Below are 72,089 nucleotides of genomic sequence, written 5' to 3' on the forward strand. Positions count from 1 at the left end.
TGGACACATTATGTCTGACTACATTTTGAAAACTGTGAAGTAGTATACAAATGTACAGTATTATGTTTCCAGGGAAGTTTGGCATCCTTAGCAAAGTCTGTGAATAAGAATTGATTGAAGTAGAACCCTTTAAATGTTATCCTTCATTTTCAGTGATATATATATGAAGCTATAATTGATAGGAACTATCTGTAAAGTTGCAGGTGATATGCTGACAATAAATCATAGGGTAAAATGTTCTTGTCTACAAAAAGCTGAAATATTGTAGCTATAAATTATACATGAATATATAATTCATGAACTAGTAGCCATATACGTTTATACAAAATAATTCTTTGGTAAGAACTTTGTTTTGGATTGATTTTATTAGTGAATTAAGAATTTTAAAAAAATTGAAATAGCACTCCTCCTGCCATGATTCAGTTTTAAATTAGTAAAATAATATGTAGTTTTCAACTAGTTAAAACAAGTGAATGAAATATCTTTCATTCAGAGACCCCCTGAATTGATTCTGGTGATGAGTGCTATACCTCTGTATTTTATATCTTGTTATATGCATACTATTATTTATATTACCAGAATTTCCCTATTTTAAGGCGAGAAATAACCTGATGGTTTAAAGAGAGAATTAGCCTGACAAAAATCAGAAGCACTATTTTATAACCCTATTGTGATGGAAATAGTTTAAGGTGTCTTTCTCCTGGCCTGGAGTCATTGGGGTAGGGAGGAAGGGTGATGTCTTTGTCAGAAGAATCCAGCTCACGTTTCCCTGCAGTTACACACCCCCAGAGAAGGGTCTTGAGAAGATGCCTGGCCCCCACCCAAGCAGTTTTCAGAATGGCCAAGGAAGCAAAACATTTTGCAAACAGTTTCACTTCATTAAAATTAATTTAGCAAAAGCACATGTATTCCTCTGTGTACGTCCATTCTGGGGGCTGATTCTATCTTTGGGGTGATGTAAGGTCACCACCACTCTATGTGAAGGTACAAACTGAATCTAAGGTTAGAATGGAGACTGCCCTCCTCATCCTTGTTATATCCAACCAGGTAACCAATGTCATTTGTTACTTCACTGGAACCACATAACCCTTTTACTGAGAAAAGAAAAAAATGGGGGAATCTAAGCTTAGGAGGGTGATCAATAGGTAACTCTGTCTCGGCACCAGCCATGTCTGAAGGCTATGCAGGCACATTCGAGTCCTGAAAAGAACCTCATCTAGAAAACCCATGGTTGAAGTGGAAGGATGGTGAGAGTGATTTTTGTTATCCCTGAATGATCTTTCTCCTTTTCATATTAAAAAAATCAGCCTTGGAAGTCCAGGTGATGTCACATTCTCTTGTTTTGTTTTTCCTTTGTGGTCAAAGTCAGCACAGTCCATTCACCCAGCGATCTCATCCTAGCGCTCCCTGTTACTCAGAAGGGAGAAACTACGTGACATTATAATAATCATCCCTGGGGCTTCCTTGGTGGCGCAGTGGTTGAGAGTCCGCCTGCCGATGCAGGGGACGCGGGTTCGTGCCCCGGTCCGGGAAGATCCCACATGCCGTGGAGCGGCTGGGCCCGTGAGCCATGGCCACTGAGCCTGCGTGTCCGGAGCCTGTGCTCCACAACGGGAAAGGTCACAACAGTGAGAGGCCCGAAAAATCATCCCTGATACTTTGCAGTGTTAGTAAGCTAAAAGACACCCTCCCCACTGTGGGTGAGAACAGAAAAGAATGGGGAGGTTAAGGGGACGAAGACCTTTGTCTTGCCAACTGGAAATTACTTGAGCCCTCCCAGAATAAAGTGTCATTTTTTTCCAAAAAATTGGACTGGGATTCTGTCAGTGTTCCATAGACATCCAGCCAATATTTTCTTGGAGAGAGATCACTAATTTTCGAATAGTCACCGTGTCAGTGACTTTACCCAAAACTCCTTTGGGGAGCTCTTCCTGATTCATTGGTATTCATCCTTTCTAACACAATACATTCACCACATTCCTCTCCTAGACAGACAAGGGCCTGCAGACTTGATATCTGGGGCTTCCAGATTATTTTCTAGGAAGGCACTTGCCTCCAGGAGAGGCAGTGGGAGAGCTCACCCCACCCCCCAAAGGCCAGTGTCATTGAGTCTGTACCTTTAAGGCAAGTCACTCATTATCCTTTCTTTCTGTTTGCTTTTTCTCTCAATCTGTCTCCTCTATGAGGGTGAAGATGGGGTTTCTTTACTGACCCTACATGATTGATGATAACTAATTTAAATCATGGACTTTATTATCATTATCCTAGATTTACATGAATCCTCTCCCCTTCCTAAAAGTTTTCCATGGTGAATTGCATGTTCTTAATAGCCACAGGTTTGGCTGTAAGATCCTATCGTACAGAGGCAGTGATCATATCATTACACAATGATATATACAGGGAGCAAGCACTTTCTACAGTCCTTCAGTTTTGTTGATCTCTTACTCCCAAATCTTGTACAAGATCTCAATCCCTGACTGAAACTCAGGACACCTTACCCAGGTGAAACAGTGTTCAGTGTTATGATAAACGGCCAGGGCTGCCATCCACAAAGGGTCTTGAGGTTTTTCTCTTTGGTTTAGCTGCATCTTGAGTCAGGTCTTCCCGATCTGTTCCTTTGCCACTAATCGTAAGACACAGGTCAGTTGGCAGCTGGAGTTCCTTCTAAATATCAAGACAGAAATTGTAAAACCAGCGGTTTCTTTCCATGCGGTCTGATCTAGATGGATATTTGCAGGCTCTCCTGCCTCTCCTGCCCCTGCACAAGGTTACCCAGCAGAGTTACCAAGGTTCTCTTAGCCTCATAACTTTAAACTTTTGATTCCTGCCATTTAGATTTCTTTCCAAAGGCACAATTCTCCAAATTTCTCCCTTAATCAGAATGGATCTGTAAACCAAGAAGAAATTTAACCTCTACACCTGTGCCACACTCAGCAATTCGGCATATGTGTGTGCATAAGGATAAGAATCACCAATCTCTTGTGCAGATGTTGTTATTGTCTTTAAAATCTGTGAAACTCCCAGCCTCCATGAGAAAGACCTGATTGAAATTTTATAGCGCAGGTTGGAAGGTTCAGAGCTTGGGATGCTGTTGGGGATTTGAACCATTTGCTTCTTGTTGCCATCTGATCAGTCCTGAGCTCCACACCAGTTTCCCAAGCCACCTCCACTATTCCCATTTTCCCCACTGACATTAGGGAGGAATGCTGCAAGTGTCCCACAGTTTGCCAGCCTACAGAGTGCCTCTCTAACTGGTAGGCAGATGGGAGACCATGCTCCGTGCATAGAGGAGGGGAGACGAGGAGGCAGGAGATGTCCCCAGCTCCCTTCATCTTCATAAAAGAAAAGCTTATCAATTCCCAATTCCAACCATTTATAAGGCAGTGGGCAATTACTAGCTTCTGTAGAGTTACTGCTGGCTTATTTATTAAAGAAGAAATCTAAACTTAGTTACCATTCTATTTCTTCCTGATTATTGATAGCCTTAGCTCTCTCTTCTTTCAATCAGAATTTATTGTGACAACAGGGAGATTCCTGGAGGGCACACATGACTCTCAAGCTTTCTGAGGCTGGCTAGCTGAGCCTGGCCCTTCATGAGCTACTGCCAGAACTTATTTTGGTCTTTGCTGATTTGTCTAATCTCAACTAACCTATGTTACAAATTTCTCTAGGCTTAATGTAAAGTCGGAAATTCTTTTATATTCTTTCTGCCTGGAGATCAAGATATTGGGATATGTTTCTTCAGTGATTTCTACTCTGAATGTCTAGTCTAGAATCAACAGCCTGCCTTGTCTAGGAGCCACCCTTTTAAATGTGTACTGTTCTGTGTTTTCCAATGCTTGCCTGCATTTTAAGTTGCTGAAGCATTCTATTCTGGTAACATGACCTGTATTTGTCAGGGTTCTCCAGAGAAACAAAAGCAATATGAGATAGATAGATAGATAGATAGATAGATAGATAGATAGATAGATAGATAGAAGTTTTATATGGGAATTGGCTTACACAGTTATGGAGACAAAGAAGTTCCCATAGTCTGCCATCTGCAATCTGGAGAAGCAGGAAAACAGATAATAGAATTCAGTCAAAGTTCAAAGGCCTGAGAACTGGGGGAACCGCTGCTGTAAGTTCCAGAGTCCAAAGGCCTAAGAACCAGGAGCTTCAATGTCAGAAGGAAAGAGAAAATGGACATCTCAGCTCAAGAAGAGAGAGAGAATTCTCCCTTCCCTTTGCCTATTTTGTTCCATTCAGACCTCCCAAGGGATTGGGTGATGCCTACCCACATTGGTGAGGGCAGATTTCTTTACTCAGTCTACTGAATCAAGTGCTAATCAGAAACACCCTCACAGAAACATCCCCAGATAATGTCTTACCAGCTATCTGGGCATCCCTTAGGCCAGTCAAGTTGACAAATAAAATTAATCATCATGTTACCCTAGTGGGTTCCATCCATAGTTCCCTTGGCACCTGATCTATTTTGTCCCCCAAATTCTAATCTTTGAGCATCACGTAGCATCACTTATTCTATTGCTCTCCTCACAGCCAGATCTCTTACTGGCTGGGATTTCTCCACCAGTGCCACCACATTGTTCCCGGGTCTTTTATCTTTACCTGTCAAAAATCCACTATTAAAAAAAAAAATTCCCAAGGAATTTATCACTCTTTATGGGTTTTCCTTCTCAATATCTCCTGTAGAACATTAACTGGAATGTTTTGAAGAAACTCACTTAATAAAGCATCATTCCATTTTTAAAATTTACATTCACCTGGCGGCTCTTCTATGATTACATTTGTCCCCATGTGATTTTTCTCCCAAGAAGGGAATATTGCTAATACCATAAATGTTTACACTGGAACCTTTCTCCTTCCATGGCTCATTCTGCTAACACCGAAAATGACACAGCGTGCTACTCGCTCATTTCTGTAGTGTACTTTTTTTGGGAGAATAGCTAACAGTGCTACTGTCCAAAATTCAATAGTCTTGAAACTTAGCCTTCACAAATGTAACTACGTCATCCCATCCTGCTATAACTGAAAGCGATATAGGCCCAATCTTTTATCAGAAAGAGGGGAGAAATAGCTGTATTTATAGCCAAATGCTCTGAGAAGCAAAGAGAGGCTACAAAATATTTCTTTACTGATTCCACTGAGTTTTTATCTGGACATTCCACTTTGAATGGAGACGCTGAATTCCTGGTCTACCTCGTTGCTTTCCTATATTTCTCTTCTCTCCTCCCAACCCAGGATCCCAGTTGTATGTTACTGTCATCCCATGTGTTTAAGTCAGCAATTCCTTTTCATCTCATTTGGCCAAGACAAACTCATATTTTTTCACCCTGGTTCCTCAGCTGAAAGAACCAACACTCCAAACCTCCCTTACCCATCATAGCATAACTTTAAAATGCCCTGTATTATATATATTAAATGTTTCACAAGACATTACATAAATGACCTGTACCCACAGGGGTAAGTATGAGAGAAATCAAAAAGTTTAAGTGGATAAAGACATTGTCCCCCCCCCAAAAAAAAACTCCCCTTGTCCTGTGTATACCTAAGTAGAGAATCTGAAAAAAATGAGGAAATAAGTCTTCACAGAAAGAATAAGACAGCAGGAGCGTCAAACACAAAATGGCAGTAAAGGGCAGTCAGCCCAAGCCTATTTCCACCCCCAGGGTGCATCCCACAGGACACGGCTCCTGAGAAACGACAGTAGGAAGTGTCCACCCTGCCTCTGCAGAACTGCCCACCCCCATCACACAGCAGACCATAACTGTTCAAACACGTTTAAACAGAACCTCAAGCTTGAAAAGAGACTTATAAAGTGGTTTTTGCCACAGGGAACATCTTTGAAACTCGCAGAGACAATTCCCAGATGGGTTGTCTGTAGATGCAATCTGGACTGGGGCTGTCTGTCACCTCCAGCTAGGAGACAATCTGGCAGCACACAAAAAGAGCATGGAGAAAAAAGGAAGATGGAAGCAGTCAGTGCAGCTCTTGTTAAGTGACCATCTTTTCCATCTACTTCTTCACCTTTATTTGAAAGTCTTCCTTGTTTTGTTTCGTTGCTATTGTGTAGAGAAAATGTAAATTCAGCCTAGAAGATACCACATCTGTTCAAATGGAGAACCACACATACCCCTCGAATTTTGTGTAAAATATAAAAAGTTTGTGGAATATTTTGCAAAAATTCTGAATTCACAATACAGTTAAAGAATTATGTAACATACATTGCCATCCATTATTATAGCATATATCATTTGGAAAATTTAACCCAAGACAAAACAATTTATCAATGCAATAGGATAAAAGGTCCAAAAGGTTATGAAAGAATGTTAGCACATGCAGTTTGTAGGTAAGAAAATTGTACCCGGAGAGACTGATTTGCCAAGATTACACTGATGGCAGAACCAGGATTAGGATATGTCATTTGCCTCCTTGTCACTACAATATCATATACGTCTAATTGTTTGACATCAAACAAACAATTGATTTGCTTTTCAACAGGTAGCTCTTGTGTTGTGCAGGCAGCGTGGGAGTGACATTAGCAAAAACTTATTGCGAATATAAAACATAAAATTCTGAATATGAAATGGAAGAGTCATAGACCTAGCTGTACTTTCTCAAACATAGAAATTCTCAGATTAGTATAAGTAATTCGGTCAAGCACCAACATAAAATCAATTACGCTGCAGAAAAGGATATGCAAGTTCAGTATGTGCCAGGCCCTAAGCAGAAAGATGGAAAAGACCCAGGCCCGCTTACATAGATCTTGCCAAGTGTTGTTTGTATTTGGTAGACTTCAGGCCAAGAAATATACATATACAAAATCCTAATGAAGAACAAAATATTGTTATGTTAAAATTTTTCTTTAAATTTGTACAAATTATTTGCCATTATTTTCAGCTTTCAATTAAATTTTCAATGTTAAGACATATATTCAAAGATGCAAACTGATATCTAAAGCACCTAAGTGTAAAGGGACTCTGTCTTCTTTGCTGATTATTCCTATTCTCCCTGACTTCTCAACATTGGAACGGCCTGGGGCTCAGTCTTCAGATATTTCCCTTCCTATCTACATTCATATCCTTAGTGATATCATCCAATCTCATGGCTTTAAATACCATCTATATGCTGACAATTTATAACTGCAGCCTAGAACTTTCCCCTCAACTCCAGGCTCATATATCTAATTGCCTATTTGACATCTCCACTTTGGTGTAAGAAATCTGAGACATTACCTCCAAAACCACGGCCCTGATAGACTGCTCTTCCTGCAGGGGTAGTCATTTCAATAAATGGCAATTCCACTCTTCCAGTTGCTTGAGTTAAAACTTTGGAGTCACTCTTAACTCATTTTTTTTCTCTTAAACTCTACAAATGCTCTGGAAACCCTGGCTCTGCTTTAAAACATAACCTAGATGCCCATCACGTGTCATCACCTCCACTGCTATCACCTTAGTCTAGGTCACCATTAGCTCCTGCCTGGATAACCATTCTGGCCTCCTACTTGGTCTCCCTGTTTCCACCTTTGCCTCCCTGCAATCTCTTTATCAGGGCAGCAACAAAGGTGATCATTCTATTCCTCTACTGAAATCCCTTCTGTGGCCCCATCTCACCCAGATAAAAAAACAGTCTTTGCAATTTCCTATCTGGCCCCACTTCCCACATTTGCTGCCCATCATTTCATTTCCTCTGGGACCTCATCTTCTCCTACTGCCTGTCCCCCTTGATCACTGGACACCATTGGCTGGAGCATCTGATGGAGGATTCTTTAGGGCCTTTGCGCCAGCAGTTCTCTCTGCCTGGAGGGCTATTACTCCAGATTCATTCACTTCCTTGAGGTCTTCAATCAAACTTCCCTGGCCACCTTATCTAAAATTGCAAACTGGACACCAAAAGCACACACACACACACACACACACACACACACACACACACACACACGTGCATGCACTCAACACTTGTATCATCACTTCCTCCTTGGTTTTCTTCTTTTTTTTTTTTGGCTACATCACCAACATTCATTTTTAAGGAAGTTTGGTAGTTGCCATGTTAAGACACTATTTTTTTTTCCTTTTTATTTCTTTTTTGAAAATAATTTACAGGCACATGTAAAACACAGTAAGACCCCTGGGTCAGTCTCATCCAGTGAACACTGTGATAATTAATCCTTCACTGGAAGGAGAGTAGGAGAGTACTTCTTTCATACAAAGTCAAAGGATGGCGATGTAATCCAAACTGCATTTTTTTGGCTTACTCATTACAACAGATTTGAGTTTGGATGCAGTTTGCTGGGTGCAGAATCAGGAACATTGCACAATTACTTTATGTCATTTAAGAACGATGGAGAGGCAGGTTAGGAATGTTTAAAAGCCTTTGCAGGCCCTCGATAATTTTATAGCATAGTTAAATAAATACTACTTATATACAAAAAATTCATCCCATCCTAAGATGAGGGAAAAGAGGGCATTTGAGAATCTCTTAATTTAAAATGTAAAACAAAACTAAAACGTTTTCTAAGGGCACTATCCTATTATTAATCCACAATAAGAATGCAGCCATCAGCAAAAATTCAGCGAGTAGAAGGTCTAACGGAAATTCCAGTATGACATAAAAACACAACTGTGTTCTTGCCATCTATTGTACACCTCACTTCCTTGATAGAACCTTTAAAAAAAAATTCCAAGCCGGTGTATTTCATCACTTGGTTTTCTTCTTAATAAAGATTTCGCTTATTTATCTTTTTCTTATGCTGTCTGACTATCCCATTGGATGCAAAGGGGTCAGCAAACTACCATCCAGGGGCCAAATCCAACTCCCCACTTCTTTTTGTAAGTAAAGTATTGGAACATAGCCACACCCATTTGTTTTTGTATTATCTATGGCTGCTTTCAGATGGCCCCCAAAGCCAAAAATGTTTTATTATTCAAGCCCTTTGAAGAAAAGGCTTCTCTACCATTGTGAATATAAACTTCAGAAGAACATGGGTTTTTGTTTATTTTGCTCTCCTCTTTGTCACTAAAGTTCAGAGTCATGCCTGGTGCATATTAGGTATTTGACAATAATCTCCTTTCTTGTGAATAAATGATGAATGAATGAAATACAACTGGCCCTACACTTTCAGGAACTTCACAGGAGAATGAAGTTGAATTGGATTTCCATATGACTAGGGATCCACAGGAGACATTTTGGAGGGTCTTGTTGAAGTTGTTTTTGTTGTTTTTCAACTTAGAAAGTCATTTTCTTTGTATCATTCATTCTAAGTAACAGTGGTCATTTCGTAGTGTTGACTTTAATTGAAATGTAAAGCAACTGGTGGAGGTATTGTTATTCTGCCAATTTTATTGTTACAGAATCACACCTATAATAGGGCAATTACACAAGCCCTTCGAGAGCCATTATTTAGGACTAAAATTGCCTTAAGGTGCCAGTTGAAATCACTTGCATGCCCTTTCCAGGCCTGTTTTCATCTTATTACTCACCGAGTGAGAGACAAGAGCTAAACCATTTTGAACCTAAGATTATAGTAGGTATAGGTCATTTGAGTCCAGCCAAAAATATAGTACCTCTCTGGCTTTGCACTTTTAGGCAACAGAATAAGCTATTGCTTCCAAAGAAAAGATAAGGTTGAGAGTATTTTGTTTGATCTCTGGTGGCACTAGAGATTTTCAGTAGTAAAACCAAAATCAATGCCTCCTTTCTTTCCCAGGGAACCATTCACAGAGGAAATGGCACATAAGACCCTTCTCTTTAGAAGGGGGGTTGGGACTCTTTCAGGCAGAAGTGTTCCCCTCTTTTTATGTGACACCTCCATACTCCATTCAAAAAACATGGGTTTCTAGGTTAGACTGATTGATGGCAAAGATGACAAAACCTTGAGTAGTCTGTTAGCTTGAGCTGAAAAATGTGCTCAGCTAACTGCCTTAAACATTTTAAAATATAACTCACTAGCTGGAGTAAAGACCGCCGGGCTAAGATTGGGGTTTAATTGTTCACTGTTCAACATGATTTGTGAATAATTGCAGAACCATGGCAATTAAATTGTACTTTCTGCAAAACAGGCAGCACATGCCTTCTGCTTTAGAGAGCCCCACGTTTCTTTGCAGATTAGCCAACCTCTGTAATCTATTTGGATGTACAGGTGACATCTCTCTTTGAGTCTTCAGGGTCCCGGTACCTCTGGGCTATGTGCTTTGTCATAAACTTGAATGATGAAAAACCAGCAGGGCTCCTTCGGCCTCTAATTGGAACCACTCAATGAGACAAAGAAACTGAGCAACTTTATTATATTCCACTTAATGGGTTTTTTTTAACATTCACAAATCACTCATCAGTATCACCTGGAAATGAAAAATGATAAGCACAGGGATGTTTGGCACAGTGCAGCCGCTGTGTTACCCAAGAGTTGGTGTCTAGGTACAGAAGTGTTAGCAATGAAGTCATACCCGGGAGAGGATGCAAAGGCGACTTGGTCTTCAGTTCTGGCTGAATTCCCAGGTTTCGGCCAGTGTGAGTCTACCGGAATTAGCGATAATGTTTTCTGTCATGCTTGTAAAATACTCTCAGAGAAACATAAAGTTTTTATGAGAAGAATAGTAAAAGAGACGACTTCTTCTATGCCTGGGGGTTAGTATTTGTTCTTGTTGGCTCCACTGAGGGTAGCAGAGGTTGAGATGGGGAAATGAAGGTACAAAGCTTCGAGTGCCCCCCTTGCTGCTGCTCAATATAAAAAGTAGCTTCTAGATGGGCTCAATTGCCCCAAATTTAGCGGCCCCGACAAATCCCTACGTCACTAGATTGAAACATTGGCCCTGGCTGGTTTTATGTAAGCCACAGATCCCCATCACACCTTTCTCCCTCCTCTCCTTCTTCCTTCTTGTTTTCATTAGGATGATACAATTCTTTCTCTGATAGGTTTCCCGGTTTCAAGTATTATTTATTTAGAATAGCTTAATGTCATATGGCAGGGAAGTTTAGAGACCTTCCCAAAGAATGGGAGGGAATGTTAGGATGCTCAAACCACATGCTGTCAAAAACGATTTTAAGTACCCTGTTTCATCAGGTAAATGCAATAAGTTCAATTGAATCTGGAGGATTTTCTCCTGTTTGTGATGAACAGGGAATGATTATCATACCTGTGATACTCCCGACTTCCCTTTTGTACAAGTAGAGTAGTAATTCTGATCTTGAAGTTTATTAGAGCTTTAAGCTGTCAGGTTATTACTGTCAGTTTCAAGAAAAGAAAGAGTTACTGATGTAAAATTAATTTATTGAATGGAATTGTTTTGCCCTCAGGGAATAACATCACCATTTAATTTAATTTCCCCATCATATTGTCTCATTTGCAGAGGAAAAAATAACTTTTCTTTTGAACAGAATAAAGTGCATTATGCTGAATGGTGTACTTCACCCCTACAGGTTTTACTTGTTCTAGATCATCAGTTGTCATAACAACCTGATAGATTGTGCAGTAACTCTTGCTTGCTGAATTTGGGAAAACAGCACTGATTTAGATCTTATAAGAAAGTGTTAGGAGGATTCAATAAGATTTGTAAAAGTTTTTCTCTGGTTACATGTTTCAATATCAAACAGTTTCACTATGGACTATCTTATACAGAAATATGTTTTTAAAGTATATACAAATATTTATATTTTTAAAAAAGCTTTGAAATCACAGATGTCCTTGTCACTGGCAATGTTCTCAGTTTGCTCAAAGATGCAACTGTGTTCCAGTGGGGTTCAGAACACGGGTACGCTTGGCCTAGTCGGTGGGGTTGGAAGGACTGACACAAACACAAAAGAGCCCAGCATTTAACTCACTTTTTGGGGAGAAGCCTGCAGAGGTGCTGGAGGCAAAGGTGGGGTCTTGAAGAAAACTATTCTCCTGATGCAAGAAGCACTAAGACTACTTTTGAGTCCTGTTCCCAGAGGATGTTTCTTTACAGACAGCAATTAAGTATCACACCAGAATGTTCTGTCATGTGTATACAGATCCAGGAAAATAAATAAGCTAGGTGAGTTACAATATGAAATCCTCAAGGACTTCATTCCTCTCTCTGTGTGTATTCTCTTTAAGCAGCATCGTCTCAAAATCTCATCTCTTCCTCCTCAAAATGAGCCATAATTGAAAATCAATATTCATTCGACAAACACTTTTTGAGTACTTATTATGTGAAATGAATAATATTTATCTCTACAGCTTGTAAAAAAGATTAAGAGGGCGCAATTTCTAACTCCACAGAGTTTGTCGTCATTGACGGAGGACAATAAAATTATATCAAGAACACTGAAACAGAATAGAGACTAGTAACAGAGCAGACGTCCAGGTCATGTAGGCACAGGTCCAGCTGTATATATTATTAAAATATTGTATACTTCTGGACAGGTTGGTAAATAAATACTGCCCCAAGCCCCACGAGTGCCCGCCCCCATCCCAGCCACCCAGCTCCTTTTCAGGGAGGACCTTCCTTTTCCCAACTCTACCTCTGGCAACTGAAGTGTTAAAAACCTGCACAGCAAGGGGCCATGAAGGACCCTGTCACACTGAAGGCACTCTTTCTGATGGATGAGGATACAGGTTTTAGATATTTTGAATATCATCTCTGGTAAAAAGGACTGTTAAATCTGTAAAAAGTCTGGAGCCCATGAAACTGCCATTTTTGTCATTCAAGAACACGTATCAGCAGTTTCATAGAGTTCATTCTATGCAAACCAGGTGTTAAAGGCACTCAGAGGAGAGAGTGATTACATCCTGTTGTGTTTAGAAGGCATCTTGATTCTAACTTGTGGCACTCAAATTTCAGCATGCCCCAGTCACCTGTAAGGCTTGGTAAGACACAGCTTGCAGAAGGCTGGGCTGGGGCCTGAGAATCCCCATTTCTAACAAAGTTCCCAGGTGTTGCTGCTGCTAGACCAGGAATCACTGAGAGCACAGCTGCTTTCTGTTCTTCCTCGGAGAAAGTGTTCTTATTATATAGTTCTTATAAGCCAACTAGAAAAAGATTTTATACATAAAATAGATAACCAACAAAGACCTACTGTACAGCACAGGGAACTCTACTCAATATTTTTTAATAACCTATAAGGGAAAAGGATCTGAAAAGGAATATATATGTGTATATGTGTCACACACACATATATAAAACGGAATCACTGTGCTGTACACCTGAAACTAACACGGTATTGTAAATCAACTACACTTCAATGAAAAAAAAAAAAAGAAAAGCAAAAGATGAGTCTCTCAATTTAAAAAATTGCAAGGATGCTAAACTGGAAAACCACAAAAGGAAAATACATATGGACAGCTGATATAAAAAATCAAAATCACTAGTTATCAAAGACATGTAAATTAAAGAAACAGAGTACCACTTTTGAATATTCAACAGCCAGGATGGGAAAACATTAATAATACTCACCATTAAGGAAGTTAGAGTGAAATGGTTGCTCTCATACACTGCTAGTGGAATTATAAATTGCTAAAACCTTTCTAAAAGGTAATTTGGCATCATGTATCAAAAATCTCTATAATACTTACGCTCTTTGCTCAAAATAGTTCTACCTCTAGAAGTTAATGCCAAGGATCTCATCAGAGCTGTACAATAAGATTTGTGTATGAATGCTCATCAGAGCATTATTTATGATAAAAATCAGAAGTAACCAACCTAAATATTTAACACATAAAATCCACAGGGGAGAATATTGCAAACCGTTAAGAAAAATTTCCTGAAGATTATTCTTAAATAGGAAAAAAATGAATAAAGCTGGAAATAGAGCTGTGGACAGAGCAAAGCTCCAGGTTTTGCATAAACTTTCACACATGCAGAGTGTATATCCATAGTTATAGAGAAGAAATCCTGGAAGGGATTAGAATTGAAATGTTACACACAGTTACCTCTGGCTGATGAGATGACAGAGGATTTTTTATTTTCTTATACATTTCTGCATTTTCCAAATTCTTTACAATGAATTTTGTGAGAAGTGGGAAACTGTTGCTGTGCCCCAGAGGTTCATTGCTGCTGAGAGAGTAAATCAATAAAATTTTCTGGTTAAAATATCTTTACTCCTTGACCTAGTAATTGTACTCCTAGGAAGATAATCTCTCAAAATCATCAGACATGCATACCGAGTTTCATGTACTGGGCATGCTCATTGTAGCAGTGCTTATAATAAAACTTACAACTTTCCCAAATGTTCGTCAGTTGAAGAATGAGTAAATAAATTGTGATTTATCCATAACATAGAATTCTAAGCAGGCATCTGAAAGAACGTGCTGTTGAAGATTAATGACCTAGAGAAATGGTCATTGTCTAATGTTAAGTGAAAAAAGCAGTAATACAAACTATGTACAATACGAACCACTTTTAAAAAGCACACATGAATATGCAAAGAAAAAGACTGGAAGAAGTACAGCCACATGTTAACAGTGTTTATCTTACAATGGATGATTTTATATTTTCTTATATATTTTTTCCAATAAGCTTACATTTTTTAAATAAACACTTAATAGTCCTAAAAGTGTTTTTAAAGGTGTATTAAATCAGCTTTTTCAATATCAAATCTCCTTTTCTAAGGTTGTCATTGTTCGCACAGCCATTTGTGCTGCCATTTTTTAAGCCACCATTTAAAAAACACGTTTAATTAAAAAAAAAAAAGAATGATTCATTTGAAAATAAAAAGAGAAATGGCTACAATGATTTTTAAAGTAGTTCTTGTGTAACTGATTGGAAAATAATCTTAGTAATCTAAGCATAACTTTCCCAGAATAGAGTCCCTCAGCATAAATATCTTCTGGAAGACAGTGGGCTCGCAAGGGCTCCAGTCACTAGTTCAGTCAGAAGTCCAGAGACACAAAGCCCTTGAACTTACATAAGAGATTCACACCTTAGATAAATTAGATGTAGACTCAAGATCCCCCTGCAGTCACTCCGGAATGTAGCAGCCAATAAACACTGAATGGGAGTTTAGCTGGGAGCAAACTAGGAAGTAGAGAAGGAGGTAGCAGACCTGCTTTGAAGCAATCATTTGGTGCCCAGTGTGCCCAATACTTCCTACCCCTCATGTAATTCTCCTGGAACTGGCAATCCTGGGACCTTCCTTCTGCTAAACCCAGACATAGGCACTTAGCCCAAACCAGGCCAATCAAACTCTTCTCTCCTAGGATATAACATTGTTGTAACTGGGCCTTTTGATGACTCTCCATGAGTTGCTACTATTGAATTCTCTGGAATCATTCTCATTCTTTATCTAACTCAGTCCTGGTTATTTAACTTTTCCTTCAGGTATGGAAGATACCCAATCTGCTTCCAATAAAATCCTTGTTTTTAAGTGTCAGTGAATATTTCTATTTCTTGCAATCTGGAAACGCTACCTGATGTGTAACTGAAACTCAGAGGGTGTGTAGAGAACGAAGAGAGGGGCTGAGAGAGAGAAAGAGCAAAGGTTCTGGGGAAATCTGACCAAGTTTGCCACCTGCATCTGTTAAAACAGCATAGAGGATGCATGTTCACATCCCTTACAGAGTGAGTGTGAGAATCGGCTTCTCTTCCTCTGCTCACTCCTGAGGCTCCAGCCACACTGACCTTCTTCCTTTTCCTCAGAAGAAGCAGGTCCCTTTTGGTCTCCGTGTGGTCTCAGCAGATGCTCCCCCTTCACTTGAGGTACTGTCGTCATCATCACCAGCCCCTCCACTAGTAAAGTCCTATTTGTCTTTGAGATCTCGGTTAAATACCGTTTCCTTAGAGAAATCTTCTGGAACCACAGAGACAAAACAAGATCAGGGCTCCCAAACTTCTCAGAAGCATTAATAATTATTATAGCTACATTATTCACTTTATAGTTGGGTATTCAGCATTTGTCCAGCCTGCTATAATATATACCTCATAACTGTGTAGACCATACCTTTCTTATAATACTGATGTCATGTCCACTAGTATATATCCAGTTGCTAGCAGAAAGCCTTCCAACAAGTAGGCAGAGAAATATCTATTGAAGGAATAAATGATCTGGTGAAATAATGTATGTAGAAACCTTCGAAAAAAATAATACAAAAGTATGAAAATATGGGGTACCATAATAGAGTTCCACGCTCCATAATGAGTACATTTGGGTTACTTATTTGCCAAATATCACCACATTTCCTGTACATCACTGTGGGTCACTGAATGTCAGGGAGCTCAACTGCCTTTCCTTCTGAGAACTGATTTGGAAGAGGACAGTTTCAAAAGTGCAGCCTGAAAGGTGGCAGTGTCTCTAAGGGTAATTAGCAGAGTCTTGATGCAGTTTCAGCCCCTCCCACCCCAAAGACACGCTAAATAACACAAGGTTAGATTTAAAACAGTGTATTTTCTAAACAAGTGCAGTCTTAAGACAAGTAGCTCTCCCTGCAATTAGATTTTCACCCCTAAACCCTTTTATATTGAAACTCCGGAGAGGGCACTGTAGTTGAAGCTTAGTCAGTCTGATTTCTCCCCTGCTACAAATCAAAGGGAGACAGGAGACACGTGCCATGACAGATAGTGACAAGACCCAAAAGAGTAATGGGGAATTCATGTTCATATTGGAGAGTAAGGAGAAAGGGAACAGGCCATTGTCACCTGAACTGCAAGAGAATTATATTAACAAATCCAGTATAAGAAAAAAGAATATTTCACCAGAAAAATAAAATCGCTGAAGATACATCTGGCACAATGATCATATTCTTCTCCATTTTAGTTATGCCACTAGGAAGGTAACAGCAATATTTGTCCATGCAACCAAGATACAATTTTACAATTATTTTGATGATAAAAACAGCATATTTCTCTGCTGTCTTCGAGGCCTCTGTTTACAAGCTCTGGGAGGGGAGCTTGAAATACTATGGAAGTTGTGGGTGAGAAAAAATAAGCACAAGCATTCCTTTGAAAAGTTCTTAATAAATTTTTAAATTAATTTCCAGGCTGATAGGTCTCAGAAATCAGTTTAAACTATGTAACTCACCATGCAAGAATGAAATTATTAAAAAAAAAAAAAGGGGGGGGAGGCAAGCTGAAGAATTTTGAAGGTTATGTGCAGAAAGCCTTCAGCAGACAGCAGGAAGGAAAACTGCAGGTTTATAATGGGATTAGGAGGGCTTTTTCCTCTGGGAAAAGTGCTCACTGAAGAGTAGTAAGAGGTCCAATTAAAAACACTATTATACTCTTATGAATAGTTGAGATTTCAAGAACTCATCCTAAGATAAGAGTTCTAACCAGTTCATACTAGCTGATCTAACCTGGTTGAGAGGTTTTCTTTCTTTTTTTTTTTTTAACATATCTTTAAAAGTAATTTTAAAGAAGTTTACATTGTAGGTTCTAGAATATATCTCTTTCCCTTCAAATTTTGTTTATTCCAGGATTTTCCACATACACACAATAAACACCTACTCTTGTTTTTGTTTTTGTTATTCCCATTACTCCTTCAATAAAAAAAAAAGTATCTTTGTCATATCATAGCTTCGATCTCTTGGATTGAGCACAAAAGAGTGGACACGTGGAGGAAATCTGTAGATTTTTCAGGAGATTGATAAAGCTCTACGTGTTTTATGCAAACGTAAACCAATGCGAATGTTCTCATTCGCACTCACCTAGACCCTGGGGGCAGAAACTCTTCCACACCCAGCCTTTGTGTTTCCAGCTGTAATGCTGGGTGGAAAGTGTAAATTTAACAAATATTTGGATTATTTGATGGGCATAGTGTCCCTCCCAGCCGCGCCTTGTTCTTTGTCATATATTAAATATTCCTTGGGCCTAAGCCTAGCATTGGGAAATCAAGAGCAAAGCATTCCTTCTAATCTAGGTGTCTTTCTAATTCAATTCAATTACACCTTGCAACTATTTACTGAATCTTTTCCTGTCCTAAACTACATTAGCGTATGTTAAATAAGGCCAAGAACCTTACCACTTAATTCCTTAACTACTCATCTACCCTTCATTTTTTAGTGGCATAGAAGCAAAGCATTCATCTAATTGATCATATAGATCTCTCTCTCTCTCCTCTCTCTCTCCCTCTCTCTTTGTATATGTATGTGTGTGTGTATATATATGTCTCTCTCCCAGTATACTCTTCATTGGAATATGTATGCACACACATTTTTCTATTTGTCTGTCTAAATATCTAATCTAAGTATGTTCCTTCCATCTATTTTAGAAGAATTTTACAAAGAATTATGAAAATAAATTTTACCTATATAGTTTCTTACCCCACCTACACACACTTACACACTCATTCACTCACACCCACATGCACACTCACACATGTTTTTTTCTTATTTGAATCAGCCACCACAGCTGCCAGTGCCTCAGGGGTTTTAAACATCAATCAGTTTCACAGCTGGAGGCAGAGTGATCTACAGCAATAAAGCTTAAAGTGCTTCCTTTTCTGATATAATTTGATTCTTCCATTAGAGCACACATTCTTTTTTTTTTTGTTCCTTTAAGCTAAAGCAAATGTTCTCTGTCCATACCAGGGCAAATAAATAGTTACCTTAAAGAGGCAGAAGGTATTTTTACTCCCCAGTTAGGATGCTGGATGGAGAAAATCCATCCCATAGCGCTTACTTCTGCTCTGCTGAGTTTCTCACCTTTGTCTCTAGGATTTTTCTCTCCTACTTCCTCAGGGCTGCCTTGGTTCTTTGGTCTGGGCGTGAATTCTGGTAGATATAATAGAACAGATAACAGTGGCTTTATTAAATATGTTCTTGGCTTTCTAATATTATAGAATTCAATGCAATACAAAAAAGTACTCTGACAGTCGCTGGCATATTTTTTCCACTGGACACAAAATGCTTAAGTTTCAAAGCTTCTCCATCAACTAGAAATTACTCCTTTAATTACCAGTTTTAAATTATCTTAAATGTGATTTATCCCTATCTTTATCGATGTCTCTCTAACAAGCTCGCTGTAATTCTTTCTCTTTAGTTTTGTAGATTTTTTATTTTAAAAATTACAAAAAAGGGTAGAAAGTGATCTGAATTTCACCAAACTTTGACAATTATAGTGGCAAAGAATTAGTTGTTGTCAGTAAAAATGTGCATCCAAAGATTAATGGTGTGAATGGGTGAGAATCTAGTTGTGGAAGATGGCATTGAGCTTTTGTTCCCATCTAAAAAGACTGATTAGAATATTTGGGTTTGTTTTGTTTTTCAAAAACTATAGAATTTTGGCAACAAAAATCCAGGCATTTTTTAACTAAACTAGCAATCACTTCTCAACTTGAAGCCCGCTAGCCCAGTCCATCTGCTGCTGCTGTCACCTCTTTCCAGCTGTTGGCAGCAATACTGTAATACTTGTGGTCACACTTCTGTTGGTTCCACCAAAGGTTCTCTCCTTTTCTCTTGCTTTATTTTAAGCTTGCTCATTCCTTAGAAATTGTCAGGTTAATCTTCATTTATGCAGTCTGACTATTTGATAGATTGCAGGAATCTATAAAGCCAGTTTATACCAAAATTCATAATGATGCAGTCTGAAAATATTAAATCTAAAAGGGTCTTCAGAAGTCTCTAGCCCAACAATACTCCTCCATCCCATCCCTTGCTAAAGATGAGTGATATGAGGTTCAGAAAGTTTAAATGATCAGCTCAAAGACACACTGGTAGTTATTTACCAAACTGAAATTCGGACCAGGTGTTCAGCTCATAGCCCATTTTTATGGACTGAATTTTGCACAGGTCCCCCAAATCATATGTTGAAGCCTAACAGTCAATGTGAGTGTACTTGGAGATGGGCCTATAAGGAGGTCATTAAGTTTAAATGAGGTCATAAGTGTGGGGCTCTGATCCCAGAGGGCTGATGCTTTGTATAAAGAGAAAGAGACTGGAGAGTTCTCGCTCTCCACCACATCAGAACATAAAGAGAAGGTGGCCATCTGCAAGCCAGGAAGAGAGCCCTCACCAGAAACCAAACCCTGCTGGAATTTTATCTTGGACTTTCCAGCCTCCAAACTGTGAGAAAATAGGTTTCCCTTATTTCAGCCACCAAGTCTATAGTATTTTATTATGGCAGCCCAAGCAAGCCAAGACAGCTATCTTTCCTTTCCCTTTTTTGTTTCTTTTTGGTCTATGACTGAATGATGAGCTCAAATCTTTTATAAGCTATCCAGTTCTACCATTGCCCATGGAATGGAGTATGAAAACATCCTTGATAATACATGTTCACTGGCTGAGCACACCATTGGTGATTGTGCTTGTTGCCTATGTCCAAGCTACACTGGACAACACCAGGAAAAGAAGAACTTTAGACTTCACCTGATTTTATTTTGTCTCAAAATTTTCTAGCTTTAATCTTGCACAAATGGAGCTAGTTTTATTTTTATACTGTAAATGTCTTCTCCTTGGTTTTGTTCTTCCAAATTGTGTGGTGTCTACCACTTGGTTCTATTTCTTTCCCCTTATTCCCCTTGTCCATCTCCTCCTCCTTTTTCTCCTAGAGTGCTGTGTTAATTTTGTCCAAAACTCTATAATCTTTTACAGAATTTTATTAGTTATTCTTATTCAGGACTCACAAGAGGACACTTCTTGAATAAATGCCTCTGTCTCTCTCTGACACAAAGACAAAATTAGAGATAAAGAAAGAGAAAAGGGAGGGGAGAATCGTGTCCCCATATGAGCCAGAGAATAAACTAGTTTTTCCCCAGGTGCTTGCTTTGCAGTATTTTTTTAGGAAAGCCAATTTTCTCATATTTAAAATTAAATTTTAAGAGCTCTACTTGGAATTATAAATAGCAATAATTACCAGCTCACATATTAATTGTTGATGAGTTTTTAATTGGCTAAGAAATTTTAAGAAAAAAATGAAATATATTGCTCTCAGTCTTCCTAAACTTTTGCTCTGCTTGTCAATCTTCTATTCTAACCCCTTCCACTGACATTCTCTTCCTGAAAAAAGAAGTCAAACTTCTAAGCCTGGCCCCAAGGCTTCTCATGATTGAATCCCTTCTAATTCTTTCAGTCTTGATGCTCACGAGTCCCTTACACAATCTCTTGCCCTAGACAAACCGGTTGATCCTTTATTTCCCCAAATCACTTTATACATTACTATCATTTTGTCATTTCTTCTTAACTGAAATGTCTCCTTCCCCCAAGTACTCCCATTAACAGCGATTTCTCCTTCCTCACTACCCCTATGTCACTTAAAGTCTGTATTAGTCATTTGTTAAAGATATGCTAATTTTTCCTAGTATTTCTCTTTCATATGTGTATGCCCTGGCTCCTTAACAGCCAATGCTTTCTAACACTCTACCCCCAGCGCCTGACACAATACCATGCATGTTTTAGATGCTCTTTAGATTTGTTAATGGTGATAACAAAGTTGTGTAACTACCCTTACTAATACCACTCCTTACCTAATGTGCATGGAGCAGTTATCATCAAGCAAGTGCTATGCCAAGTACCTTTCATCGATTCCTTTATTTACTCTTTCCACATCATTCTAAGGTAGGTGCTCTTTGCTGTTTCACAAATAAAGAAAATGAGGCTCGAGATGCTGTATTAAAGTGATATTTCATGACTGAATGATGGGGAAAGATACTAACGCAGGTTGATGACTTCTCTGTGCCAGATACTGTATAGACATGACATCATTTAACTTTCACAATAATCCTGTGACATGGCTTCATCTGACAGATGAGAAAAATCCAACTCCAAGAGGTTAAGTTACTTGGCCAAGGTCAGGCAAGCTTTCAGACTCCAGGTTTCCTCCTCTTGAAGATAATTGTCTTCGTAGCTGCTTCGGGGATTTGAAAAGAAAAATACTATATTACAATGTAATATGGTTTGACCAAACTTAAGTTACGTCTTCCCTTTAAATAAGAATTGCCAAATACAGATTGAAGAAATAGCTTATGGGTATTTAAGAATAAATAATCTAACCAATTAATGGGTGTCATTCCAACATAGTTTCGTATGTTGGGAAAATAAACTTCCTGTGGTACAAGACTCTGTCATGAGAATTGATTTTAAGTCATTACTATGAGAAGGACCTGATTCACATAGCTGGCTTAGGGTATGGCCCAGAGTCTCTGAGCACGGATTACTTGGCAGACAGCACGTATGGAGTCTGCCGAGCAGAGGAATGGGTCTCTTTAGAGAAATACTACATTTTAAAGGGAATATTTTTTCCCCCTCTTCAGAACACTTTCAAATCTTGGCACTAAAGAGGGGGAAAAAAAGGTATGCCTTTTCTTTGAAATACTGGCTTTTTCTGAAAAGACCACCCTCTCCCCAAGCCTTGGGAACTTCAAACAGTCTGACCGAGAAGTCAGAATCCCTCTGGTTGAAGACGCTGTTATCTTGAAAGCTGCTACAGGCTATAAGCTCTTAGAGGGTCCTGGAGCTCAGAGTCTGTTTGTATTCATTTTTAATAAGCTAAATGAAAAGTGGAAGAGAATTCTGAGCACGTATACAAATGCACACATAGGTGTATACCTATATATGCATACATTCTTGTTTTTCAGCATTATAAATATATAACATTTAGTTAAACATGCACCTTATGAGCTAATTTTTTAAAAAGGAAACAAAAATCAAATACAAATGTACATTTTATTTGAAAACTCATGATTAGGCTTTTTTACTCAATATATTCTTGCTGCAAATTTCCTGTGAAATTTTAATTGGATTTTATACTTTTGTCTTATTTTTATGCACCTCACATTTCACTACTCTGTAAGAATTTGACACAATTTCTATGTGCTTCTCTTACCTGATATTATAGTTTAAATACATTTTAAATGCATGAATTAAAGGGCAAAATCCAAAGTCACTGACTAAGGTGAATATTAATTTTAGTGCAGTATGTCTATTTTTGGCACATTCTACCCTGTAGATACTTTCTGTGTCTCCATGGCCCATCTAATTGTTGCTTGCTTTCTCCAGAGAAAAAGTCTCAGGTTATACATATGCACCCACATATGTACCCTAGTTGTCTCTAAATGCATAGAGAGAGGAAAAATAATGACCAGACCATTGAATTGCAGTCCAAAGTATTTTGTTTTCTTGCGGTTCCCATAACTGTATCCCTCCAAGAGTTCCAAAGTCTTGAATAGTAGCATAATGTATCTTTGGGCTACATTTGACACTCTTTGGACCCCACTTCACATTCCCCCTATTTTCTACTCCACCCATGGCTGTGTCAACCAATCTCACACAGGTGTAACCAGAAACAGCTGGTCTCAACACCTCCTTATTTTTGACCTGGGACTTCTTTGATGACTTATGAGACACCTGTGTGAACAAACCAAGCCATTCTGACACAAGCACAAAGCAGTACAAGGAGTCAGCCCCCCATAGGGTGATCCTTGACCAACAACAGATGATACAAAATGGATAAATACAGGCTTCTTCCATCCTTGAGGCGAACAAATCAGAGTTACATCTTATGCATGACAGAGGGTCCCCAGAAAAACAGACCCCAGATGCCTCAGTTGTGACTAGCTTAATAACATACCCATGGACTGACATTTCCTCCTTCTGAGTCTCACATTATGCCAGTGGTTCTCAGCCATAGGTAATTTTGCTCTCCTCCCCCTTCTCAAGGATATTTGGCAATGTTGAGAGACAGTTTTGGTTGTCACAACTCAGGAGTAGAGGCTATGGGCATGTAGTGGGTAGAGGCCAGGGGTGCTGCTAAAAATCCTACAATATATGCAACAGCCCCTACAAGAGAATTATCTGATCCCAAATAAAGGGCTCTGCCTTTTAGGCAAATCCAGACCAAGATAGAGGTTACTGGGTTCTAGCTACATTATCAATATCTACTACAAAGTAGTTTTAACTTAAAAAATAAATATATACATATGTGTATGCATATCAGCTATCGGCTCAAACTGCTATCTTAGATTTGTCAAGAAAAAGTCCACTTGCCCTTTTAATCTGATGCAAACAGGTTTTGGGGAAAGAAATTAAAATCTAATGATATTTGTTAAAAAAAAAAAAAAAAAAGAAGAAGCTGAAAATCAACAATTTAAATTCAACCTGAATGAGTTTCATAGTAATTGGGTCTGGACAGTGATGAAGCCAAAGTTTACACAAAACTTTCCATGAATCAAGGCTCTTCTTGTTCTAAATGGCAACTCCAAAGTATAATTTTTGAGGGGAATTGTTATTTCTTTTCCACAGTAGACTGTGAGTTCTTTGGAGACAGGGTCCTCTTTCATCTCTGAATTTCTCAGAGCTTACAGTTTGTCTGCTCAGCAATTGTTCAATTGGTTATTGAATTTGTGGTGGAACCAAAGTTATGCCCCAGTCCCTTGTTTTTTCTTTCTTTCTTTTTTTTTTTTAATTGGGGTATAGTTTTTTTATAGTTTTTTTTAATTGGGGTATAGTTGCTTTATAGTTGCTTTATAGTATGTTGAGTTAGTTTCTGCTATACAACGAAGTGAATCAACTATATGTAGACTATATGTAGACTATATGTAGACTATATATATGAATCAACTATATATGATTCAACTGATATAGTTGATATATATATATATATGAATCAACTATATAAGTGAATCAACTATATGTAGACTATATGTAGACTATATGTAGACATATATCTCCTCCCTGTTGGACCTCCCCTCCCACCCCCCATCCACTGTTATTTCCAAGGAATGTGGAAAGCCTGGGATATTTAACATACAAATGTCCAATTAGCCATTTTAAACTATTATTCCTTTGTCATCCCTAAGGATGTATTTCTTATTTTTTTCTATCATTTTGGGGTATTTTAAAAGTTTACTTTAATCAACTTTTCTGTTTGAATGTTATCATCAGTTCAGTCTTTATTCCCACACCTTCAGAGAAGTATCTCAAAGCCCACCAAGTTTGTTTCTACCTCTTAAGAGGCAAGACAACAAAATGACTTCCTGTAAGGGATTTGGTTTACTTCAGATATGGGGCGTATCTTGTCTGAATTCTTTAAACCCCTCAGAATCTACAAAATTGGCCAAAAGTGAAGAAAAAAATTGTCAAAAGCATTCTGATCTTTCAATTATACCCTGAACAGGGAACTTTTCCCCATTACATTCTAAAAGTTCAATGAAATTAAGAAGAGAGAACCCTATTCACTTTTTGTTAGATTTGAGTTCAAATTTGAGAGAGTGTACAGTTCAACTAAACTGAGTCCCTCATTTCAGGAATTGAAACTTTTAACTTCTCTATGTGCAGACCTAGAAGAGCCTTCATTATTAGTAAATTGTGTTGCTTCCTCTGAGCTGAATTTTCTTTAATTATAGAACAGTGGCATTGCCATCTTACATATCTGCTTTATGTCTTCTAAAGAGCCAATCATAGAATTAGTATCAGACACAGCACTCAGGTGGAAGAGGAAAACAAGAAGATAGGTAAATGAGAAAATTATAATATCTCATGCTGACAGTGCACCTTCTCAAAAAACAGAAATGGTATGTAACCTTGAATGAACTTCTGACTTCAGTTCTGCTCTATGATCTATGACCTTGGAGATTTTGGCCTTCTCTTTACCAAAGAGGGACAAAAATATAGTATTCATTCTCCTAAAACATTAGCAGGAGTTTAAAAGATCCATGTTTCGAAAACGTCCTGGGGAAAAAAGAATGACTTGGAAACATGTAATAGTTTTATTAAGTCACCTTTTTAATGAATCATTAAAATTGAGCCCAGAGCAACCTACCTTGTGGATTCTTGCTTCAAGCTTTCTCTCTGCTCCCCAACCTGAACCTGAAACTTTGTTGAGAATGATTGCAAATCCACAGTTTTAAGGTTCATTAATCATACTCCCTGCCGCACATGCTTTCTGATGTGCTATGATGCTGAATGAGATTCTCATATTTATACAAACTATGAGCAGAACTTTTTTTATTAAAGATATGCTTTATTAATCTTAATAAATCATAGTTTGTCGGGTCCTTTCTCACTGCTTCTCAAGTAAAATGGGGCTTGACTGTGCAGTAACAGTGTTTATGTCATGCTTGAATTGTTTAAGGTGAGGCTTTGAGTACTTTTATTGCTTTTGTTTATGTAGGTAAACCCAATCTGCACATTTGAAATGATTGATGAACTGCAGCTCCACTTGGAGTGTTTGTCATCATTCATGTGCTGAAGTGACATTTCTTTATGTATTTTGGCATAAACATATGCAACCACTGGCAAAGCATTTGACCCTAGAGTCTGACTATTTGTCATTCTAATCTTTTTTTGCCCAAAGTCAGGCAAGTTACTGTATATTCTATCTTTACACACATTGCTAATTATTCAACAGACAGTAAAATAGTCTGTGGCTGAGATTGCATAAATTGCTGAATGTGCGATCTTCATTTCTCCAGCTGGACAGCTAGGTACTAGGCAGAAAAATAAATAAAGTTGAGATGCATGTAAATGTCAAGGAAGACAGCCATATTGAACTACAATAGCTTTTCAGGAAAATCTGTAGCTTCTATCAATGGAAAAAAAAAAGAGAGATAAAAAAATGCCATGAGTGTGGAATTTAGCAAATCAAATGTAAGCAAAGATTAAGCAAAATTCATTAGACATGATTACCTTGGAATATAATTTTTCTATAATGGGTCTTGGTTGAAAAGCAAGTAACCAATAACTCAGATCATGTGGACAGAGATAAATGAAGGGCTTCCTAACCTCCAGGCTCAGAGTTCAAACTCTATGTTGTGCTGTTTGAAAATGTGTGATTATTTATTGGTGAAAATGTCAGAAAAAATAATTAAAGTGTGAAGTAATTTTCTGAGGGAAGCAATCACACCTCATTTGTAGAACTTGGCTGTGGTTGCATTCCTATAAGGACTGAATAAGCAACAACAGAGGGGAGGAGCGAGCCAGTTTCAAAACACTTTAATAAGAGAAACCAAAAGAAGTGATATCATTATTTCCCAGTTCATGGAGTGTAATGAAGAGGCAAAAGGTTAGAAGATTCAAAGGAAATTCAAAGCTAACAATCCTAGACAGGACACAGGACATGGTTCTTAGGAGAAACATTAATGGGAAGTAAGGTAACTTGCTTATTTTCTGTGATACAAAAATATTTTACTTACTACTTACTAATTTTACTTACTAATTTTAAGCTAACTACTCAATTCTGGTATAGTTGACAAAAAAGAGACACTGGGTTGAGCTGAGAGATTTCAGGTCTTCATCTGTGTTAGGCACTGCTCAGTAGGGTGATATTTGAGGAGAATTTTCCACCCTCTTTCTGCGTTAATCACGATGACATGCTGAACCTCTTATAAAGTGGGTTTTCTTAGTTCAACTATGGAGAACAAGACTATCAGTAAAGTGAGGAAAGGTTAAAGAATAGCATAAGAAGATAGTAGACACTGAGTTAATAATAAAAATAAGCATTGGGGTCACAGAAACTCCTCACAAGTATAAAAGTATAAAATGTATCATTTTGATGTTAATTTAGTTTGAACATTACAGTACAGGCAGGCAGTACAGGAATTTTTTTTTTTTTAACTTTAATCTTTTTTTTTTTTTGCTGTACGCGGGCCTCTCACTGCCGTGGCCTCTCCCGTTGCGGAGCACAGGCTCCGGACGCGCAGGCCCAGCGGCCATGGCTCACGGGCCCAGCCGCTCCGTGGCGTGTGGGATCCTCCCGGACCGGGGCACGAACCCTCGTCCCCTGCATCGGCAGGCGGACCCTCAACCACTGCGCCACCAGGAAAGCCCCAAACCCTACTTCTTATGCACTAATATCGTCTTGGCTTGGCCTTGTTTCTTTCAAACCTCAAGCTTATAGCTTGTACTAATTTGCATGGTTGCATTGGAATAATAAGGGCAATAATTAGAGCCCAAAACATATGAATCAGAGGATTCACATCAATGTAACTAATGCACTCAGGAGTAAAAAGGGAGGGCATAGACCAAAGAGCAGTATAATCAATTTGTATATTTAATTTTTTCATGGACTGAAAGTGGACATATCCTTGTGTTTGTATCAGACAACACATTAGAACATTCTTCGGTTTTTGGCTCACACAGCATAGAAGTTACAGCAATAAGAACATGATAAGTAGTGTAGGATTAAGTCTATATTAAAATTTCATGAAAAAACAATGACTACAGTTTAATCTTTATAATCATAACTTGGACATTCCCTTCAAATATGAAGCCTGGTGTCAAAGAGACTGCAGCAAGCCGTCTTCATGAAGATGGCCAAGTTCCTTCAGACCCTTTTGTTTTTCCATCCTAACAGTCCGTATGCTCCCAATTTTATTGATTCTAAACTGTGATCATACTATCCATATTCAGCAATACTGCTGTATTATCTGCACCTTCTTCTGTGTACTTATAATATATAATCTGTTGCATAAAACAATCTGACACTCAGATTATTGTTGAAAAGGCATAGTGATTTTTATATGAATGTACTCACACGAGTATGTGCAACAAATTTGAGCACAATTTATGTTACATACATAGGTTTATTGGCTTTCTTCTTATTATGTAAGATAAAAAATATTCCAGTACTTGAATAAACAGGTTTATGTTTACATACACTGATATGCATTCATTAATTCATTCATTTATCAAAAAGATGTTGAGTGTCTATACCTCATACAAGACCCATTTTTAAGCATATGTGGATAAATAAAATATAGTCTCTATTGCATAGCTGAAATTCTAATGGGAAAATGTGACAATAAACAAATGAGAAGACATTGAAATATCTTTTTGGATAGAAATTGGTAGGTGCTAGAAAAAATTAAAAGGGTAAGGGGATACAAGATGCAGATACCACTTTAAATACTGTGGTCAGGGAAAGCCTTCGAATGCAGTTTTAAACAGGAATTTGTAATGGGATAAGGATGAGAGCTGTAAAGTGTCCATTGATGGTCTGTCTCACTCCAGATTCTTTCTTATCTGAGGACTTAACTGTTCTTTCTCTCCTTTCTCTACCTTCTTTCTTCCTTACTTTTATTTTCCCGATTTTATTGCTACACGTAAAATGCTAACCTTGATTTTCTTGGGTTTTCATTACTAACATAAAATCATTCAGACAATGATAGCCTCTCTTTAGAGATTAGAAATATCTTACACCCTATCATTTGTATCAGGAGTTCTCTTCAAGTAACCTCTCCTATTTATTTATTTTTTTTGCCAGCAGATAGTTACTTTAAAATAGTTTTCCTTGAATTAAGAGACGTTTCATTCTTCTATATAGAGATGATGTATCAGCCAGCTTTTCCTCTAAATTACTAAGCCAATTCAGGGGAGATGAAAGAATTTATTCTTTAAGGTAAACATAGAGAGAAAAATCAGAAAGAAATTGACAGCCTAGTGAGACAAAAAGGCATATTCATTAAAGAATACCTTTTTAAGAAAAACTTGCAACATTACTTCTTTGAAAAACTACTTCTCTGTCACAGCACATACAGCTAAAGCTACCTGCAGTGACACAATTCTAGGGCAGGTAGCTCTCCGTAGCCACATTACACAGTCACCCTTTAAATCACATTACATTTCATCCTAAAGCTGGAGCAGGAAAGAGGTGAGGAAATTCCCTGCAAAGGGTGGGGAGGCCTTGCGCATCTGTCCAGGCTTTACACTCTGACTGGATGACCTGGAGCACACTGTATGACACAGGGACCTGATTTCTTCAAGTGTAAATGGAGATAATCATGCTTACCTCATGGGGTTTTTATGAGGATTACCTAAGATAACATACACAGAGCACACGCGGTGGAGCCTGGCATGTGGTCAGCACTCAGTAATTACGAGGTTTAATTATGAGTGTGGCACCATTTTCTCTGTCTTCTTTATCCATTCTCTGATGCGTATCCAAGTACGGACAAAAGACAAACTTGAAAGAGATGAAACAGTGGAGCTAACAGACCCCGTGCAGTAATCATCTGTCACCCTCAAAACTGAAAACCTAAGCTCTCGTTACCATCAAGGTCTGGGCCTTGCCAATGATAGCAGTTTTATACATGATCATCAAGTAAAATGGAAAAACAGAACATGTCTACCTGGATGGAGGTGAACCATGACAGATGATTTTACCCATCTGAATATACATTGCTTTTTGTTTGTTTGTTTTTTAATTGGGGTATAGTTGCTTTATGATGATGTGTTAGTTTCTGCTTACAGAAGAAGGCTCAAATAAAACTATCACAGCTTAAATCTCACCAAGAAAGATGTCGTGAAGATAATGATCTAACAAATGTTGCAATTTTTGAGATGCAGGAGAGGAAGACAAGGGTGCAGCTGTGGTCTACCAGCCTTGACAGAGACTTCGTCTAGGAGGGATTTGTCTCCTGCTTTTTGAAGGGAGTTCAAGCTGACATTTTGCAATTCATATTTTGGGTTTTTTTTTAAAGTATGAAGAAAATCCAAAGAGTTAAATAAAATTATTCTGTTAATTTGTAACGTTTTATTGTCAGTACCTCCCACTTAAACGTAACATCTATGAAGGCAGTGTTTCTATCTGCATATCCCCAGAGCCTAAAACAATGCCATAAACTTAGTAGAATGTTCAGTAAAAAGTTGTAATTTGGGATGAAAAAAAGAGAAATATATGAATGAATAGATGAATGAATGAATAAAATAATATCCAAATAAGGAAATATCTTTTTAATCCCCCTTTCACATCTTGGACTGTGCCTGGAACCCAATGAACGTTTAATAAGTGAATAAATCTTTAAGATCTTGAACTTCAGACATGCCCTTGACTGAAGAATGGTCCTCTTTTCTCTAGGAAAAATGGCCTTTTCAACCAAGGATGTAGCTTCAAAAGGACATAAATAGAACCATGAAACCCAGAAAGACGTCATAGTTGATTGCTCTCACATTCAGCAGCTGTGTTTTGAGACACCCGTTAGAAGGCGTGTTGTCTAAACTCCCACTCAACTTAGAAGACTCTCCTCTGTCAGTCCTGGAAGATGAATATCTGCTCAAATATGTCCTATGAAAAGAAGACCATCACTTTTAGAGCCAGCCATGAAATGTCTGGAAAGCTATAACTATTAGAATTTTCCTACTTCTATGGGGTCAGAATCTGCCTCCTAAACTGTACCCACTGTTCTTTTTATTCCCACACGAGCAACAAGATCAACTCTATTACCTCTTAAATATAGAAGATAAGATCTCCTTTTTCTGTTTTTTCTCCACCCCTAGTTTTTATCTCTTTTTCAGAGAAACTGTGTTTGATGATTCATGTTCTACATAGGGAGAATATAATGTATGTGGCCATTTACGATAACGTAGGAAAGAATAAGAGAAGAAAATATGAAAACTGTCACATTTCACATCTGTTATATCAAAGGAATCCTCACTATCATCCTATAAAGAGGCCATTATTAGATCATTTTGAAGATTAGGAAACTGAGGCACAGAGAAGTCAGATACTGTGAAAAGTCAAGCTGGAATTTGAAAGCAGAAATTGTTGCCTTGGAAAATACGTTTGTCTTATCCAGATACAATGTAGTGTCTTTCTGTACATTTTAGATCAAAATAATTTGTTTTCTGTGAATACAAGTAATCTTATATTCTTTAGTGGTAGGGGGTTTGTTTCAAAATGAACCAGCCCTAGTGGCTTGTGATTTGGATATTTAAGGTTTTGAGTGGGATAAAGGATCTCTAGCATGAGTAGGAGTAGTTGAGAAGTGATCAAAAAAAAACCATGAACAGAACAAGGCAGGAATTCTCTGGCAAGCTCTTAGTTGGGTTTCAACAGCTCTGTAAGACCTTCAGAAGTACAGAATACTTAGACAGACAAGTCCACTCCCAAGGACACTGAATAAGGACAGAGTCTTCAGGTAGAAGCCATCGTCCTCAACAGGCTGGGCCTGAAGTCTGAGAAGTCAGCATTAATGAGGCAAGTACTGGCAAGCGTTTTATGATCTATTTGCCTATTATGTATAAACTTGTGTTCTTTTAAATAATTTAAGAATTTTTGCTTGAAAAACATAGATATAAGAAAACCATTAAAATAAAAATAAATGCATCAAAGTCAGGTAATGAAGAAGGGAACATCATTATATCAGAAACAATGAGTAAAAGTTGGGCTCTGCAATTGTGTACCACATTTAGCTCTGAGCTCCCTGGCAGCCAGGACAGAATTAGGGAATAAGAAGCAACCAGTGTGATGTCTGAGTGTAGAACAGAAGCTGTTGCCTTCTGCGTTTTTCTCATCTCCTGATACACACAAGAGGAAGAACAACAGTATATTAAATGAAAGTCATTCTGAACTAAGCTGGAAACTATAGACCTGGAATTTATTACAAAGGTTGATACTCAGACACTACCTGTCTGTGAGTAATACTTTTGTAAATGACCTGATATGAATTTATTATTCAATGAATTAATCAACAAGCATTTATTGGACCTCAGCTAAGCGCCAGACACAATTCCTCTCTCGTTAAGGCACACAGTTGATATAAAGAGTGCTTGATTATCTCCCAAATGGTGGGTATAAATCAGGTCTTTTCAAAATATTTTTCATTATAGAATCTCTTTTGAAATATGCACTGCACGTTCACACACTCAGACTCCCAATAGTGATTGAACAGTGATGAAGATGAAGGGTCCTGCTCTCCTGGAACCTGAATTCTAGTGGTACTTTTGTACCCTATGTCATGGAAGTCAATAAGAATGATTCAAAGTTCAGGCTCTGAAGTCAAGGATTTAAGCTCAAGTCTTAGGCTTAACTAAATGCGTGCCATTGACCATTCAACAAAACTGCTCCAGCTCTCAGTTTCGGTTAGGTAAAATAGCGAAGATAATTCATAGGCCTGTATTTTTACAACAACAATCATGAGTTCTCTACTATCTACGACCAACAAAACTATGAGCATAAAAATTCCTGAATAAAATATACATTTCATGTACTCACTGATTATTTAATCTAATCTGCTTTAAAGGATATTAAAAGATTGTTAATTTCAATGCAAAATTGCCATATTCTAAAATCAGGGATACCTCTGCCCCCCAAATATGCAATTTAGAAATATTAAAACTCATTTTAATAAAATATAAATAAGACACAGCCGAAAAACTGAAGTTCATATTATACACTCTATGTCAATGGTGGCACTTACTACAAGATGCCGAGGTCCATGATACCTTCTGTCGACACAGTTGCAAAAAGTATGGGAAGGACATAAAACAACTGAGAAGAAATTCCATTCAGTGCTAAGAGTGTTTCTAAAAATGGAGATTCATGGAGCATCACAGTCTAAAGTACAAAACAAGTCCTATATCATGATAAAATAATGCTAGAGTTCCCCAGTCCCTATAGGAATCCACATGAAAAGCTATATGTTCAATGTCCATATCGTGTGTAAGATTTGTCCTGGTTCTATAACTGGAATGTGAAAAGAGGTCACAGAACTGAGTGAAGCCATGAGTCACCAGTCCTGGAAAGAGGAGGATGGGTAAGGTCATTGCCCCATCCCATCCCCATGCATTTGAAATTTCACAGATTGCCTGCTTTGATCTGTCTGTCAGGATCTAGTAATTAAGATGATGTTTAGGCCAAATAGGAAAACTAGTAGAATTTCTACACTAGGTAAAGCTTTTTTTTTTAATATAAATTTATTTATTTATTTTTGGCTGTGTTGGGTCTTCGTTTCTGTGTGAGGGCTTTCTTTAGTTGTGGCGAGTGGGGGCCACTCTTCATCGCGGTGCGTGGGCCTCTCACTGTCGCGGCCTCTCTTGTTGCGGAGCACAGGCTCCAGACGTGCAGGCTCAGTAGTTGTGGCTCACGGGTCTAGTTGCTTCGTGGCATGTGGGATCTTCCCATACCAGGACTCGAACCCGTGTCCCCTGCATTGGCAGGCAGATTCTCAACTGCTGCGCTACCAAGGAAGCCCCTAGGTAAAGATTGTTTTAAGAATTAAAATAGTCATAGTAATAGTCAGCATTATTAAATTCTTACTATGTGGAAACACCTGTGCTAAGTAAACACTTCTGTGTAATTTGTCAGGAAGCCTGCCTCATTCATCTTTATGGTCCTAGCACATAGCACAGTTTTTGGTACATAAAAGTATTCTATTAACATTTTTTCAATGAAAACACAATAATTTTATCTGCATAAAAATGACATCAAAGACTGTCATATCTCCTTAGTATTTTTGAAATGATAACTCCATACTTATAATTACTATTTACCATCTTCCAACCATTTTTTTTTTTTGCTTAGGTAGTCAGAGTTCATTCCAGAAAATTGTTTTGCACAAACAACTATAAACAAACAAACAAAACACTTTATTGTGAAATGTTACTCAAATTCAAATCCTTTGTATTCAAATTCCTTTTGTATTTTAACCTTAAAAATACTTCCATCTGGATATGAAGATATTCTCAAAATGTCATCTTGATAAAGGCCATTAGAATATCCCCCTTTTTTAACATTAATTATTGTTGAGTTTTCTGGGGGTTATTTCCATCTCTTTTGTAAATGCAAGTAGAGCATTGTATTTTCTTTCCCTTTCATCTCTTGTAGCTCCCTAGATCCCCACAGTTTTTCAAAAATAACTGTAAATGATGCAGTTAGCATGCTTGCCAGTTTCTTTCATCCCGCAGATAGAAGGTATATCATCTGGGCTTGCTGATTTGTAGATACGCCGACTTTCCAAGGACTCAGCCTGCTTTAGGCAGATAGCTATTTTTACAAGATCTTCATTACCTCCTGATTGCCCAATACTTTTCTTCTTTTCTTCTTTCCAAAGACCAATTTATAAGATAAGTTCAAGGCGTCAGACATGTTAAAGTTGTCATTAATTTCAAGATGCTCCACATTTATGAGTTCATTGGTCATGGCATTGATTGTGTCCCTACTGTGTTCAGAGCACTCCACTTAACCAAAGCTATGAACAGCTTGAGGCTTTCTCCCGAGAGCCTCTTCTCCTTATTATAATCTCTTTGTTACTTTTGTCTCATGTTATCTTTTGCTATAGCTTCTTACTCACTGCCAACTTGATGGTTTGGTTTATCTTCTTCTCAACTTATAATACAGGTGACATGCTTCCCTGAACGATTCTGAAGAGTATTCTAAGAAAGTACACTCAGTGTTTTCACACTTAAGTCCTGCTTTATTTATGGAGTTTTTGAAGTTACTTTGTGTCACATGCTCAGTTATACTTGTTGTTTAATATTTTCCAAAATCGGATTCACTGATATTTATTAACTTATTCATCTAATGTAAATGTCTTGACTGGAATAGCACACAAGCAATGGAATTAGAGGGGTAGACTGGCATTATTATTAGCCTAGATGCACCACAACAATATTTACTAAGTAATAATATAGCTGACTTTATTTGTATTAATGGATGATTTTAAAATATGTGTTACTGTTAATAGCCTAACAATCTGTAAGAATTCTACTTCATATTGTGACATTTGGAAATCACAATTAAGCGCCCAAACTTGCAGTCAGACACGCATTGTCCATCACTTTCTTGCACGGTGAAACAGAAGCAACAAGTGACTGTCCATCTTGAGAGGCGCACTGATATCCCCATTTGCTAAGCAAGTGACTGCTTTTAATTTAGGCATGAGTTTCTGTGACACATTTTTGACTGTACTTTAGAATATTTGGAGAAATAAACAAGAGTAAGATTTTGTTCACTTTGTTATTGTTAAAATCTCAAGCGCTTTATTTTTTCATCCCCACTGATTTACTTATCTCTTTATAACATAATTCCATCATCCGGCAAAGCATTTTTTGACTCTTCAAATATTGGAGAAGCATTGGATCAAATGAACTGAGATAAATGGTTCTTAGGACTTAAAACAAATACAGCTGTTTCATAAGACCGTGTTTTTCTCATGTCAGACATAGCTTATCTGAACGGCAGATTCAGGAACCCAGACAGTGTCAGGAAGAGCAGTTGGGCTCTTCCTTGGCGTGGCCCCTCCTGGTGGACAGCGCAGCACTGTCTAATGTCATGCAAAGAACTCAGACTTCAGACTCACACCAGTTGGATTCAGGTACCAAATTTTCTACTCTTTAGCTCTTGAAAACTGAACAAGTTACACTATCTTTCTGAATTTCACCTTATACATATGTAAAATGAAAAATGTAGCCACTTCATTGTTATGTGAAATTCCAGTGATGTCATAGGTATACCCCGTAGCATTATATTGGGTACTGGTTTAATTTATTCCTAAATTTTATTTAAAAAATGAAAACAGAAACAAGATTATTATTCTTGGACAATCAATCCCATATGAAATGAACTATATACACATTTTCAACATAAATATATACACAGTACATTTATTATTGGTACTTTAATGCAGTATCTTTACTTATATTTTGCTAAATTATAAAGTGTTTCTTTACTGTCCCCTCTTCCTTGACTTTCTCTCATTTTCTCTTACAAGTGTAGGAACAAGAGAATAACATTGGAGGCATGATAAAGGTCAAGTAATACAACATGGAAAATAAGAAAAGCAAAAAGACTACTCTTTCTCAATACTTGTCACACTTACTCTTCAGTCTAAAGGCCAGTGATCAGTCTGGGTATTGGCATGTGAATTTGTTATTCCTAACAATTAATGAAGGCTTTGGGCAAGTGCAGCTACAGCTCATATTCTAGGGTTATACTCCTTTTGCTTTTAAAATCTATTGTCGTGTTTTCCTTCTGTTCCAACCTATGTTGGTCTGGCTCAGTACCCAGTCTCTGAACACACCACACACCCGTGCTCCAACTGACAATGCTGTCCCCAGTCCAAGGAAGGCCCTCCAGAACTAAGTCTTCTGCCCCTGCTATTCATTTGTCAGCTCCTAATTTCAGCTTCACTCCTTTAATAAGCCTGGCCTGAAGTCCCCAAGTTTGCTTAGATATTCCTTTCTCTTTGTTTCCATAGATCCTCTACAACAACTCTCTAGGGTCCTTAGGTACAAACAGAATTTTTTTTTCTTATGACACTAGCATGCATGGCTCCTGTCACACAGGAGGCCCTCAGTTAATATCCACTGATGAACTAATGGATGTTTGTTTCTTTAGAGCAATGCTGATGTGATAAATGCCATGTAATTGCTACCAGTTACAGAACTCCCAATAAGCTGAAACTCTACAAGGCAATTTATATTCACTATTCCATTTAATCCTTAATACAACTCTTTACAATTGACATTATTATCCTTATTTTATAGATGAGACACTGAGATTCAGAAAGGTTAAATCATTTTGCCAAAGTCATATAGCCAGTAGCTGGTAGAGCAGGGAAGCAAACACAAGTTGGCCTGGGTCCAAAGTCATAGCTCTTAACCACAAAGTACTATAGAGGGCTCTCAGTCTCTCTGCCTCGACTTCTCTAAGCTACTTCTTAAAGAAAAGCCCTGTGTCCCAACCACACTGACATCAGTTATGGCAATTACATGGTTTGGCTTAATTCTTTCTATTCCTATTGAGTTCTATTAGTACAGAACAATAGGTTCTCTAGGTGGTGCTACTCTCCCAAGTGGCTTGCTTTCAGTGTAAACATGCTCAACTACACTTCTCTGGCTTTAGTACAAAACCAGAATATGTTCCGGACTGAGTACTCCCTGGAAGAGTCTCTCGCAATACTCAATGGCCTTTTCCCACGTTTGCCCCTGAATGCCTCCTGTGCAAAAGTGTCTGCCTCTGGAATTAAGCACTATTTAATCACCTGCAGGTTCTGTTGTTTCACTGTCTCAAACTCACCTTAACTGTACTTTAACTTTGCAGTTTATTGCATAAATTTATATCCGGAGCCCTCCAGGTTCAAGTAACTGTATTGACTCCCAACCTACTGAACTCTTACTCTGTAATGGGCACTATGTGAAAGGTTCTACATGTGTGTTTAAACTAGTTTAAACTTCAGGACCCCTCTGTAATGTGATGCCAGTACTGAAGTCATCCTTTATAGGGCAAAAATGAGGAAACTGGCCCATGATTACAAAGCTAACAAGTGAAAGATGTGGAATTCTATCAAGTACTGTCTATTGCTAGAGTCTGAACTCTTCATCACTGCTATAGTACCTCCAAACTACTACCTTACAAAACATAACCATTTATCTTGAAAGTGAAAACTATAGCAGTTACTAAGGACTAGCAGAATTTCTCAGCAGTCATGTTTTTAGTGGCAAGTTGTAGTCAGAGCTTTGAGTAGGAAGGTAAGATCATAGACTTACTTATCTGTAAGAAACTTAGAAATAGGGCCAAGTCCTGTTTACCAATCTTCTTGCTATCAACTACTTTTTTCTTGTATATTATTTATCATTAATAAACTAACTTGAAGTAATTATAGCTAAAAGAAAATAAAGCTTATATATTTGAGCCTCTTCGGTCTAAACACAAGAACACAAATGATTCTGTTAGCTGTTGGATAACATTGACAAGTTCTTACAGACCCATTACTATGCTAACAGAGGCAGTTTTAGCAGAAATGTCTGGGGTACCCCAGAAGAGTATGACTGATCTAGTCCATTTTGTTTACAACAGAATGTTTCCTATTTTTTTTTTATTGGGGTATAATTGCTTTACAATGGTGTGTTAGTTTCTGCTTTATAACAAAGTGAATCAGTTGTACATATACATATGTTCCCATATCTCTTCCCTCTTGCATCTCCCTCCCTCCCACCCTCCCTATGTTTCCTATTTTTGAAGATTCCAAAATAAATCTGCCACTTCCCAATTTCAAGAGCAATTATTTCTGTATTGAATTTAAATAAATGAAACCAGGAACCATCATAAGTGTAAAGGTTTTGAGCTACTTGGTGGGTACATCATTCAGAGGCCCTCTGGTGAAAAAGTCATGGAAACCGTTCCTAGTGACTTAAAAGTAGTCTCAGCTTTATCTGAATGTTCTTTAGACTCCTGCCTATGTGAGGGTATAGCATTGAGTGTAACTCTTCTTGTTTTCATCCTTATCCACCCTACTTACAAATGTGATTCCCTAGCATTTCAGTTTACAGTTACATTACCCAGATAGGGAATTTATAGAGTATTTCTAGGGTACTAAGATGAGCCATCTTCCATAAAGGTGCACTGACAGTGAACCAAATAGAAGTGACACAACAACTGCATGTTTGAAAACATCAAATTTTGTTATTTTTTAAAAAACAGAACGGTCAGTGGTGTCTTATTGTTGAATTAAATGCTATATCTTGGTGTTAAAATAAATAGACTGATGAACACATTCTTTTGCAGTGTCACTGTCTGTGAGGTACAATAAATTGCTTTCCTGGATGAATTCCTGTGGGAATCTCACTTGTTTATAAAAATATGCTTTCTTTACAAATATTAAGGGTTCATTGATCTTTTATGTTTTGTGAAGTTTTGTTCAATTAGCACTTGAGGAAAATGTTATAAAAAGAATGTGAGATAATGCATGTAAAGTTATAATTTATTTTATTATATTACAAAGATAGATAAATAGATGATAGATAGACAGACTGATCTTTCTATCTGGTGTCCTTTTCTGTAATTCTTCTCATCTGATCAATAGCTTACTAAAGAAATAGAAAGATATCACACAGGATTTTTAATTGGTCAATTTCTACTTTAAAAAATCTTCAATACTTTTCTAATTCTCCCCCTTTCAATCCTCAAGGTTACATCTGCAGTTATGCTACATTACTGAGGTCATTCAAAGTAATATATGGACACTTTAGTATTTTCTGTTCTCCACTGATGGCTTTACTGTCCTTTCTCCCGATTTGCTATAACAGAGCTGACTTACACGCATTCTTTGCATGTCTCACTTCATCTCTGTTTTGCAGCGCCAGCTGCTTGCTTCTTAAGCATTTCTCCTCCTTTTACTTAGCACTTTATAATGCCAGTTGCAAGATCACCTTACAAATAAATGCAATCCTTCAGTGTTAATTCTGAAACAGCAAAAATAAATCAGTCAACAGAAGTCAATTTAATTATGAAGAAGTTTATACTTTTTAATCTTCAGTAGCCAGCCAATAGCTTCTTTGTCCAGTCTGTAGTTTTTCTCTGGAGATCTGGACTTTGTATCTGGAAGCTTCCCATTTCTTCCTCTTCTTTCATGAGCTGGGAGAGTTAGAGAAATTACTGGAATCATCCACTAGGATGGTGGGAAGGAGGAATTGGGTACACAACTGCAAAGCAGGATGTTCTTCTTGATCGGTGTGTGTGTGTGTCTGTGAGAGAGAGAGAGGATTAAAATAACAAAATCACTGACTATGTTGATGACAGATGTGGAAACATCAACACAGTGAGGCAAGGTATCTCATGTGAAAGAAGCAGCATTTTAATCAGGGTCAGGAGAATATGAATTTATGGCTCTTTTTTCATCCAAATCCTTCCTGGGATCCACAATATCTTTCATAAACTGCTGGAGGACCAGTAAATGGGTACAACAAATTTGAATATTTATGTCCTGATGTTGAGCACGTATATTACCCAGCAATCTCACTCTTAGATATATTCCAAACTCTTCATAACAGTGCTATTCACAGTGGCAAAAACTTAGCAAATGTCCTTAAAATGCTGAGGAAATAAATAAATTGTGGTATAGTCACACAAAATGTTATACCATAGTCACAACAAGAGAACTACAGTGACAAACATCAATGTAGGTGAATTTTAGCAATAATTATTGACTGCTAAAAAGAAGTCCAAAGGTGGCACACAACCCTTAATAAAAACTAAACTAAAAAACATATATGGTGATGGTAAAAATATAGATGCAATAAAAGCTATAAAACATGAAATGTTGGGAATGATAAATTTGAGTTTCAAGATAGTGGTTATCTCAGGTGGGGAAAATATGGGAATAAGATTAGAAAACATATGATTAGATGTGTGTTTCAGCTGCTATGGCTTTGCAAAAATAATTACCCTCAAAGTTTAGTGTGATAAAAGTCATTTATCATACTCATGGTTTCTGTGGATCAAAAATTTGGACATGGCATAGGATGACTTGTCTCTGCTTCCTAATGGCTGTAACCTCAGATGGAAAACTTCAAGGGGATAGGATCATCTGAAGACTCATTCACCCACAGATTGGGTGACTGAGGCTAGCTATCAGTTGGGACAATCATTCTTCTTCAAGTGGGTCTGTCCATGAGGACTCTGCATGGTATAGTTTGGGCTTCCTTACAACCTGGTAGACTGTCTCCAAGTGGAAGTATCCACACAGAGAGCCACTTGGAAGCTAGAGACTTAGGCACTTGGAAGCTAGAGAGTTAGGCACTTGGAAGCTAGAGACTTAGTCTTAGAAGTTAGGCAGCATGGCCACATTATAGTCATCAAGGCAGTCACAATGTCCCAATCAGGTTCGGGGCGGGCTGGGGGATAGACTCTTTTAAAACATCATTTAACACAAGGTTTTGGAACAACCTGGGGGACAAAAAACATTGCTTTGATCATTTTTGGAAAATACATTCTGTAACATTCATTCTGACCACGAAATTTAGATCCCTAACAAATACAAAATATACTCACCACCTCCTCAAGACCCTTTCAAAGTCTCAGCCCATTATGTCATTGGGCTCAGGCTCAAGGATGAGAATGTCATCCTCTAGATCAGGTCCAGTGTAAATTAGGTATAAAGATGGTGCTATTGAGAAAACTTAGAAAGGAGCTGCAAAATTTAAGAACAAAATTTTACTACAATTTATTAATGCCTGATGGGTGTATATGAGGCCGATATATGAAAACACAATGAGGAGTAAGGACAGAGCTAAGGGTCACAGGCGAATGGTAAAGTGGGCCTGTGAAGTAGTGAGGTCAGAGGGAAGAAGGGAAAGAGAGAAGAATGCTTAGCAGATCCAAGCACAGTGTTCAGAAGGGCAAGCTGACTCCAACTGGGTCTGGCCCAGGGGAACCTAAGGAAACAGGCTGGGTGTGGCCATGGCAGCCATGGGTAGAGGAAGGTCATAGATCTGGGCCTGCCTGGGTTTCGGAGCAGGGTAGCTCTCACCATGGCTGTGGACCAGGACCGGAGTCAGGAGACCCCACCGGGGCTGCCCAGTTTCATGATGGGCCTCAATCAGAGAAGCGAGCCATAGGCAGAGCCAATCTCAAGTCCAGCAAGTCCTCTCTAACACTCTTGGTCCTCTGAGGCTTGCCCTCAAGCGTCCCTGCTGCTGCCCATCACAGCGCATATCCCACTGTAGTGCAGTTGCTTAGTTACTGTCAGAAACACAAACTGAGGGCAATAACATGTCCACTTGTTCGTTGTCACATCCCAGAGCTTTACCTACTGTAAGCCACCACCTGGAACTTAATTAGTATAGCGTGATGAACGTAAGTTCTGCAATACAATTAACTAGGGGTTGGGGAGGGTTGGGGGGATAATGGAGTGTAAGAAAGGAGAGTAGGAAAGTACAGGTGTGGGTTTGGTGGGAGCTCATGTTGATTGAGTGAAAGCTGGAAAAATAGTTAAACTTCGCAGGGGGTGAACACGGTTGTTGAAGGAGTGCGTGCACGCTCGCGCGCGCGTGTGTGTGTGTGTGTGTGTAAATGTATTTGTGAAACGTGAAAAGGTTTGCTTTTGAGGAGTGGAGAGGTTGAGCAGGGTGTATATCAAGCTCAGCAAACAGAGTAAGATTGGTTTCAAATTCAATATGTATTTGGTCAAAATTCGCTCAGGCATAGGGTGACATATATGATTTCATTGACTGAGAAACCTAAACCTGAGGTCTTGTGAAATCCGGGAATATACTGTTCCAAACACAGCAATCATATTCCTTAGGTCTCCTCTTATGGTGTAGTCAAGGAAATTGATTTTATCTATTTGGGCGTTCGCAAATGATCTGCTACCAAAAAAACTTGGGAGGAGACTCTAAAAATTCGCATCTAAATCTTATTGTAATTTCTTATTGCTTGAAGATTGTATACGAGGTCTACCTATACATTCAAAATCACTAATATGTCAAGGGTGACCCAACTGTATAAACCTGGTAAAGATATTCATTCATATTATGCAATGAAACTCATTACCAGAAATATAAAGAAGGTAGAGTCCTTTTTAGCAACCCAGAAAAGTGGTATTGCTCATGTGTCAGCATACGATGAGTACAAATTAGCCAGCATGCAATAAAAGTTACTAAATTATCATGGATCTGATAATTCCATAATTGGCCCAGAAGTGTAGAGATATATCATGAATGACCATTTTCAGGTGTTTTCTTTATTTATAAACTAAAATCAAATGCTATACAAAAAGGCTGTTCAGCATTAAAATAACAGTAAATAAAGAAGGAACTCATATCCCTTCCTTTGAACTATTAAAATGACATCGGAAAAATTTGATGAAAGAAACATGCAAATTGCACCTTTTCTCAGAGGAGCCTGACTGGCTGTGGATATCTGGGAAAGCACAGCCCTGATTATTCTTCCCCATAACACAAAAATTCTCCTGACACCATCTGTCTGTCCTCACCTACCACACATATCTGCTCCATTCTGAGAAAATGTCTCTCGGCAACTTTCTTCTCATGAAACAAAGTTATGAAAATAAACTAGCATTATTCATGAACATTTCACCAGTCTGAAACAACATGTGCAAAATAAAAATAAAATTTGGAAAACCACATCTCAGGGAAAGCACAAATTCAAACCATGATGGGGAAAAAAAAGAAAGAAAAGAGTAGTCAGCCAACCCCATAATAATTCTAAAAAAGTTTCTTCAGTTGAAGGCAGGCTCGCTTGCTTCTCAAGCCTGAGGTTGAGAGGGTATAACCCTTTTTTGCATTACATGAAATAGCTTCTTCTCAAAAAAAAAAAAAAAAAAAATCTCCACACTTGCTACACAGCCCTTGTGGTTAGCCTGGAAGCACAATTGGAAGGTACTCAAGAGACTCAGAAGAATACATTTGAGTGAACTAAATGACTTTAAAGGAAATCAGAAAATGACCTCCAGAGCAGTCATCTTCATAGAGATATTTGTATTTTAAAATTGCAGGAAATTTTGCTGTTTATCAAAGCTGGAAAGCAAAAGCACTAGCTGGGGTTGAGTTTCCTATCTCCTGGGAAAAGACTTCCTCCACACATACTTAGTTTTTCATAAATCCTGTCTTGAGGTGAGCATTATTTCTGGTGATTTCTATCACTTTTCCTGCTTCTCACAGCATAAGTGATGCTTTTCAAAGAGTGGAAATGACTCAGTCTGGTCCTTAAGAAGCTTATACTCTAGCAGCTTTCAAGCTCTTTTCATATCCACCCTAGGAAATACATTTTATATCACAGTCGAGCAGTCACATACATGCACATGTACGCACACCCAAGAGAATATTTCTATTTCTGAGTTGAAGAACAACCGGTAACAATGAAATTTCATTAAAAATATTAGAATTAAGAGAAAAATCTCTCCCTCCAATTTTCTCTTCTTCCTCGTGATTACATATTTACCATGTAAGTAAATATATAAATCAAGGAGCGGAATGCATCTGTATATCACAAATAGGTGTACATGCAAACATAACAAACAATTTTGGAAGCACATTAGATAACTAATTAGGTTGAAAATTAAGTTTCATGATTAAGTAACTCCAGGCCCACCCAAGATTTCATGAGGCTTTTTAGAGCCTTCATACTTTCTAATTTGCTGAGCAACACAACTTTGAAATTTTTATGCGAATGATTGCAACCTAACAATCTTTGAAAATTAAAGGAGAGGAACAAACTATTTCTACCATTTATTGACTATTTGCTCTGTGGTAGGCACTGTGTTGTGTCCTTTACACATACTATTTTTTTAGACTTCATAACAAGACCATGAGCAGGGAATATTAATTGTCCATTTCACAGGTAGGAAAGCAAAGACTCAGAGACATGAAGTGACTTGCTCAAGGTCAAAAATATTATAGGTAGCAGAGAAAGAATCCAAACTCAAGACTGTCTGGCTCTGAGGCACATCTGCACACCTGTCCCTAGCAGCCTATGCGTAGCAGATGGTCACATGTTAAGCCATGCACACACATGCATCAAGTTGCAAAATAGGTATAAACTTGTTGATCCAACAGAAATCTCTGTCACGCATGCCCAACTGAAAACCACAGAAAAGGCAGCCTGAGAGACAAGAGAGGATGCGATCAGTAGGTGTTACAGTTGGCATGTTCACTTCTTAAAGTGTGTCAACTGTGACACAAAACTCTGCAGTTCAGAAACTTATGCCTCTTGCAACACTGGGTTGTTTTGTTTTTTTTTTTTGAGATTTTGTACTTGTACCATGTATGAAATAAGATTTCAGTTTTCCTCATCTTCTCTCTCTCTCTCAGTCTCTCTCTCTCTCTCACACACACACAGAAGATGCACACACACCCCTAAACAAGTGCTTTCCCTGACTCATTTTGAGCAACGTGAGTTGTCACATTTTCCTAATGTTCTTTTTCTTGTGAGATTTTTTTTCACTGATGCACTGGCTGCCTCTTGGTTTTTAAGGAGGGATACAAGCTTGCAAAAGTCCTCAGTTTAAAAAGCATGTTGTGAAATATTTTTCTTAAAAAGAGAAACAAAAATGTTCTTTTTCTGAGATCAGTTAAACAACTTCTACTAAGTAATAGAAAGACTTGGATTTTGTATTTTCTGTTTCCACCAGGATTAGATTAGACTGGCTCATGGATAGGACCATGTTGTTACATCCAGGTAAATGCCACAGATTCAATTCTAAATCTAAGCTTAGATGTATATTGAATGTACATCTTTGGATGGATTTGCTCTTGTTCCCAGTCACTGGAAGATGAAATGTGCTCCCCAACCAATTGAGAATCACTTACGAATTCAACCCTTCTATTTTCTCCTTTCTTCCTTCTTTCTGCCCTTCTTCCCTCCTCACCACTTTAGGGCTTACAGAAATCATATTTGTAGACAAGAGAAGAACTCTGTTGGTATATGAGGGAGTAATTTAATTATGCAAAACAGGAAGATGCTCTTTGCATTGGGTCTTCTGGGCTTGAAACAATGTCATTAATCAGACTCTCATAAGAGTTATTTCAGATTTCTCAAAACATCAGCTTCCCTGGCTTTGTTCCTCACATAAGTTCTAAACCCTTTTTCTTCCTACCTTGTATTCAGAAAGTAATGATTAGGAACTGTTGAAATCTTTACATTATCTTAGTAATGTGCCAATTAAAGAAGGTGTTTTATCCCGATTACAAAGATTTGTCTGAGGTGGTCACCACTTTGTTAAGGCTGTTTTGTGGACATCTTCATAATTAATGGAAAAATCATTAGGAATTCAGTCTTTATTAACCCCTATAGCTGCAGGGGCCCATTTCATCTTAATTGCATTCATTTGGCACTGGCAGTATTATACAGCATAATCACTAATAAATGATCTTTTAATTTGTACCAATCAACGGAGCTTGCTTTCATGCCAATATTCCTGTTTCTTTGATGTTGACCTGTCTTGATTTTTGATCATTTGGGTTTAAGATGATTTACTGGAAAATCAATATCAATACCAGAACTGCTTGTATTCATACGTCTGTGGTTAGGTTCTATTTGAGTGTATGTTGATTGAAATAAGTAGTGCTTGATTACCCATTCAGATGAGGGGGGAAAAGAGCATAATGAAGTTGGGAAATCTGGTACTGTATTCTTATTCAAAGGAAAATAATTAGAAACTGTAGGGAAACTGAAGATTCGGGAGAGCAGTAGAGGTAACACTTCAGATGCCACTAATTAAGCAACTTTGTCTGCCATCTCCTAAAGGCCTTCACCAATAGCGTAATATGCTATTACCCATTAGCAAGGCCAATGGGGGCTTTGGTTACACTTGTTAATGGGAAACCCCGAGACAGTTTCTCTCATTATCCCCCTGTCAGCACCGTCTCTGCAGTGTAAAGTGGTCGTCATTGTTCTGTGGGTCAGCTAACCAGAAACCAAGCTACTGTAAAGAAACATTCTGCAGCTAATTGAAAATGACTGAAAAAATCCCCTTATCATCCAGTCACCTCTCTTTATTTGTGGAACAATGGAACATATATGGACTACATGGGGAAAAACGAAAGTTCAGGCTATGACATTGAATTTTTCCTGACTAATACAACTACAAAGAAGTCTTTGAAGATAATTCCAGGGGAAAAATCCACTCACTTTTTTAAAAGATAATGACAGTCAGACAGAAGTTAGTGTAGAATATTGCATTTGCTGTTCTGAAGAATACTTTATGTTTATATGATTCCCTTCACTAGAGGAACTCAAAGCTTTTCCCATGGAACTGCTGAAATCCTCATTATCCTAATGAGCGAATGGCACAAAACTGGAAAAACTACAAGGAACCTGAAGTTTCATCACATATTCTAAGCTGGGCTCTTTGCCTGGACTCTTAAATACAGTCTTAGTGTAAGGTATATCACTTTAAGTAACTCAAAACCTGGAAATACAAATTTGCAGGAAAAAAGCCACATCAGGTCTTTTATACATGAAGGAAAGAGGAAAGAAGAGGGAGTGGAATAATTCCTATGTTTAGAGTATTCTTGGCTTTGCAAATGATTCAATTCACTGTTATTTTCCTTAAATTGTAGGTTTCCAGAGTACATTTAAAATATGATTCAAACGAATAGTCAAAGTGATAGACAAAATGTGATGATCACATGTCTTAAACAAGGAATGCTTAATTCAGGTATCTTAATTTGGGAATGGAAGTTGTCTATTCCATCATCTCCAGGAAGATGCAGCAGTGCTCCCTGTAACAGCAGGCCTGAACAACTGAGCTCTTATCATTCATTCAACACTACCTCCAACCAGCATTTACTGGCAATTGCTCTGTTTCAGGCAAGGTTACCAGGCACTGGAGATACAAAATGAATTAGATATGACACTTCACCTTAATGAATCCCCAATCTAGGAGAGGAAATAATGACAAAAATTTATAATTATATTACAGTGCAGTAACTGAAACAAACTACATACAGCAAGCTATAGGTAGTAAAACCATACACAGAGGCAAGATAATTAAGACAACCTGGGGGGGGAGGAAAAGTTTCTATGAAGAAGTGACATATCAGCTGAGTTTTGAACGATGCACAAAGGTGGTGGGAGCAGGGAGTAGTTGTCTTTGAGCATATTTCACAGGCTTGATGAGCAAAGAAGAGTAGCACAAACAAGCCATTCAATAAGGCAGGGAATAGAGAAAAAAGAGGTTGGAGAGGTAGACAGACACATGTTTCCTGTCTCTTCTGAATTTATCCTGTAAGATTTGAGAAACAGAGGAGTCAGCTTTGAATGTAGATAGATCACTCTGGCCAAATGGAGGGCAGATGTTCTGAGGAAGGGACCAGAGATAAGACAGTAATCCAGACAAGAGATGAAAGGAGCTTGAATTGAACGGTAAATGCAGGAGACATCAGTTTACAACGTGAAACTGTTCAAGATAAGTGTGATTAAGATCCTTGGGGAGGGTGTCCGAAGTAAAAAGGAGTGTGCTAAGGATGGAACTGGGGCAACAAAGTCTTATAGGTAAGGAAAGAAAAGGAATTCACAAAGGAGTCAGAGAAGAACAATTGGAGATAGAAGAAAAACCATGGGTGTGAGGTACCATAAATTCCAGGGAGATTAAAGACTTTCAACATAGAACAAATAACCAATCAGGTAAAAAAATGAAGAGAAAATACACTCAAGTAAAGTCTTTAGAATATTTATTGCATTTAGTTTAAGGTATATTAGTAACTTAATGAGAATAATTTTATAGGAGTTGAGAGGGTAAGACCTAAAGTTATGGCAGCAAAGAGATGGGAATGGTGGGTGTAGGTAGACAAGTCTTCAGAGAAATTTATGAAAAACAGAAGGTCAAGTTCTGCCAGTAGCTAATCATGAATCAAGGGAACACTTTCTACGATGAGAGACTTGAACGTGTTTTCAGGCTGAGGAAAAGGCTCTGGCAACCCAATACAGAAGGGCTGAAGATTAAGCTAAGAGTAGGAATAAAAAGAAACTGAGGCGCTTGGGAAAGAGCAGTTCAGAGGATAACATAAGTACCCAGCCATAATGGGTGGAAAAAGAAATAGACCAGAGTGATAAAAGAGTGGATAAAATAGATAGATTAAGAAGGTTTCTGTATGATCAAATTGCTGGTGAAAGTAACAAAGAGAAAGATCTGAAAGGATGGGAATTATCATTAGGGAGCCCGATCTTTTCCAGACCTTTGAAAATGGTCTGCTAAGTTCCTGGTGATGCAAGGTTAGTTTGTAGACTTCAAAGGAATTTAGATTAACTAGGCAAGTCCAAATTTCTTGACTTCACCCAGGCTTATTGAGATCCCCTGAGATCTAAATCTCTAGAAGTTTCTAGACTGAATGGACCCCTCACATTTGGGGCATCAAAGGTAACTAAGGACCAATTACTCTAGATCATCACATTCTACACTGTGTTCTAACTTCCTGAGATGTCAATAAGTAGCTGTAATCCCACCTCCTCAAGAAAAAAAAAGTGTGGAAAAGTTTTAGAAACTCCGGGTTCAACTCAATTAGCAGGCATTTATTTTTTACTGAAAAACTTCCCAGGGCCTTTAATAAGCTCATGAGCATTGTGGTTCTCCAAGAGGAGAGTATAGTCTGTAGTTTCCAAGATTTATTTGTTGAGAACACATTTCGATCCACAGAATTAATTGAACTGGTTGCAGAGCTAGTGGGAAACAAGGCACAGGGCTTTCATTGAAAGATAACATCTTTGATTTTAAATGCTGGATTCTTTCAATTTAGCTTTCAAGTTCAATTCGAGTTAGTGAAGTAGAGCAAGTCAGTTAAGATAACTATAGTCATGTTTCTTCATTTTAACAGCATGTTGATTTCATTAAATGTTCATCACATAGGAGCTGTGATGGTTGCTGAGAGGTAGCAAGGACATCGAGTGGCTCCTGGGTGCCGGGTTCTGGCCTAGGAGGAAGGGAAAGTGGAAAGGGCATGGTCTGTACACTCAGAGAGTGCTTACCAACTCCTCCTCTCAGGACACATGCCTTCTGCTCCAGCTCACGTCAGGAGTTTTACCGTAATATTCCTTCTTGTGAAATCTTTTTTTCTGCGCGTTTATTCCTCCCGGCATGGATGAGACTTCCATGTGTTCTGCACCTGTTTTCTTTTAATTGACATTTATGTTCTTCTGGTCCTGAAAATAGCAGTTCATGTTGCTATTATCTGTGCCATGTAAAATATTAAATACTTCAACTAACTCTACTCAGGTGATTTGTTTTTCTGGACCTCACACTTGCAGGTTCCAGGTGGTCCTCAGACTTCCTGTCTTCAACCTTGCCACGTTTTCAAGCTCAGCAATATCTCCTGCAATTTCTTTAGTTTGACACGGTCTCTGAAGAGCACCATCGACTGATGGTCTCGCAGTTTTTTACGTGTGCTCTAATTATCTAGGTCTGCTTGTCTTTGAAATGACTTTCTAAAGTTCTACAGAGGAGTCCTCCTGCATTTTTGAGAATGTGTCTCTAAAATGTATGTCAAAGTTCTGATTTTCTTAGTAACAAAATCAAGACTGCTATTTTTAAGTTATGACTTTAAATGTTCCTTTTAAGAGCTTGATTAAAAGTTATACTGTTAATGGAGATTCATCATTTCCTTCAATTTCATAAGGTCTCATCTGAGGTTATGTTAAAAATATGGCACTACCTTACTAATAAAGTTCTTGAAAATTGTTTTTTTCTGTCACTAAAATATACATTGCCATCACAGTTACTGAAAAGTTTTTTAGAGCACCAAAGGACCACACTTGGCTAGAAATTTCAACAAAATCTGATTCTATCCATTTAGCATTTTCCTGTTATCTCTTTTGATATTTAGAATAAAATGTGAATGAAAAATCAGGGAAACTGCCCACCCACACCCTCCCTCAAATCTGTAAAACCATTACAAAACTGTAAACTTCAGCCATTTCCTTGTTAGAACACTTCCAAACAATGAGGAATTATTTAAAACAAACAGACAAACAAAAAACAGCAACAAGACAAAAACAAAACCTAGTGTTAGAGGATACTCAGGCAAAATGAAGCATGGTTATCACTTAGGGATTAAGGTGAGATTTTTCATATATGTTTACACGTTTGGATATCTGATCTTTTTGATATGGCATTTAAAAAAGCAGAATAGAAATGTGTTGATTTTTTCATTTGTTTTATTTCTAATAGCTTTATTTTGTCATATATCATTCAACAATACTATAAGCCCACAAAATACAATCAAAGCTATCAGGTTTACTGAAAGCATCTGGACAGCAAGGTAGGACACTCTTCACCCAAGTTTCCCCATGCAAAGCAGACGAGTTGTCACCTTGCCTCATCTTCTTGGAGAGAGCTGCTCACTTAATTGCTTATTTGCCCCCTGCCTGACCAGTGGAAGAATAACCTTTCTAGGGCATTCCTCCGCAATTCTGTGTGATTTGATCTTTCTTTGGTGACCTGGGCCACGCCATCCCAATATGAGAAGAAGCAGCAAATTGAAGTCAGACACTTATTGGAATGAAACTCTCATTTTAAGAAGAAATTCAGATCTATTTAGCTTGACCTTGGAACTTGAATTAAATCTTTAGACACTCAACTTTCTCCAGGGAAGTGTGAGGTTTATATGAATTTGAGTGTATTAAAGCTAGTCTGGCTCTGATCTATGTACCAAGTTGGTTAATTTTTCATTTAAAGGACAAAGGGTTTCACTGGAACTAATTTAACTGACTTAATTTGTGATATTCACATACCAGTTTATATTCTAAACCAAGAGAGGTTTTTTAAAACCATTAACATGTCATTAAAAAAACATAATACGTTTGCTGATTGATGTTTTGAAGGCAGCCACAGTTGCCTATGGCTGGGGACTTCTGACACGGTTCATTTTTTGCCTTTGCTACTAACCAATTGTGTGACCCGATATGAGGTGCTTCACCTTTCTCTGATTCACTCTCTGACTAATAAACTGGGGTTATAATAATTCCCTCTTCTATCTTTCTCAAAGGGGTATACTGAGAATTAACAAGTTAACAGTCATAAAACACATCAAAATGATCAGTTAAAAGGCAATATATTAGGACTTTCATGTTATGGAAACATATTTGAAATTCACTTTTTTTTTACCAGAAAAGATTACTGCTCTGAGATTTATCACATAAGTAAATATAAGAATAAATTGGATTGTTTTGTACTTAATCTGCTAATGTATATGGATTTGTAAGAACCCTGAATTAACAAAAACAAAAAAATCAAGTGCACATTTGAAGATTATATTCACAATATTTCTTCTTAAATAATCTTTTCCATATCTTTTTACTGTTTGAAACATCTCTTGATTAACCCTACCTACTTCATTCCATCTCTCTTGGACTTTGTTGCTCAAAATTCAATATTTACATTTGTTTTATTCTATATGAGCTTCGTAAGAGTTTTAAGGTTATTTCCAATAATTGTTCTTTCCTCTTACCAAGCTATATAGTCTCTATGTCAGAGCCTGGGTACCTGTTTCCTTTACTTTCCCTCAGTTCCTCTATGACTGGACCACAGTAACACGCAAGAAATGATGTTTGCTAATTACACACAAACAGGGCTGGAGTTTGAACATGATGGATTCAAAAAACATGGATTACCCCATGATACAAAAAGAATAGGCGCTTGTCTTGCAGTTACTTTAAAGTTCACAAATGTGATTTTGTTACACTTAAATGACATACATTTTTACACAATTATTTTTGCAATTGTATTGTTGATAAAACACCAAAAAAATGATAATTACATTACCAGTTGAAAATTATAGTGATATTTACCAGGATAAATCTTGCTGCCTTAAAAACAATGAAATATGTGGGTATTGGAAAGAAAGGAGCTTACGAGAGGAGGAAATTGTGGCACAGGGTAGAGAGTGATAGAAGCACAATGATATTTTAATTTTCAAGGGATAAGTTCAGCACCATCTATTCATATATAAAGGAAATAATTAGTATTTTAAGTACCTATAATATAAGCTCTCAAGCATTCTTTTCAAAAGGAAGGAAAAGTAGAAAACAAAACTCCTAATTAATGCACAAATGTGAATGAAGGGGACATGGTATAGCACCTAGTATGACATTGTTATTTTTTTGTTTTGTCTTTATTTTTTAAATTTATTGCCTCATTATAAAGATCTAAATAGAACAGAGAAAATATTTCTATAATTAAATAATAAGAGAAATGCCTGATGTTATTTATTTTGTCACTAAAAACCTTGGAGAATTTTCCAAGAGTTAGTTATTCAATTGAACAAAAGGAAAGAAGCTCTCAGACTTCTCTATCCAGTTGATACTGCGAGTCTATCTTCTCTTAACGTGGAGGAAACAGTCCCCAGGTCTGTAGCTCTCAGCATGAGCTTGCTGTACAGAGTTTAAAATACATTTTGGTGCCAAAAGCATCACGAATAACAGCACTGATAAGATGGAGAAAAAATGTATCTGAGTATTATGCCAAAATAAAGAGACAAGGGTCATTCTCCAATTCTTGTTGATTTAAATTTTTTGAAATTCATTTACTTCATAAAGTTTGGAAATATATTTGCACAAAATTGGGCAAAGCATTCTCTTGCTTTTTTCTGTATTTGTGGTTATAACAAAATTCTTATTTCTAATGTATGTTTTCTCCATGTTTCAATCACTTCTAATTTTTTCTTTGACTAGTTTTTTTTTTTTGGTTGTGGGGGAGGTACTCACAACTCACTGTTGTGGCCTCTCCCGTTGCGGAGCACAGGCTCCGGACGCACAGGCTCAGCGGCCATGGCTCACGGGCCCAGCCGCTCCGCAGCACGGGGATCTTCCCGAACCGGGGCACGAACCGGTGTCCTCTGCATCGGCAGGCGGACTCTCAACCACTGCGCCACCAGGGAAGCCCCGACTAGTTATTGATCAAATTTTTTTCTTTTTTCAGAGGGGAAACTTTTTGACCTATTTTACAATTTCAAACAGTTTATCTTTTGCTTTTATCTCAATTAATTATTTTCTTTTTTTTTTAGTTATCTTTTTCTAATTCCTAAATATTAATGCTCTAAATTTTCTTTTGAGTGTAGCTTCAGCCGTGTCTTACAGGTTCTGCTGTAAAGTATATTCATACAATTTATTTTCTATATAGTCTCCAATCTAGTATGTAGTTTCTTTGTTTTATTTTTTACTTTTTCTGTATTTTTAAAGAGATTTCATATTTAAAACTTTCCAAGTTATAGGGATTTTTGCCTATGATTTTATTATTAATTTCTAGTTTTACTACATTGTAATCATAGAATGTAATCAATATTAGTTGTACTTTTTTTAAACTTTAAATATAGTTGATTTACAATGTTATGTTAGTTTCAGGTGTACAGCACAGTGATTCAGTTTTTTATATATGTTATATATATATATATGTTCTTTTTCAGATTCTTTTCCCTTATAGGTTATTACAAAATATTGAGTATAGTTCCCTGTGCTGTACAGTAGGTCTTTCTTGGGTTATCTATTTTATATATAGTAGTGTGTATATGTTAATCCCAACCTCCTAATTTATCCTTTTTTTTTTGTGGTTTTCTCTATGGTCTGATTTTAAGTATATATTCATATATAGTCAATGGGCACTTGAAAACTAAGTAATTTCAAGTACACAATTACCCCTATCGCTAATCTTAATTATATTTATTTTTTATCTCCTTGTTTTGCTAGGGGCTGAGATGTGTTCCCATAGTTTATTATAATCCTGATGATCTTTCCCTTATACATTTTGATGCTCTGACCTTTGGCACATCTCTATTACAGTTATGTTTTTTTTTTTTTTTTTTTTTTTTTTGCGGTACACGGGCCTCTCACTGTTGTGGCCTCTCCCGTTGCGGAGCACAGCCTCTGGATGCGCAGGCTCAGCGGCCATGGCTCACGGGCCCAGCCGCTCCCCGGCATGTGGGATCTTCCCGGACCGGGGCACGAACCCGTGTTCCCTGCATCAGCAGGCAGACACTCAACCACTGCGCCACCAGGGAAGCCCCTACAGTTATGTTTTTATTGTGACTTATACCCTTATCATTACAAAGTTGGTCTTATAATGCATTTTTCATATATTTAAACCATTTTAGAAGTTGAGATCTTGGCTTTCTCTCCCCTCTTCCTCTTCCTCTTCTTATTCCTCCTCTTCTACTACCTTAGGTCTTTGTCATTTCTTTTATTTCCCAACTCTCTGAGATATGCTGTTAGTTTAGTGTCTTATATACCGCATAAAAATGAATTATGTTATGCCATCCAGCAATACTCTATTTTTAAAAGGTAAATGCCTTCTATTTCTATTTTACTATAGCAGATATTTTGTCTTAAGTTTATTATTTTATGTAATGATTTTTGTTGTTATTGTTTTTAAACCCCCCTCCCCCCAGTAACTTTTTAAGTATATACAAAGGTTTTATTCTTGGACTGATTTTAGCACCTAGAGGAGTAGAAATAAAAGAACTTGATCAATATCTTTTTTGTTGAATGAGTAACAAAAAGTAGTAGAACCCTATTCACTGATTTAACTTCCTGCAAGTATATAACCTCACTCTAAGTAAACTTACATCTTTTCCCAGCAACCTTACATAAAGAAAATGAGTAGCCTTACATTTTCTTCCACCTCCCCTTCCTGACAATCTTTGATATTTTGTTAGGTATATTATTTTTAAAATATCAATTTCCACTTAGCTCTATACCAATAATTTTACACCACAGATTCCTCATTCTCAAATTCCTTATTTTGATCATTGGCTAGGTATTTTCATTAAATAGTTATTTTCAAAAAGATCTCTATATTCTTTATTTTGGGGTTCTTGAAGGTTTTGAACATCTTTCTGTTGCTTTTATGCATAGACCATAATTGGACTGGTCATAACCTTTCAGGGTCAACTTTTTAAGTTGTTTAAGTTGTTTTTTCAGTGTGCAATGACCATTCATTCATTCATTGTCTTTGGAAATTTAATGTGCCTGTGAACACTTTTGGCCATAACTTTTAGAGATTATTTAATATTTCTGGTCCTTTTTCTCATATGATGAATTTTTTTATCTTTGCAGTTAAATACAATTATTAGAATATATCTGAGTGTTGATTGCTTTAATAATGCACTTCCCCTCCCCCCAAAATCTCATGTGGCATTCAGATATCCCATATTCTATTTTCTTTATTTTCTTTATTTTTTTAAAAAAAGTTTTCTTCTATTGCAACTTTATTTCTGTTCCACTTGCTTTGTTATCTTCTTTAGGGACACGAGTATGTATACATGGGATATTCTTTAACTTTCTCCAATATCTATAATGTTCATTTTAATTCTTTTATTCTCTTTGTTCTTTTACATTCTGTCTTATATAATTTTTTCAAGCTTGAACTGCATGGCACTGTTTGCAGCAGTATTTATTCTGTCTTTATGCTTCATCTTGCAGCTTTAATTTATGAAATGGTTTTATTGTTTGACTCAATTTCTCTTCTGAGTTCTGTTAGCTTATGTGTTATATTCTTCTAGTGTGTTATCATTGTTTCTTTTTGCTTTTATATCTCATTTAAGACTTTTTAGTAATAATTTTCTCCTTAAATTATGAGAATAAAGACAAATATTTGTCTGAAATTTGTTATTTACTGTAGTTATTCTTTTTCCGTTTGTAGTTTTTTTGCCTGCACATGTTTTGTTATGCGCTTTCTCTTCTTTTGATGATATGTATACAAGGTAATCTGTGAGTTTCTTTTTGAATTTTAGCCCTGTTTGAAAGGGGCTGTTCTATCCAGGCCTACTATGTACTGAAGAATAATGTGAGAGGAATAGGAAAAATGGAGTGAGTTAACCAACAGCTGTGCAGACCTGCATGTGTGTGGATGTGTTAGTAATTTATAACTTGTTTCCCCTCCAAGTACTTTCTTAAAACCCAGTTTTAAGAGATAATTAAAGTACCATATATTTATCATTCATCTTTACAAAATTTTTACCTGTATTATTTGTTAGTATGTCAACCAACATGTTTCGAACACTTATCATGTACAAGATCCCATAGACTCTATTTCATGTTTAAGAGTATCCACAATTTTGTGAAAATGGAAAGTAACACTCAACAGAACCCATGAGAACTGAGTTCCAGATATAGATTTGCCTAAACTAAGATTGTTTTTTAGTCTGAGAAAATTATTTAAATTCTCTATATTTCTGATTCTTGAGAAGTTTAGGTAAGATAATCACTAACTCTTTACAAATTGAAATCTCTTGATACTTGGAAACAGAGCTATAGAAAGCCACTGAAGTCTTTGGAAAGATTTTATTCAACCTATGATGATTATCATATCAATAAAATAGATTAAAAAACCATGAAACTGGGCTTCTCTGGTGGCGCAGTGGTTGAGAGTCCGCCTGCTGATGCAGGGGACACGGGTTCGTGCCCCGGTCCAGGAGGATCCCCACGTGTCGCGGAGCGGCTGGGTCCGTGAGAGCCATGGTCGCTGAGCCTGCGCGTCCGGAGCCTGTGCTCTGCAACGGGAGAGGCACAGCAGTGAGAGGCCCGCATACCGAAAAAAAAAAAAAAGAAACTTTTATTTATACATTTAAACAATTCTAAACTCAGAAAATAGGTAGGTATGTTTTCCTCACTTACTGCTGGCCATGTTCACATGTCTTGGAAATGCCACATCATAGAGGGTATCAGTAGAGTAAGAAAGCTTTGCTAAAGTTTGGACTTATCTCTGTATTTTCCCCATAGAGATTTATCTTTTTGCATTCTCAAATCAAAGAATTGAAGTAAGCCAAAAATAGAAATTTTTTGTTACAACCAGAGATCTTTCTTTGCTAAATGAATATTGACATCCAAATTCAGAGAAAAGTTATATATTGCCAAACAGTAAGTTTTGCTATTGAAAAATAAACAATAACTTGAAGTTCTTTGCCTTAATCTGTAACTGTCTCTGTGTTACGTTTTGAAATGCCTCGTGGTGTCTTATGTGTCGTTGAGAAAAATACAGATACTTTAAAACCCACAAAAAAGACAACCAATAAAAGACCTACATTTGACTTACACTGAAAGCTATCAGAAAAAGAAATTACAAAAGAAAAACCCATAATTTGATGGGAAAGACGGAGAAGAAAAAGCAAAGAGATTCTGATAGGTCACTTTCTCATACACAAGCATTTAGTCTACAGTAATCTTCCAGGACTGTCAGATTTGATTGAAAGATAAAGCAAGATTTTTTCTTGCCACAATTTATAGCATGTATCCATTAGGAATAATTATGGTTGCATGATTTTGCTAGCTGTTATCTCTACAAGTGTTACTAATGGTTTTATCAATTACTCCCTGTCCAATAACGGCATGGTTGTAACCTAATTTAAAGACACTCTATCACCAGGCTGATTTGTGTAGTAGTAAATGACAGCATTTGAGACACCAGCCAAATGACTCACTTCAGTGACTTAGTTAGTCTCTAATAATTAACAATTAGTAGGTACCTAGAGAAAGCTCAAGAGACTGGAGCTCCCACGTTTCTCTTTCTTATCTAAATACAAGAAGTTAGAGAGACTTCAGTGATTCATATTAATAAAATTGAAGGCCTCTGTGGGTTTGAAGAACATGTGTATATAAGAGAGAGCTGTTAATAATTCCTATTTAAAATGAAAGAAATGGGGGGGGGGGATGCGTGTTCAAAAGGCTGTGTCTTTGAACCGCATTGGAATCTGTAGATATGTTAAGACCCACAAGTAGAAAAATTACTAAATATTTTTTTCCAGGCATGTTAGTGCTTCAGTTTAGAAGTAAAGTCAATGTGCTAAAAGGGGAATAGTGTTGGCAAATTTGTGCTGTTTCTTGAACTTTAAGGGGAAAATGCTGGATGTGCAAAAATGAAGCACTTCATTACAGATCATTAGTGTGAACTTTATGTACAGCTGAAGGCTCAGAAAGGTATTGTCTGCTTAGTACTAGCTGAGAAGAAGTTTGAAATCCCCGTCATTTTTTAATGAATGTAAAAGATGATTTTTTCTCTGAAGATGTTATCTCTAAGGATTTTTTCAAAGAAATCGGCCCATTTTGAACGTCTAAATAACAGCCTGAATTTCCAGCCTTAAGTGGACTACATTTTCTGAAAGCAGTTTGATTTCTCAGGGTGAAAGATGGTGAAAGTGAACTACAATGCATGGAGGACCAGGGTTCTCGCCCTGTGGTGCCCTTCTGCGGAATTCAATAGTATACTTGGATCTAGCTTGATGAGACAAAGTTGCTTTGGGATAATTCATTAATCAGGTTACTGTGTCAGACCTTAGTACCTTAAGCCCTTCAGGTAAACCATGAATTTAAGATAACAATCAATTTACAAGAAGCGTGGATCAGGTAGAACGATGAAGAGTTTCATTCAACACTATCATGTCATTGCCAACGATACCAGAAGACCCCAACCTGTAGAGAAAATGGGCGCTTTGCTTCATTCTGTACGGGATTGTTCTCTGTACTCCCTGTGAGGAACAGGTGTGCAGAGCCAACGACAAAAACATATTACAGCCTTGAGGTTTTAGGAATGTTGTGGAAAATAGTCTTTACAGATATCTTCACACTTACAAGCAAGCCTATTCTGATAATCGCACTTCACCACACAGTCATGGCTAGTAAACCGATGTTCCTAGATAAATTCTGATGGACATTTGTAACCCCGATCCTTCGACTAGCTCCACAAATGTGCTGAAGGAGTGAAATGTGTGAATGAACTGAAAGCCCAGGTCCCCAGCCACTCCCTGCTACAGAGTATCATTCCTTGCACATATATTTGTGCTAATCACAAAAGAAATCAGTGAAAAGGAAGAAAATAAGTCACTGAGGATCTGATCATCTCCCGAACAAGATCACAATGGCCAATTTGCAGAAATGGGTTTCTCTAATTTTCCCTTGTGGTGGTGATGAGGTTATGAAATACTCATAATAGCACAAGAACTGCCCTCTCTGGAAGCTGCTAAGAAAACTCCAACCATAATAGAAGGGAGAGGACTCCGTGGTGATTCTGACAATGGAGTTGAAGCCCCACCCCTCCTTACTCAGCTGTATTTGCATATTCTTTTGAAAACCACACATTGAGGATCTATAGCCCCAGCTGATGTCATCGGGCACAGCATGCAGCCACTAGAAGTGGGACAATTATAATTTTTGTAGCTGATTAATCATCATGAAAAAGTAACAGTCAATTGACTCAATCATACATCCACGGTGATTAATCACACTTCACTTGTGTTTTTTTCCGCCAAGTATTTTACTGACAGTGCAGATGTTGGTTGATTTTCTCCTTTAGCCTTTTACTTGGTCACAGATGTTAAGTAATCACCTTGTCCTGATACTTGACTTATCCATAATCTTCAGTATTACAAACCCTTAAGAGAAAATGTGCTCTTTTCTTAGAAATCAAATGGTAACATAATTATTACCTTTAAAAAAAAAAAGCAGGTTAATCAATATATGAAATAGCCATAATTGGACTCTGTAATCACAGATTTTTTTTTTGATAATCATGCTACTCCCCCATTTGTTCCCCGATGGCATGATTACTGATAAAACATTAGGAGAAAGAGCTGTTTTTCTTCCCTCTTCCTGGAGTGTTAATGGCTCAATTCCATTTAGATTTAATCCAAAACTAGATGTTCTAATCCAGATTCATAAAAGGTCTCACCTCGTTGCATTTTACTTCAGGGCAGATAAAATTTACTCCTGAAAACAGAACAGGCATCGTACCATGCTCTCACCTGAGCACACTGCTATTTGAGATGTCTCAGTTTCTGGCTCATAAGAGAAGCTGAAATGATTCCACTAGGGCCGTATTTATAAAATTGTCACATATGAATTGTTTATATTTAAGAAGCAATTTACAAATGCACCAGTCTGTTGGTAAAAGAACAATATTCAAGGAATATTCTAAACGATTATGAGTCAGTTAAATCACTTTTAGGGACAAGTGACAACCTAGTTTGTATTCAAGGCAACAGAAATGCTTCACTCCAGGCTTCCTTTGTAACAGTGGGATTAGTGGGAGAAGTGTGTCGAAGATACACTGCAGTCAAGCACTAAGACTTGCCTAATTTCTCAAATGGAAATGCTGGTCCTAAGGGACCAGCAAGGTGGCATGGCAAAGTAAAGCCCACCCCCATGCCCCAGACTGGCCTCCATGACTTCAGCCTCTCTAATCTTAGAAGAAGGTATCATCTCCCAATACTGACCTTCAGATAATTTTTGAGATCATTTCCCATGTGAGAAATTGCTTTCATGCCAGGATAACACAGCAGCACTGAGTTCTATCCTGGGCGACTGTCTTGATACTGTTAATAAAGAGCCTTGAGTTGGATGTAATTGTTAATAAACTAATTGTAAAAATCCACTCAAATGTCGCTTATAATCATGATTTTCTGCTGGGCTAGGACCCCTGGGGAAACCTTTGAAGCTGTGAATATTGTATGCAATGGCAGGGATGGACATAGAAGGTAGAGGGCCACACTTGCTTTATAGCTTAGTTGTTTAAAATGATCACATATGATGAAGCTCAGAAACACTTGCAGCTGTGAGAACCAGAAAAGAAAGTGAGGGATGGAGAGAAGAACCAGTAGGAAACTCTCCAACTAAATCCTGTCCTCTTTGGATGTACCAGAGGGAGAGGTGAAAAGATGTTATTACTTGTAATTTGTAACAGGAACATCAAGGCACAGAAGATAATATAAAAGCATTTCAGTAAGAAGAGACCCATGACATGAAACTATTTAAAACAATTAATCAAAAAAGCCTAATTATTCAATTAGATGGATAAATGAATCTTCTTAAAGTGGATATGCAAAAAAGAGAGTGATGATGAAATCTTTTAAAGGGAAATGAGTGTAACCAATCAGCTAAATTTGATCTCTAAAAAAATTCTGAATAATAAGTCAGTGATTATGTTTTAATTGGGCTTTAGCTTTATTATAATTGAGGACACTCATTACCTTGTTTTATTGTATTTATGATTTTAATATTCATACCGTTTGGTACTTTATCTTTGTGTACTTTCTGCCAGTGCTTGTTGCACTTCCTGTCTGATTAGTGCCTGGGTCAATGTGAAGTGAATACAGATGTCTCAATCATGGTCAGCAGGAGCGGTGGCTGAATTTCAGTGTTTGAAGGTCTCCTATAAAGTCGTCCTTTGTACAATTGTCAGGGTGATTTTTTTCTGTTGTTTTTTTTTTTTTTTTTTTCCTCTCAACATGAGTAGCTCAGTTGGTAAGAGTCATCTAACAAGAAACTGTTTTTCACTCTGAAGAGAATAAAGGGACTTCACTTTTGGGGTATGATCGGTGTTTCTAAAATGACAACACATGTACATTTACCCTGTCTTAGGGGGAAAAAAATAGCTTTATGGGAACAGTAACATCTAACTGAAAATTCAAGCTCTTTATCTGAGGGTAAAACAGGGCAAAGCAGAGCTCTTATGCTTGTAACTTCCAGACGACTGGATAAACTACTCTTTGTTCACAGAGAAGGGCAGTTGAGCCAAAGATTTTTTCCAAGTTTTTGTCAATCACTTTGCCCTGTAAAAGGTGCACACATGGCTGATTGCTTACACACTCAAAATCCGCCAAAAGGTGCAGTCAGAATGAGTCGGCAACTGTCAGCTGCCTTAGATGTAGAGAAAGCTTTAAATGCGCCTTTGAGAAGCAAAGAGGGTAGCAATTCAGTGCTCACGCCTGGGACTTTTGTGGGTCCAAGTGACATTTGTGAGTATTTAATCCATTTTTAAAATCTTTTAAATGAGTCAGCAGCAAGATTGTAGTTAGGATTTTATTTAGGTCCATAGTTCTGATGCTGGTTATATTGAGATTAGTAGGTAAATAAAAGGTATGGACTGTATTTTGCCCCATTGCCAGATAAATGCATATTTTTCAGCCAATCTTCTGCTTAGTAAAGGAACTTAAAGAATGGAAGAACTATTTCTTACATTTAAATAATGGAAGAAATAATGAATGAATGCATTTGAAGTAAAACACACACACACACGCATCTGATGACCTATGAGATTCTGAGTGCTCTAGTCTGCCTTTATCATTTCTGTAAACACAGAAGTGAAAAATTATTATTTGAAAACTTGGACATAACTCTTTACTGACAGATATATTTTTAAAAAGAAAGCTTGACTTTTATTATCGAGTCACAGCGTGTGTTTTCTAAATAGCAGATCTTGGGCAACAGTTCAGATTTAAAGCAGGCTTTTGCAACTTTGGCATTATTTATCTTTGGGGCCAGATAATTCTTTGTTGTGAAAGGCTCTCTTATGCACTGCAGGATGTTTAGTAACATCCTTGGATCCACCCACTAGATTCCTGTAGCACCACCCACCTTAGCTGCGACAATCAGAAATGTACAGACATTTCCCAATGTCCCTTGTGGGTCAAAATCACCCTCTCATTTGAGAACTATTGCTTTAAAGCCTCAGCTGACAGTGAGTAAGACATTCTTAAAGCAAAGATAGTCCACAATAACACAGTAGTGTACAATTATAAAAGCAGATCCTTGACCACATGTGCTGGAAATTGGAAATTGGGAAGTGTTGGATGATTTCAGCTCACTTTTCTGACACTTACCAGTATGATCATGCAAAGTATTTTAAAGTTTTCCCAGGAATGATACAGAAATATTACAAAAAGCTGTGATATTTTAACTTGAAGAAAATTGGTAAATTTACTGGAATATAATAATACTGAAATGATAATAGCAGCAGCATTCATTTATGAAACACAGTGATAGGCAGCCTTACATCATCTACTCACTGAGGTTATTTTACCATAAACAGTTTCTTGAGGTAATAAGCCAGGATCACTCTGTTTAATCATCGCTCCTTCCATGATCCAGTACTGGCTTGGTGACTGGAGGCTGTGTAACAAATGGATTGGCACCGTCTTTCAAGGCCAACTGTATCTGAGCTCTTGAATTAACACCTGGTGTTTAGTTGAGTACAATAACTAAAACATTTCCATGTTGAAGGTGTGAAGATCAAGTTATTTAACCTGAGATTCTAAAAGCAAAGTGATTATTAAAGAAGAAGCAAGAACTCCCTGTATGCGATTTAACAGTTAGTATACACGTTTATCACTGATTGCAGGAGGTCCAGCATAGATAGGACTTCTACTTTACCAATGTTGGATCAAATTTTTCCTGGAGTAAGAAAGACAACAGCATACCCAGTACTGGCCTCACGTGGTTGTCCTCTCCATGTCTCATACATATTCTCTGCAGAACTGATGGCTCCTTCAACTAGCTTCATTTTACTTACTCTGGTTTAAACAAGATTAAAAAGCAGCACATTTTCCTCCTAACTTCTTTGTAGCTGCTGCTAGCATTTATCTTTCATCTAGCTGAGTATTCTTAGAATTCTTTAGCTTTTCATATGTTGTATGTTTCTCCCCTAGTCTATCTCCCTATGTTTTATAATTGCTAAATTAGGGTCACCAGTACCCACTTATTCAGTTTCTCTATCTCCTCCTCAAGACTTAACTTCTCTTTGAGCCTCTGCTCCTAAAGATATGTTCCTTGTCCCTTAAGAGTTTGAGTCACATGGTCACAAAGCAGGGAACTCCAGGCATTTCCAAAGTCATTTTTCCCTCTGATGGTTCTAACCACGCTAGACAGCTATTGACCATTCGGTTCTAAGAGTCACTGTTGGTGACACATGTGTTTTCTCCATGTGGTTTTCTCCACTGACCATGAAATATGAGATCTCTAACATCTCTCATCTTTATGTTCTGTGCCCCACAATTTTGAATGGCAGTGAAAACCTTCTGAACAGAGTACTTTAGGAATGTCAACACCCAAGAAATAAAGGAAATGAGTCCTCAGGGATAAGGCACCTATTCCTTTTCCTCTTTTGAAAAATTAGCTCTTCTCCCTCAGTTGCAGGACAAAAAAATAAATAAAATTAAATAAAATTCTAAGCAGGAGCTGCAAATTGGTCCAAACATCTGTGATCCCTTTTTTATGTGTCAAAAACTTGTAACTACTTGTGTCGTATTGAGTGTTAATATAGTAGAAAATATTTTTCCTGTTCAAGAATATTATTGGAAGAGTGTATTAATTACCTAAACCAAAAGCTAACATGTTTTTCCCATATACAAGAGAGGTGGAAAATCTATTTCCAAACTTAGATGAAGAAAACTTTCCTGACATTCCATTCTGAAGCCAGTTTCATAATTATATGCCAATCATTTTGACAAGGAATTTCATTATTTCTTCTTATGAGATAATGTATATCAACATGTGAATGCAGATGATTCACTTCAAAGACGCAAAAATAAAAGTGAGCCAGTATTTTTAAGGTGTTTGTTATTCTTTTCTGCAATTAAGTTCAGAATAAAAGCTAAGTGACACGAAATTACACACACAGTAGCCGAATTACAAAAAAAATTAAAAAGAAGAAATGCTCATAAAGTCAACCATCACATTAACATTCCTTTTTGCTGGGTGAGCTGAAAGACCATGAAAAAAAATCCACCTGCCATTCAGTTTAATTTCTTGTTTAGAGCTCTACAGCATTCTGTGTAAAACTAATCAATAAAAAGGGTTTATGAGACCTTGAAATAGAACAGTCAAAAGGGGGAAATTATAGTCAGATTTAGTTATTAAAGATTTTCACCACTAAATTTAGTATAAAGGAAAGGTTATACATCTTTTTTAGCGGAAACAGGACATTTATCAAATGCATGGATTGGGGAGACAATTGTGCTTAGACCCACTAATGTTTCTTTATTTGTTACTCACCATTTATTGTTGGCTGTGGTAAAGTAGACCCAAACAGAAGGGAAACAGGATTGGAAAAACTATGTTGTTTTTTTTTTTTTTTTTTTTTTAAAAAGAAAGGCAAGAAGACACAGTGAGCCATGACTTTAGACATGAGAGAAAAGTGTGTGTGAATTCAGATCCAGTTCATACTACACAGCTTTGTTTGACTATATGTTTAAAAGAGCAAGGGCAAGGAAAGAAGGAAACAGGGAGGGAGGAAGGGAGGAGGGAAGGGAGGCAAACTCCCCATCACCTCGAATGGCTTTTCACTTTATGGGATAAAAATCTAGCTCTGATCAGACTTGGAGACCAAGTCATTACTAATTTTTGTTTATTTTTGGTATCATAATATTTGCAGGACCATGAGAATTTCTGAAAATAGTGATACATGGACTATGCAACGTTGCTTAGTGATGAGTTTGGAGAGACTGCCTCAAGGCACTTGGGTGCTGTGTGCATATATGGTCTTGAGACTTTTACTGAGATACATTTCTTAGCAAGGTAATTTGAGAAAGTTCAAGAATTTAGCTTTTGTTTGATGAAATACAAATGACAGATGGAAAATTGCAATATTTTGAAAAGAAAAAATGCAGTGATGCACAGAACATAAGATTGCCATAATAATAATGGCACAGCATTTACACTGAGTTCTTCGTCTGCAAAGTACTTTACAAACAACTAATTAAGCCTCATAGCACTCCTGAAAGACAGGTAAGGATCATTACTGCCATTCTACAGATGGAGAAAATGAGGCATGGGGGTGGGTTAAGTATTTTTGCCTAAGGCTATTGGAAATAAACAGCAACAACTAGATTTAGGTCTAGGGGCTCAGTCTTTCCTGGGTAAAGGATGGAACCAGCATCCTTTCAGCCAAAACAATGAGGCTTTTAGTGCTAAATATCTTCCCTTTTGAAGAGAAGATTAACCTGTCATTCAGTTAACACTGATTTCCTTATAAATTGAAATAATACTTGCCTTCAGAAAACAGCAATAACCCGTTCCCTGTTCCTTTATTTGTCTCATTCATTCTTCTGTCTGCACAATTATCCCCAAAGAATGCCTTTTCTGAATGACTAGGTGACAAGATCCTTTACAGTCAGTGTCACCTGGTGGCAAAGCATTGAGACTCAGGTTTTGTTTTACATTAAATTTGCAAATCATATCGATGGGCTTCATTTTAAAATTTATGACAATTTCTCCTTTCTTTTTTTAAATAATTATATTTTGTAAATTTATTTATTTATTTTGGCTGCGTTGGGTCTTCGTTGCTGCACGTGGGCTTTCTCTAGTGGCAGCGAGCTGGGGCTACTCTTTGTTGTGGTGTGAGGGCTTCTCATTACGGTGGCTTCTCTTGTTGCAGAGACGGGCTCTAGGTGCATGGGCTTCAGCAGTTGCAGCACGTGGGTGCAGTAGTTGTGGCTCGCGGGCTCTAGGACAAAGGCTCAGTAGTTGTGGCGCACGGGCTTAGTTGCTCTGTGACATGTGGGATCTTCCCAGACCAGGGCTCAAACCCATGTCCCCTGCATTGGCAGGCGGATTCTTAATCACTGCGCCACCAGGGAGGTTCCAATTGCTCATGTCTGATGGGTAATTATTATTGGCAATTTCAAAATTCTGTACTATGTGAAAGAAAAAATAAGTAGATTCTATTCTTTTATTCTTTTCTACTAGTTAACTCTCTTGCTAATTCTCCTGAATCCCTAAATTATTGTTCGAGATGTAGAATGTCACCAAAGCAATAATTCTCAGCATGAAAACAAAAAATAGGTTGTTTATTTTTGGTATTACTGCTGCTTACCTTTAGAGATCACCCAGGTTTTAATGAAGAGTTGGAAACACATCGTGGAACACAGCAGAAATTTTAGGACAAGTTTCCTTTTCTTTCTCTTTGGAAGATCAATAAAGTCAATGACCATGTTTTCATATATACTTATTTGTAAATTCCCAGCCCCTAGGATCTTACACTCTTGTTTCAAACAGGATTTGAAACAAGAGCGAGAACTGCACTAATACTGCTGTGGGATGTAAATGTATAATTAAGTCATATTCTATCTAATAAATATGTTGAAGGAATACAACAAGGAACAGAGATTACTTTTGTCTGCTTATGTACTAAAAACAGTATGTACTTACCAAACTGCTTGTGATTTGTACACATGGCCAGCATTTGAAGAATTTGATTCTGAAAAATTATCCCTGTAAACTTTTTTTTTTAATTCCCAACAATAAAAATGTTCTAATCTTAGAATATGATGATAGTTGCACAACTTTATAAATACACGAAAACCAGAGAATTGTATACTTTAAATTGTAAATTTTATGCTATGTCAATTATAGCTCAATAAAACTATTTTTTTAAAAAAAGGTCAGAAAATGCCAAGCTGATCCACCACCTCCTCCCCTTCAGTGCTGGTCTATTTTAACTTCCAAGAACTATGCTCTATCAGTTTAGAATATGCTCTCAGAGTATTTTCAAAGGATTATTTTTTTTGTTCTTACTTTGTTTCTGTTGACGCTGCAGGAGCCATTTGGATGCCCAGCTGCTGTCCATTCTCTACACTTATCCTACCCAATGGAACACCATTGAGAGAAACATTGCTGCAATACCAGGTAAACTGACATGGGTCCCATACCCACTAAGAGTGAAACTATCTCCTTTTCAAAGGAAACTACAGTTTATGAGAAAGACAGATTAATTTCTCGTCCCTTATAATTACACAAAACACGGGATGCAGCCATCGGAACAATTTAATTTTCCCCTTGGAGTTCAGGGTTCCTCCTTGACTCCTTCTGCTTAGCATCTAAGCTGGCTTATCTGTCTGTAGAAGGCTACAATAGCAGGGACCATGTCTTCAGTGATCGCTAAATCCCGCAGAAAAAATATAATGAAGATATTGACTATTCACTAAATAAATCTGTGAAAGATTGGATTTATTGGTAACTAGATGGAGTCACTTTTTTCATCATTTCTTTTTTTCCTTTCCTTCCCCACTTCTTGTTGCCAATAATCTATGAAAACATAATTGTAATGACTACAGAATATTCTAGAAAGTGAATATATTGTGATTTATCCAATTGTTTCTTTATTAGCATACAGCTGGTGTAATTCCAACTCTTACACTAACGTACACAATATCTTCTTCAACAACCTCATTTATAAATTTTGTTCTAACTCTGTTATTATTTTGTACTTAATCTAATGTGAAAATTTTACTGTATTTAAGTACGTAAATTATTCTAATCCTCTTTCTGCTGGTTGCCAAAAGGCCTGAGAAAGTTTGGCCAATTACAGTACTATGTCCAGATGTGTAATAGTTCTCTTCTCCCTTAACCTTTGGCATTTTTGCATTCTTATTTCTTCCAAATAAATTAATTCATTTAAAGTACTTTTCATAGTGTCTCAGAAATAGTGAGGTACTATACATAATGGTATTATTCTAAATTTTTTTACTAACAACTATATATATACTTATCAAGGTACTTGAAAAACTAATGGTATTCTGTTTTATGGATGCTTAAATTGGTCTTTGTTTCATTATCAGTGAGTTGAAAAATGTCCTATATTTATTGATCCTTTTCTTCCTTGGATTTTCTTACTATGTCTTTTATTTATTTTTAATTGGGGTGTTTCTTTATCCACATTTTAAGTATTTTTATATGTAGTAATCATATTAACCTGCTGTCATTTTTGTTTTAAATATTTTCAACAATTGCCTTATGAGTTTTTTGACAGAAAAAGTTTAACATTGTTGATGATATACATTGGTGTTTTAAAAATAAATATGTCTACCATGGTTTTTATACTTAGAATCGCTTTTCCCACAGTGTAATCTCTGAAAAACTAGGATTTGGGAAAGTTTTGTTAAATAAATAAAATTATATGGCCTAATAAGTTTGGAGAAAAAGAAGATGTGTAAATTTAAGTGATTTTCTTTCATAATATCGTGCTTTTAGGAAGTTGGTATGCATTGAATTTCCAATGAGAGAATAGAGTGTACAGCATTTATAGAACATATTTGCCCATGGACCCCTTTGTTCATAGAGCATTCCATGGAGCTAATGCTTCTCAGAACACACTGTAGGGGACACTACATAGAAACTATTTGTCTGTCCCAAGATCATTTTTTTTTTAAAGTTAACCAACTTACTTTTAGTTTTTAAAAGCCTCATTGTTTATTTATTTAACTAATTTTTCCATAAGGTCTTTATTTAATATACATACTTCATAGGGTGGGGCTTTAACTATATTTTCACCCAGTAATCAGTTCTCCCAATAGCTTTTATTTAAAAACCTGCATCTTTTAATCATTTACTTTATGATGCACTCTCATTTTTGCCATGAGGTAATTCTTATGTATGTATTTAGTGTGTTGAAGTACTATCTGTTCTATTAATCAGACTTAATTTCATGAACCAGAACCACAGATTGTTTTAGCATAGCAATATATTTAAACATCTCTTTTACTATATTTGAATGTGATATATTTTTACCCATTATATTCATAGATATCTTTACCTATTTATTCTTCCAAATAGACTTTAAAATTATTTTATCATGATCCCAAATAACATTTTATTAATCTTATAATTAATTTGGAAATAATTTGTGTATTTTATAAAATCCAGTGCTCCTTTATGGAAATACAGTTTCTGTTCCTTTTGTATTGAAGTTTTTATTTATATTGCTTAGGAAAGTATTTTAATAGTTCTCATACAGATTATGTGCATTTCTTAATAAGATATTACTATTATGTGAATGGTACCTTTTCTCATTATGTACTCTAATTGGTTATTGCTGCTATACAGAAAAACTATCTATTTTTGCCATTTAATTTGTATCTAATCACTGTAATGAACTTTAATATTAATTCTCAGAGTTTTGTCAATTATTCTCTTGAGTTTTCTATTTAAATAGTCATATTGTCTGCAAATAATAACAAAAATTTATACTCTCTCATTTCAGTATTATGTATTATTGCCTTGGCAAGGAAGTCGATGTAAGCATTGTTATATTTAATTAAATATAATTTTGAATCTTTTTAAAGATAATTTAAAAAATATAGTAGTGATCCTTTTATTCCTAATTCTGTGGAATTTATTTTTTTTTAATTAGAAATGAGTGTTGAATGCTATTGAAGGAATTTTTACCAACAAATAACAGCAAAAGAAACCCTATGAGATTTTTTCTTGTATAAATCTGTCTATCCACACATGTATACATAAGTTAACACATTTATATATAGTTGAATATGCCATTTATACAACTACATACACACACAAACACATCTATGTCTAATGTTACTGAAAAGACTGGCTTTCCTGTGCTAAATTCTCTCTGGTTGTAAAATAAAGCAGCTTCCTAGAGGCTGTGTCTTAGAGCTTAATGCTGAGTCTGCCACACAATTTTCTTGTGTGGCTTCAGATTTCCATAATAAATTATTTTCAGATTTTCCTTGGGCCTCAGGATAATGTTCTCTTTACCTTTTTTTGGTTGTTGTTATTAGACCTTGTGCCATTGTTGGTTTTGTTTTTTCCTCTTTCTTATTCTTAAATCAGAGTCATTCAGTATCAGTGTTCACCCTCAGACAAGGTATAAATTTCCTTTGAAGCTGCTTGTGGTCTAACAGGTGCTAACTGACTTACCTTTTCATAACTGCATAGATCAAAGGGTACTTAACATCTATGATTGTCAGTATACATTGGTGTCTAGTAAAAGTCTATCTGGTTCAGTTCTTCTGAACTGAAATGAAACCATTTTCCAACTCCATTGCTTGAATCTCTGGCACCCTAGAGATGGACAGGGAATTCTGTGCTGCACCACTGTAGGAGCTTCTGCCTGTAGACCATTTATGATTCCACACCTGCGGTATGATGTTTTCTAAGATGTAACTTCATGTGTTCAACCCTGCACCACCTGCACAGTTGACTTATTAGAATTGTGTTCTACATATATGGATGTTCTAAGATGTATATGGTGGGGTTGGCTCTGAGACATAAGGAATGGTGTTCAAGGACCAGACAGAGGCCTCAGGAGCTAAGGGTAGCCCCCAGCTGGTAGTCAACAAGGAAGCAGTACCTACAAACATTTAGAAACTGAGTTCTGCTAACAACCTGAACGAGGTTGGAAGCAGAGTCTGCCCCAGAGCCTCTAGACAAAAGACGCGACCTGCCAACACCTTGGTTTTGGTCTCAGACACCCTCAGCTGAGAATCTGCTCAGCCACACTGTGCTGGGACTTCTGACCTGCCGAAACTGGAAGATCCTTAGTCAGTGCTGATGAAAGCTGCTAAGTTTGTGGTGTCAGGCCCATATTGCTGTCTGAAGGCTTTCTTTGTCTCCTACTGTCTCCCTTCATTTTCACAGGCATTACCTCCAATAAATCTCTTGCAAGTAAAAAAAAAAGAAAAACTTGAGGAAATGTGGTGGATGGGCGGGTGGTGAGAGTGCCTTGATACCTGAAGAAGCAACACTTTCACATCATGAGGA

The sequence above is a fragment of the Tursiops truncatus genome, chromosome 12, assembly GCF_011762595.2.
Source record: "Tursiops truncatus isolate mTurTru1 chromosome 12, mTurTru1.mat.Y, whole genome shotgun sequence".
In the NCBI taxonomy this organism is placed as follows: Eukaryota; Metazoa; Chordata; class Mammalia; order Artiodactyla; family Delphinidae; genus Tursiops; species Tursiops truncatus.